Raw genomic sequence first — 69,630 nt, 5'->3', positions numbered from 1 at the left:
CGTTATGTGTCATCAACTTTCTGACTCATTAAAAGGTGAGGTGGCTGGCCAATTCACTTACGTGACGAAATGTCGGATTACAGTAGAACATTATTCATGTTCAATGAGTTGTCTATTGAGCAACGATTTCAATGGTTCTGCCCTGGATGCCTTTTCGTTTTCTATTGCTTCAGGTTTCTAATATTTTTATACCCGATACTCAAAATGAGTATTGGGGTATATTAGATTTGTGGTGAAAATGGATGTGTGAAACGTCCAGAAGGAATCGTTTCCGACCCCATAAAGTATATATATTCTTGATCAGCATCAATAGCCGAGTCGATTGAGCCATGTCTGTCTGTCCGCCGTCCGTCCGTCCGTCTGTCCGTCTGTCCGTCCCCTTCATATCCACACTCCTAATATATCGGACCGAGACGAGTTTGTTTCAAAATTTCGCCACACCCCCTTCCGCCCCCGCAAAGGACGAAAATCTGGGGATATTCACATATCTCAAAGACTATTAAGGCTAGAGTAACCAAATTTGGTATCCGCACTCCTGTTAGATCTCACTATAAAACGTATATCTCAAAATTTCGCCCCACCCCCTTCCGCCCCCACAAAGGACGAAAATCTGTTGCATCCACAATATTGCACATTCGAGAAAACTAAAAACGCAGAATCATAGATAACGACCATATCTATCAGATTGCTGAATCTGGATCAGATCGGATCATTTTTGTAGCCAAAAGCAAGAAATCAATTTGCAGTAGCCGCGCAGCGCCCGACGTCACGCTCAGACTGATTTTCTGTCTCTCTCGCACGCACTCTTTGTCGTGTCGTTTAATATTAGCGGCGTCTGCCGGAGGGGAGCCATACTGACTTAGTATCGGGTATAACTGTAGAGTTGCGGTGTCCGCAGCAACTCACAACGTTCCCCCTCGTTGATATTACAAAGCTTATTCCCAGAACATTTTGGCTTCTTTTGGTCACCAGAGATATCTGACTATTAGTGTTCTTTGAGACATCTATCCTGTAGATCTAAAATCTTTTATACTTGTAGTTATGCTTGAAACAAACCACTTTTAGGAAATAAATCACTGATACTATCATGGGTATATACACGTGAATGGGAAACACTTTCCATTCAATAAAACTTACTGCCTTTGTTGCAGCTTTTTCAAGGTCTTGGCTGCACCGGGAATCATATATCACAAGTCAATTTCCTCTGGCCATAAATCACGGGTATAGTGAAAATTTGCTTTGGGGATCCTGGGGTCTGGGTTTTGCCATACTCGTATACCATTTGTCTGGGCAGTTGGTATGCATCCGCACATCGCTCGTACGTTTGACAATTATAAATTGTAACCTTGCTGCCGTGACATAATCGCGCTCGAATCCAATTTAGCCACGTGCAAGTGCAAGTGCAAGGGCAGGAGCGATTAATATTTTGTCTACCGATGATGAATGTGTCCCGGGCAACTGCAGTGCGTCGGTGATTGAGTTATTGGCAGGAGGAACCGGTACCGGGGGACCGGGGGACCAGGACCGCACCAGCACCAGAGCCAGGACTACGCAAATATGATAACAACACCTACTACATGGCCACAGACTTGTAGTCGGTGCCTGGCCAACCATAGACAGGAATCCATTCCCCTCGGCTGCCCGTAGAGCACCACCCGTAGAGCACCAGCACCAGTAAAAGCATTGACAACAACCTTTTGGCCAAGTTTATTGTGTTGGCATTAAACAAGACCCGGGGCACAATGGATGGCAGGGGGCTGGCTTTGCATCACTTATCCATGCAACGAGCCGTGCATGTTGAAACCAGTGGCCAGTGGCCAGTGGCCAGTGCCCAGTGCCCAGTGCTCAGAGTCAGACCCAGAGACAGAGACAGAGGCCTATTGTTTGGCCAGTCTTGGTCATGTTCGTTAAGTGGGTGCAGGAGGCGAAGGACTGCTTGCTCCCAGTACTCGTCGTTGCACAGTAATTACAAGCAGACTCAGCCGCATCTCATCCTCTATGGCATATCTATCTGTCTCCGGCAGGGCAAGGACATGGTAAGTCCTGTCCGTCCCTCTACGGAGTAAATAAAACTGTGCAGACAATTAAGTTTGTTTTGCCTGTGCTCATTCTTTTTCACTCGTTCCACAGTATGTCCCTCGCTCCGACTACCCCCCACAATCCAATTCTACGTTACGGTTATGGCCAAGTCGAGCAGGTAATGGGTTTCGGTCAGGTATGCTTTGCTCTGTTTCTGGCCAAGAAATTTTACTAATTGCTGTTACAGGATATGCATGCAATTGACTTTTTCCTGGATGGGAAACTTAATTTTGGTTCAATTTTTAGGGTTTCTTTTAGGGACCAAATCGATACTCAATGATCCTTTCGATTAACAGAACCAACATCAGCGGCGATAATTACCATAATCTCATAAGCTGACAGTTAGGCAGGAGATCAAAGATTGTACCCTATCAAATCAATAGTTCTCACTCGCATTTCCTCTCTATTTCTTCACTGGATTGATGGCTTATAAAGGCAATTGCATCTGACAATGGGTCCTCCGTACACAGTTTTGCCTAGTAAGAGCTCAGATTTTCCATTCACAATTTCCGTCTAGTAAGTCGTCAGGTTCTTCGATTGTCATTGATGACCTGCTCAACAAAAGCCAGCTTCTACCTCTCTGCCTCTGCCTATGCCTTTGCCTCGTCCTCTGCCTCTGCGCTGTCCACTCTCAATCCATTCCTATCCGTTTAGCTGACAGCGCCACCCATTCTCTCATTTACATTCAATTGGCAGCGTTCAGTTTTGTGGGAGAGAAGGAGGAGGAAGAACCCAAACGAAACGTTTTTCTCGCTTTGTCTTTTGGCAATCGTTCGTTCTCCTTGTTGTTGTACCGTTTTATTGTTTTGTTTCCGTTTTCTGATTTAATGAAATGATAACGTCGGAGAAGCAGAAGCAGAAGCAGAACCAGAAGCAGCAGCAAGTGCAGCTGGCAGAAGCAACGGGATTATTACACTGGGTGAGTTTTTACAGACAATTACACTGGAAGAATTGATGGATTGACTTGCACAACTTCACTTAAAACCAAGAGTAAAATTAAGTTAAATATAGTAGGTACATATTTTACATATGTATGTGTAAGGTTGATTTCCCATTTCACTCAGTGTAGCCAATACGCCCTCGCTTTGACAATTAATTTTGCAATCGAAAATGATATCCTGCCCTTGGCATTACCATTTCTTCAATGTGGGACTGTCCTACTGTTTCTTTAGCCCACATTTGTTATCGTTGGGCTAGTTGATTGTTTCCGTTTCACTGCTTCCACAGTCCTTCGCTTAGTTCTTTTGTATTCCTGTTTATTTTGCATCGCATTTTTCTTCTTTCTGGCTTTCGCTTTCATTCCGTGTTAATTACCAATTTAAATGCAAACTTAGCCCGCTTCCTGACGAAGATGAATGTGCAGGTCCTAACACTGGCGAACAAAGGCTAGGTGTCCCATTGTTGGCTGACAAAACTTGTCAAGAGCTTTCTGCTTGACGCTTTTTTCAAGGTCCCTTCCAAAGTTGGCATTGGAGCGCTTCTGGGGCGGGCCAGTGATACTCGTAGGCGAATGGCTAATGTTCTTGCCTCTCATTTTTCACTTGGTTTGCCATTGAAGTTGGTTCAAGGCTAAATGAGTTCTGGAAACCCTCCCAAGGAAAGTTCAATTCCACTTTCGAGTTTCAATTTGTTATTCCATTCCAGTCATTTTGCAGAACATCCATTAATCAATCAATCAAAACAGAGCGTTGACAAGCTGCAGTTCACTGCAGTGCACTGCACTGCACTTCATAAACAAGAAATGGCATACATAAATAACCCCATTACGAAGCTAATTACATTCAATAACAGTTTTATTGCTCTCCCAACAGAACAAAAATTGTGGCAAACGACCACGATATCGATCTCTGGACTGGTTGCGCCCCGACTTGTTGACAAGGGGCAATTACAGACCAACAAAATGCATTGACAACGACCACTGCGACCAAGAAAATTTATAGAAAACTAGATAATTAAAAGCGAGTGGAGGGGCCCACGAAAAGCAAACACTGCAGTTGCTGGCCAACTGGTGCGCCAACTAACTGCAGAGACTGTCCGCTGAGTTCCGCCCACAGAAAAGTGCCAGATAGAGCTGGACAGACTGTACCTGGAACGGGAGATCCCTGCTTGATCCAACTTTGCTCCCACACGAAGCTCCTTAAACTGTCTCTCTAGGTGTTGCCCACAGTCTGCTTTGTAATTAATTATTTGATAAAAGTACAAGCATTAAGTCAATTAAAACTAAATTTATGCCAAACGTTATCTGATGCTGACAAAAGGCGTGATTTATGCGAGAGTGCGTGTGTGGTGAGTGTGTCTGTGTGTGTGTGTCCAGGTGAGAGAGTTGAGGTTTTCTCTTTCGAAACTTTTTAAGCAAGCTTAATTCCAGGCTCAATTCCAGTTCCAGTAGATGGAAGCTCAATTGTAAATTGTCTGTAAGGCATATTCCTTGGAGTTAATAAGAATCGTGGTCACAAGATCTTTCCTTCGCTTCGATACTTAACCAAAAGCATGTGCGAAAATTTATCAAATATTTGAAGCAACCAAATACATAGTTTTCCAGTGCTTGTCCCCATGACTGTTGGGTTAAATTTGCATATTTGTTGTAATCATTTATGCGCTTTGTTCCCCCTCACCCAATCCAAAAACTAACCACCACAAAGAGCAATCAATCAAGAAAAAACGAGGTGGAACGTTGTGAGTTGCTGCGGACACCGCAACTCTACAGTTATACCCGATACTAAGTCAGTATGGCTCTCCTCCGGCAGACGCCGCTAATCTTAAACGACACGACAAAGAGTGCGTGCGAGAGAGACAGAAAATCAGTTTGAGCGTGACGTCGGGCGCTGCGTAGCCACTGAAAATTGATTTCTTGCTTTTGGCTACAAAAATGATCCGATCTGATCCAGATTCAGCAATCTGATAGATATGGTCATTATCTATGATTCTGCGTTTTTAGTTTTCACGAATGTGCAATATTGTGGATGCAACAGATTTTCGTCCTTTGTGGGGGCGGAAGGGGGTGGGGCGAAATTCTGAGATATACGTTTTATAGTGAGATCTAACAGAAGTGCGGATACCAAATTTGGTTACTCTAGCCTTAGCTCTAGTCTCTGAGATTTCTGGATGCCCCAGATTTTCGTCCTTTGCGGGGGCGGAAGGGGGTGTGGCGAAATTTGGACACGAAACGGTCAAGGTCCGATATCACAGGAGTGTGGATACCAAATTTGGTTGCTCTGGCTCTTATAGGTTCTGAGATCCTTGAACTCATATTTTGCAATTGGCAAAACCGACCATGAAACCTGTGTGTTAGAGAGACAGAGCGAGAAAGAATGAAATTGTTTTCTTGATTCTGGCTATAATAATTATACGATCTGGTTGAGATTTTACACTCTAAAACATATAGTCATCCTCTACGATTCTGCGTTTTTGGTTTTATCGTATCTTTAAAAATGTAGATGCCACAGATTTTCGTCCTTTGTGGGGGCGGAAGTGGGCGGGGCGAAGTTTTGAAATATACTTGACATATCACAGAAGTCTGGATCCAAAACATCGTTGCTCTAGATCTTATAGTCTTTGAGCACTAGGCGCTGAAGGGGACGGACAGACGGACGGACGGACAGACGGACAGACAGACAGGGCTCAATCGACTCGGCTATTGATGCTGAAAATTCGGAAGACTTTTTCCAAAAACAAACGTGATGATGACTCCGGTCCAGCGGGCCCTAGTTTCGGTTTTTACGTTAAATTGTCAGGTAATGTATGACTAAAAAAAACAAGCCCTCGACTTCAAAGCATTTATTGGACTGGTCGCAGCCATAGATAGCAAAACTCCCCGACTCCACCGTCGAGCCGATCTTGAATGCGCAGAGAGCAGTACAAGAGCGCGGCGTGTGAGAGCAAAAGCTCTGCTCACAACATCGCACACGCTACGATAGGGTAATTACGATCGTCTGCTGCAACATTCCGCCCCGTGCTTCAACCGTCTATTGGCAGTTTTGCCAATTTGTGTATGGGGCGTTTAATTACGCCCGCGGGTGTTCGCACCTCGGCGACGCGCACTCTCCCATCTTCTCCCTTGATTGCGGCCACCACTCGTCCTGTGGTCCACTTCTGTGGCGGTGTGTTGTCCTCGTGGACGAGCACTAGACAGCCAATGTCCAAGTCTGGCCCTTTGGTAGCCCACTGGTGACGCTTCTGCAGGCTGACCAGGTAGTTCTTGGACCAGCCCTGCCAAAACTGCTGCTTGAGCGCTGACAGCATTCGCCACCGCTTCAAGTACGCGAAGCTTTCCCTGCTGCATCTGTCGTCGTGATCTGATTCGGGCGGCAGCGAAAGAAGCGGCTGCCCGATCAGCAGGTGCCCTGGCGTTAGCGCTTCTCCATCGCTGGGATCGTTGCCTGGGGACGCGATTGGCCGGGAGTTGAGAAGAGCCTCTACCTCTACCAGGTGGGTGCACAGCTCGTCCGCGGTGAGCTTAACGTTGCCCACTCCGCGTACCAACCTCTGCTTGGCTGATTTGAAGGCTGCCTCCCACAATCCGCCGAAGTGTGGTGCTCTCGGTGGTATGAAACACCACTCGACGCCTTGGCGCGCTGCGTACGCCTTGAGCCGGTCCTGGTCCCTCTGGTACGCTTGATGCAGCTCGTTCAGCACCTTGCTCGCGCCCACGAAGTTGGTGGCGTTGTCGCTGTACACCTTCTCCGGAAGGCCTCTTCTCCCGATGAACCTTTTAAAAACAGATAAGAAACTATCAGTGGACAAATCTGCTACAAGCTCCAGGTGAACAGCCTTTGATACAAAGCAGACGAAGACGGCTACATATGTCTTAATAGGGGGCCTGACGCGAATCTTGAGAGACACGTAGAATGGGCCGCAGAAATCTACCCCACAAATCAAAAAGGGCCGAGCTCTTCGCACTCTATCAGCTGGCAGGTTTCCCATGATCTGTCCCTGTAGGACTGGCTTGGATCGGGAGCAGTGCACACAATTTCTCAGGATCCTTGTACATGCTTCTCGAGCATTGATTAGCCATATCTGCTGCCTTAGCACGAAACCATGACTTTGGCGCCTGCATGGTAGTGAGTCCGATGCAAATTGCGCAGATAAAGCGTCACGAACTGCGACTTTTGCGACAGCAGCAGAGGAAATTTGGCGTCATACGGAATCTCTGCGTTGAGCAACCTTCCTCCCACTCGAATCAGTCGCAGCGTTACTCCGTCGAGTTCGCTCGTATGTATGAACGGGTTTAGTCGTTGAAGATGCGGTGATAGGATTTCCGACCTCGCTAGCTTGTGGAATTCTGGTCCCAACTCGTGTCTTTGGACTACTTCTACCAGCCTTAGAAATGAGACCTTAAGTTCTTTGGCTGACAGAACGACCTCTCGACTACGCTTGCTTCCTTGTAGGAACCGGTTTACATATGCCATAATCCGAAGCAATTTCTCAAAGGAAGAGCATCTTTCAATCAACTCGATGAAATCATTGGCCTGACACTTTGCCACTGAATGTGTTGCCAAACACTTCTTGTTTTCCGACCGTTCCATTTCTGGGGACAACTCAACCTGATGTAGACATGGTCACTCCTCAGAATTCCTGAGCAGAAATTGGGGACCCTCAGTCCGCAATGAGCACGTTACACCGTCTGCGTCTGTGCCACGTGACACCAAATCGGCTGGGTTTTGCTCAGTAGGAACGTGCCGCCAAGTCACACCGCTTGACGATTCCTGGATTTCAGCAACCCTATTGGCCACAAACGTTGCGAGCGTGGCTGGATCCCTTTCCAGCCAGTACAAGGTGACTTGGGAGTCCGACCAAAAGTTCACACTTTCGATCATGAACTTGTCCAGGAGCGGTTTTACTTGAGCCCATAAAGTGGATAACAGGAGTGCTGCGCACAATTCGAGTCTTGGAATCGATTTCGTTTTGAGAGGAGCTACTCGAGACTTTGCGGTAAGAAGCTTAGACACGACATTTTTACCATCACTGGTACGGATGTAAATGCAGCATCCGTACGCTTCACCTGATGCGTCTGCGAATCCGTGAATCTGAACGATTTTATGCGTGGGAAGGCCAATGTAGCGAGGTATGGTTATCTTGTCTAATTCAAACAAATTTAGCTTGAAGTGGTTCCAACTCGTGTGCAAACTCATGGGAACCGACTCGTTGCCAATCCAACTTTTGCCGCCACAATTGCTGCAGCAATATTTTTGCCCTCGTTATTAAGGGACATAATAACCCTAATGGATCGAACAATCGGGACGCAACTGACAAAATGTTTCGCTTTGTAGGGGTCAATGAATCAAATGAGTCATCTAAATGATAATGGAACAAATCATTTTGCGGATTCCATCTAATTCCGAGCGTTTTAACAGACGACGAAGGATCAAACTGCAGCGATTTCTCCTGGCCACTATCGGACAGCAGCTGGGGATGATTTGACGCCCACTTGGCCAACTTAAAACCGCCGGATTCTAAGACCTCACACACTTCCAGCCGAATACGTTCTAAATCTTCCAGACTGTTTGCTCCAGTAAGCATATCATCGACGTAAAAGTCACTTTTTATGACTTGTGATGCAATAGGATGGGACTCAGCATAAACGTCTGCCAATTCAACGAGACAGCGGATGGCCAGAAATGGAGCTGAGGCTGTCCCATAAGTAACCGTATTCAGGCGATACGTTTTAACATCTACATTTGCCTTATCCCTCCACAGAATCAATTGGAAATTTCGGTCTTCTTCGGCGACCTGAACTTGCCTATACATTTTGGAGATGTCAGCTGAGAGCGCAAAACGATTTAATCGAAATCGGGCAAGAGTTGCGTAAAGCTCCCTCTGAATAGTTGCACCCACCATCAAAGTCTCATTTAATGAGATTGAAGTCGATGTTTTGCTCGATGCATCGAAAACGACGCGTAGCTTGGTGGTTTTACTATCAGGTCTCAGGACACATTGATGTGGAATGTAGTAATGGCGTCCTGGAGGAGTGTCTGGAAGCAATGACATGTGGCCAAGGATGAGATACTCTTTCATAAACTCCATATACAGATCATGCAAATACTGATCTCGTGCAAGTCTGTGTTCTAGGGATAGAAAACGGCGTTTTGCCGTCTCGAACGATAAAACCCAACACGTTGGGATTTATTTTAAATGGCAGCCCCACTTCAAAACGACCCGATTCGAGCCTGCGTAAAGTCTGCTTAAAGTTTTGTTCGCAAGCCAATTGTTCAGCTGTATATACAGCCTTCGACTTCTCTGGGACCTGTTCCAATTCCCAAAAGCGCTCCACCAGAGAGTCGAGAGAACAATGATCGCTACCAACAGCGATATTGCATACAGCATCCTGTGCTGATGCCTTATATTTTCCTGATACAATCCATCCCAACAATGTTTTCTGGATTGTTGGATGTTCGGAACTTGCCTTTAATTGGCCTACACACATTAACTCAAAAAAGGTTTCTGCCCCTATCAATAAGTCAACCTTAGCAGGCTTGTAAAACTGCGGGTCTGCCATCTGCAGGTTTGCTGGTATCTTCCATTGGGCGAAATTGGCAACATGATCGGGTTGGTATGTGGAAATCGACCTTAACACCCAAAAATCGGAATCAAAGTTGTGATCGTTGATACGAGATTGGACAGAAGTATGAATCTTGTGCTTTATGACGGACGAGTTTTTTCCAACAGTTGTGATATTAAGGCACGACTCATCACGGCGCAATCGTAAGCGCTGGGCTACATCCTCGGATATAAAATTAATTTGGGAGGCGGAATCTAGAAGTGCCCGTGCATACTGAAATTGAGATCAGTGGCCAAATAGAGAAACACAGCGCACAAAATGGTGGCTTGGTTCTAGCACTCAATTTTTTTCGCACTAAATACCTGAGAATTCGGCATAGATTAGCCGAACACTTTCCTTTTTTGTTGAGTAAAGATGAATCCAATTTGTCGCACAAAACCAGCCAGCTAGAGCTCTATTCGCAACAGAACAAAAAAAACCAATGACTTGTGCCGAGACAACGAAGATGCACTGTAGGTCACTGGTTTGTCGTGCGAATTTCCACGAAATTCTGGATGCCGATGTCCCTGCTCGGGCGCCAATGAAAATTCGGAAAACTTTTTCCAAAAACAAACGTGATGATGACTCCGGTCCAGCGGGCTCTAATTTCGGTTTTTACGTTAAATTGTCAGGCAATGTATGACTAAAAAAAAACAAGTGCTCGACTTCAAAGCATTTATTGGACTGGTCGCAGCCAGAGATAGCAAAACTCCCCGACTCCACCGTCGAGCCGATCTTGAATGCGCAGAGAGCAGTACAAGAGCGCGGCGTGTGAGAGCAAAAGCTCTGCTCACAACATCGCACACGCTACGATAGGGTAATTACGATCGTCTGCTGCAACAGATGCTGATCCAGAATATATGTATATACTTTATGGGGTCGGAAACGATTCCTTCTGGACGTTACACACATCCACTTTTACCACAAATCTAATATAACCCAATACTCATTTTGAGTATCGGGTATAAAAACACAAAAAGCAAAATCTCACCCCATGCGCAGTTGCAGGACCAGGATCCGCCAATTTAAACGCTCATTAAAGGACAACCTACCGGACGGGGACTGGGAGCAGGGAGCAGGGAGCAGGGAGCTGTTTCCCTGCCTGAATGGCAACTGGCTCTACAAGCTCCACAATTTGCTAATGTTGACGCCATTATTGTATAATTTTCGTCAAGTGGGCGGGGCAGTCGGCAACGGCGGCGGCGGCGGCGGTGGTCGGTCATTTGTATAGCAAACCGCAAATGTCGGCCCGGCGCTGGCGTTTGCTTGCCTCTTTCTATATTTTCTGTTGCTTTCTTTTTTGACAGTTTCCGCGTCATTTTTCTATTGCTGGGCAGAGGGGGGGAATCACGCCGAAGTGGGATTGGGGCGGGCATTGGGGGACGGAGGTGCAAGCCAGACTTCGTCATTATTTTGGCATTATGTGTGTTCTAGATGGAGGGGAGAGACGGGTGGTTCCAGCAACTTTGGTCTCTTGCAAACATTCGTAAATGCCATTAACAGTTGTAACGGCTTTGGGGCACGCCCACACCACAGAATTTTGTGCGGTGTGGCAGCAGCGAGGGGTGGCAGTGAGCAGGGGCATTTTTACACAAAATTACTTCTTTTATTCGTTTGCTGACATTCATCATCATCATCAACCACATTTTGTGGCAAAAGGCATGAAATATGCTCCATCATTCTTTATGTTTGGATTCAACTTGAAATCAAGTTAAGGGCTATCTTGACCTTATAGACATGCAAAGTCTGCACTTTAGTTTAAGCTTCATCTTTAAATAATCGACTAGGTTATATTCTAATTCTCGTTTTTAATTTTTACAGATATAATGCCTTCATTAGTCTCTAATTGATTTTCTCTTTTTGGTTCCATTTCAGCAAACAATCTCTTTTTGGTTCCATTTCAGCAAACAATTAACCCATTATCCAGATATTTCAGATAAGCAACCACTCAAAATAAAAATATCCTTGACGATATCATCCAGATATAGAATAATGACAACCTACTACGAATTTATTTAATTGCTATTTAAATAAAAAAATTAGTTCCTATTCGTACGTGTATTATACAGAGAGTAATGAATATTTATGGCTTCTAAATCGTAAGCGTATATTAGCCCATAATACAGACAGATTTTCATAGAGCTACAAGTGTGCGGGTTTAACCAAAGACTATACAATACCAAGATGTCGCATGAGCGACCAAAAAGCTGTTCTATGGCGGGTCCCTACATTAGGACCCAAAAGGCACGAGGGAGCGCGCGGGGTTTCAATTCCCTTTTCGCCTGTACTTCGTCTCTACCGCGACCCCGCTGCCCATCGGTTTCGTCTGTTCGGCAACAGCACCGTCGAAGCGGTGGCCGATGCCTTTGAAGCGGCACAGTGGGACCTTTGGCCGTCTCAGCTTGCTAAATTAGTTAGTTAGTCAATAAATATTTGCACACTGAAAAAATGTTAAACTTTGAGTGCTTATATCTCCTAAACTAAAACTATCTTGAAAATTCGATTGGAAATTTCTCTATTAGATGCGTACATTAAATTTATCTAAAGCACTCATACAATTTTTTGACTATTTCTGCTGAGTCCCCACTGTGCCGCGCTAAAGACATCAGCGACCACGCTGCCCTACGGTTTCGGCACGCAGACACTGACATGCTTTCAGTGCGCTTGTGTGTGAAGCTAAAAGCCGTATATGCTGCGGGCGAAACCGGTTTATGGCCGTGCCGACCTAGGACATACACACATATACACAACTACAAGCATATTTCTGGGTTGGCTCGAGCTCGTGCTGACCGAGGCATTGACGAAGCCGAGTAGCACTTCGGAGGCGAAGGTAGCGTAAAAGAGAATTGAAGTACTAGCCCCGCGCGCCCGTACCATGAAGCGTCAAACGAAAATTGAAAAAGCATTTGTTCCTCATGCGACATCTTGGTATTGTATAGTCTTTGGTTTAACTAAGCTTATTTAAGTGTTAAGTGTCTGTCGGTTGTACGTTGGTGAGAATAAAATCAAATTTTGTACTAAAATCAATGAGAGATGGTGTTATGTGAATGGATGCACGAGTATTGATATATACAATTCGAAACATAATGTAAATCAATACAGAACTAAAGACGAAATTGTCACAGAAATAAAAAACAAAACTGAACTGAAAATTTCATAAATAATAGTGTTATCTCTTAGAAGACTCTCGGCAGAATGGAGTACCGCACCCGGGCGCAGTAGCAATTCCATGCAGAGTGGTAGCGCGCATGGTTGCGGGCATTCGAGCGCGTGGTGCGATGCAGAAGCACCAGGACTAGCAGTACCAGCCCCAGCACTGGGGGCCAGGCCAGACGCAGCGACATGGGTGCTGCCAGAGCCACCAAGGCAATGATGTCGCCCAAGTAGTTCGGCTGACGCACATGGCCCCAGGGGCCTGTCAGCAGGATGCGGTTGCCCTGGAAGGTGTGAATCGTCTCGATGTTGGAAAATATGGGGTTCTGAGAGTTAAGCCTGTACTTGTACTTGTAGGCGCTGCTGAAGCGCTTCACGCAGAGGCCGAGCAACAGCAGGGCGACGACTCCGATGGGGGCATACCAACAGGTGATGGGCACACGCTGATCGTAGAAGTATTTCGTGACGGCGGTCAGCAGGTAGGGAGTGGCGGCATAGCGCAGCAGCAGGAGGCAGCCGTAGCCCTCGTACTGCAGTTCGAAGGACGAGCTCAAATGGTGATCAAAGACAATCGCGTCGAGGACGTAGAGCAGCAGGCAGCTGGCCGAGAGCAATGTGGCCGGATCGTAGTGGGTATTGTTAATGTAATAGCGCGCCAAGGTGATCCCGTCCGTCATCGGATGTGGCTTGGGCCACTGCAGGGTCTGGTAGATGTAGCATGTCGCATACAGAAGGGTGCTAACCATGGACAGGCGGTAGTAGTGCTTCCAGTCCACTCGTCCCATCCACTTGGGGTTCAGCTGCCTGCCGAGGGCAAAGTCCACTACAAAGTTGCCGGTGCGACCGTATTCGTTCGACACATTGTGCCTGAGCACATTGTACTTGGCGGTGTCCACGCGCCAATAGCTCCAGGCGGCCGCAACGAAAGCACTCACTATCCCAAAGATGCAGAATCGCAGATAGTGACGCAGTATAAAGCTCACGACGGGATACTTCTTATACTCGGCATAGCCACCGGCTATGATCAGGACCATAGCCACTGCCAAAGAGTTGAATTTGTAGGTCTCCCGGGTGAGATGTATGCGCCGTCCCGGCAACAGGGCCACTAGCAGGAAGACAGCCACTTGGTATGCCACAAAGGCGCCTACTACTCGGATTTGGAAAACCTGGCGCGCCAGATAGTTCCAGTCCACCAGAACCGCTAATTTAACGTTCTTGAATTGGCAATTGTTGCGCGCCGCGCAGCTCCAGGTGAGATAGTAGACACAAAAGGGCACCACAACCAATAGGAGGAAGGCTCCCAGCCAGCCGCCAAACTCCTTAGGAGACTTCATCTGGCGACACGAGGTCTCTCCCTGATTGGCAGACTGAAGTGTGCCATTGAAGCTACGGAACTCATCTTCCTCCAGTTCATCCTCTTCGTACAGGTCCTCCTCCCCCGTTGAGTAGGTCTGCTTCGACGACTTCTCGTCTTCGTACACCGATCGCGACAAACTTCTACTATAGCGACTGCCATCGTCTGTGTTGGTGGCTTTGGTTCCGCCCAAACTAGAAAAGGTCTTCGAAACGGATCGACGTAATCTCTCTGGGATGCGTTTGCGTATGGCGTCGATGTCCACTTCGCCCCCGCCTTCGGTGCGTATCTCAATGTGTTCAGTGGTTGTGCTGCTGCTGCTGTAGGTGTTCTCCGCGCTGCTGCTGTTCACGGAGCTGGTGTTGAAGGATTTGTTGGGTGCACGGCTAGCGGTGTTGGTGGTAAGGGTCATGGGCAAATTGCTGGTCGCTTGACGCACAGGCGAGGATACCTGCAAAGAATGGGCCGTGAGTAGAGCTTCTCATGAATTTTATCGCTTATCGAAGCTAAAGCTTTTCCTAATAATTCTCAGAATTCCAGGCAGGGCTGACCCTCGCTAAGATAAGGGCCCACCGATAGCGATTGAGTCTTGATAGCGACTTTATTGACTGTTAAAACGGATTTACACTCACCTCAGGGACCTCTCTGATGGGTGTTGGCGACTTGACCGATGTCTTGACGGGCAGAGAGGAAGTCATCGGTCCGACCGAGGAGCGAGGACGGCTGGAGCGCCTTGTGCGCGGTGCCAGTTCCACTTCAGAGATCGGTTGAACGACCTTGTTGCGCGAGGGCGAGACACGTGTCCGGGTCGCAGGGCCAGTGGCGGCTGCTGCAGCTGCCACTGAGCCAGCCCGCCTGGTAAAGGGCAGAAGGCTAGGCTGTGTGGAGGCGAGAGGTGCCGCTGCAGCCTCCTCGCGACGCGGGCGTCTCAGGCGTCGCTCCATGTCAGATTTATATGATTTCTGGCCAAAAACGTGCTGTAACAAAGTACCGATATTTGTGTATGCATTAATATATGTACATATAAAGGCGAGTGCTATATTTTATTTATAGTTATCGTACACACACACACAGCCGCAGAGGGCGGAGAAAACTATTTATTTGTGTCTGCAGTTTGGCGCGCTGAAAACGAGCCTCGTCTCAGAGCGACTGTACCCGGCAGCCGCGGCAAAGCTGCGCAGGGGCTGGACGCTCTCTTCGTCGTATCGCCGTATCGCTCTGATCCTTCTGCTTCTAATCTTCAAATAATTGTTCTACTTAGTTTTTCCTTTAATTTTTAATTGATTTATGGGTACGTTCACATATAATGCAGCAAAAAGCCACTCGAAAAGAAAAAACGCGCGTCTGCGGCGTTGTTGTAAACAGTGTGACCCTTGATTTGCGATATATGACCCTATGCCCCTCAGAAATATACCAAAATACACCGCCTCATTATTAAAATATACCGTAAATATACCAAAGAATTCAAGTTATTTTATACATATTCCCTGTTTTTGAAATTCCGTCGAATATTACTAGCTAGATAGGACTTTCAGCCCTGCCCTACTTGACTGGCTTGTTTTAAATACTCCCTTTTCTGTTGTAAAAGAGCGCGGAAAGCCCGCGTTGGGATCATCGTGTTCTGGTATTTTGTGGTGTTCGCCGCCTTCGCGTTTAACAGCACAGAATGTATTTTTTGCAATCGAATGTTAGTCAGCGGTTTAATTTCACATTAATGCAATTCAAATCAGTTAAATGCATGAATATTTTTTTGTTTCGTTCAATGTATAACCCCGTGATCCAAATATCATTCTGTGGTATGCAAGATTCTTATTTAAAAAAGCTCTAGAACACTTCTTAACAGCATTGTACCAGACTTTTCGGTATTTTTTAGCGCATTCTGGCCACCCTCATACACATAACAAAAGACAGGAAACAAATTTAAATTAATACAGAATTTGCGAATATTTTCCTGTCATTAAAGAACAATGTAAGTAGACACAAACACACGCACAAGACAGGAGCAACGAACTCGCATTGCAAAATGTTGCACAACCAAAATTCCATGTCCTAATTTGTTCTGAAAACGTCTCTCTCACCGCCTCCTCAAAACGGAACAAAAAAACATCGATTGCTGTTAAATCCCCCAAGAAGAGGCCCAGACCCCCCGAGCGAACCCGCCAGAAGCAAAGCACAATGGTGACCCCCCAATCGCCCACACCTATGTTCAATGGGCTGGATGACGATCTCTATAACGAGGCCAAATTCGCACAGGAAATCAACGACAAAATGCGCGTACCCAAGCGCATCAAGGCTACGGGCGAGTACTCTGACGAAGATCTACTGCTGTCCAACCAGAGCGGAAATCAGTTCATCAGCTCATGGAACTATCACGACAAGATCGACATGAATGTGTCCGACCGCATTGTGGTGCTCGGGCACAATCAGCATCTGGAAACGCGCTCGGCACCGCGCGAAATACAGCTGGAGAACTCCATTCTACCCAAGAATCCCTCGGCGAGCTATGCACGCGTCCAGACGCCGCCGCGCGTCATCACACTCACCGACCATCCTTTCCCATCGGCCTCCGAGGAGAGTTCCCCCATCATGGCCAACGGCCATCACCTGTATGGGCAGGATCAGGACTATGACGAGGACGAGCAGGGGAATGCCACTCAATACGTGCGCGCCAATGGCACAGTCCGCATGGGCTTCCACACCAACGATGCCAACTCTGTGGAGTCCGATTCGCAGGTAAGCAATTCGGAGGCGAAGGTAGCGTAAAAGAGAATTGAAGTACTAGCCCCGCGCGCCCGTACCATGAAGCGTCAAACGAAAATTGAAAAAGCATTTGTTCCTCATGCGACATCTTGGTATTGTATAGTCTTTGGTTTAACTAAGCTTATTTAAGTGTTAAGTGTCTGTCGGTTGTACGTTGGTGAGAATAAAATCAAATTTTGTACTAAAATCAATGAGAGATGGTGTTATGTGAATGGATGCACGAGTATTGATATATACAATTCGAAACATAATGTAAATCAATACAGAACTAAAGACGAAATTGTCACAGAAATAAAAAACAAAACTGAACTGAAAATTTCATAAATAATAGTGTTATCTCTTAGAAGACTCTCGGCAGAATGGAGTACCGCACCCGGGCGCAGTAGCAATTCCATGCAGAGTGGTAGCGCGCATGGTTGCGGGCATTCGAGCGCGTGGTGCGATGCAGAAGCACCAGGACTAGCAGTACCAGCCCCAGCACTGGGGGCCAGGCCAGACGCAGCGACATGGGTGCTGCCAGAGCCACCAAGGCAATGATGTCGCCCAAGTAGTTCGGCTGACGCACATGGCCCCAGGGGCCTGTCAGCAGGATGCGGTTGCCCTGGAAGGTGTGAATCGTCTCGATGTTGGAAAATATGGGGTTCTGAGAGTTAAGCCTGTACTTGTACTTGTAGGCGCTGCTGAAGCGCTTCACGCAGAGGCCGAGCAACAGCAGGGCGACGACTCCGATGGGGCATACCAACAGGTGATGGGCACACGCTGATCGTAGAAGTATTTCGTGACGGCGGTCAGCAGGTAGGGAGTGGCGGCATAGCGCAGCAGCAGGAGGCAGCCGTAGCCCTCGTACTGCAGTTCGAAGGACGAGCTCAAATGGTGATCAAAGACAATCGCGTCGAGGACGTAGAGCAGCAGGCAGCTGGCCGAGAGCAATGTGGCCGGATCGTAGTGGGTATTGTTAATGTAATAGCGCGCCAAGGTGATCCCGTCCGTCATCGGATGTGGCTTGGGCCACTGCAGGGTCTGGTAGATGTAGCATGTCGCATACAGAAGGGTGCTAACCATGGACAGGCGGTAGTAGTGCTTCCAGTCCACTCGTCCCATCCACTTGGGGTTCAGCTGCCTGCCGAGGGCAAAGTCCACTACAAAGTTGCCGGTGCGACCGTATTCGTTCGACACATTGTGCCTGAGCACATTGTACTTGGCGGTGTCCACGCGCCAATAGCTCCAGGCGGCCGCAACGAAAGCACTCACTATCCCAAAGATGCAGAATCGCAGATAGTGACGCAGTATAAAGCTCACGACGGGATACTTCTTATACTCGGCATAGCCACCGGCTATGATCAGGACCATAGCCACTGCCAAAGAGTTGAATTTGTAGGTCTCCCGGGTGAGATGTATGCGCCGTCCCGGCAACAGGGCCACTAGCAGGAAGACAGCCACTTGGTATGCCACAAAGGCGCCTACTACTCGGATTTGGAAAACCTGGCGCGCCAGATAGTTCCAGTCCACCAGAACCGCTAATTTAACGTTCTTGAATTGGCAATTGTTGCGCGCCGCGCAGCTCCAGGTGAGATAGTAGACACAAAAGGGCACCACAACCAATAGGAGGAAGGCTCCCAGCCAGCCGCCAAACTCCTTAGGAGACTTCATCTGGCGACACGAGGTCTCTCCCTGATTGGCAGACTGAAGTGTGCCATTGAAGCTACGGAACTCATCTTCCTCCAGTTCATCCTCTTCGTACAGGTCCTCCTCCCCCGTTGAGTAGGTCTGCTTCGACGACTTCTCGTCTTCGTACACCGATCGCGACAAACTTCTACTATAGCGACTGCCATCGTCTGTGTTGGTGGCTTTGGTTCCGCCCAAACTAGAAAAGGTCTTCGAAACGGATCGACGTAATCTCTCTGGGATGCGTTTGCGTATGGCGTCGATGTCCACTTCGCCCCCGCCTTCGGTGCGTATCTCAATGTGTTCAGTGGTTGTGCTGCTGCTGCTGTAGGTGTTCTCCGCGCTGCTGCTGTTCACGGAGCTGGTGTTGAAGGATTTGTTGGGTGCACGGCTAGCGGTGTTGGTGGTAAGGGTCATGGGCAAATTGCTGGTCGCTTGACGCACAGGCGAGGATACCTGCAAAGAATGGGCCGTGAGTAGAGCTTCTCATGAATTTTATCGCTTATCGAAGCTAAAGCTTTTCCTAATAATTCTCAGAATTCCAGGCAGGGCTGACCCTCGCTAAGATAAGGGCCCACCGATAGCGATTGAGTCTTGATAGCGACTTTATTGACTGTTAAAACGGATTTACACTCACCTCAGGGACCTCTCTGATGGGTGTTGGCGACTTGACCGATGTCTTGACGGGCAGAGAGGAAGTCATCGGTCCGACCGAGGAGCGAGGACGGCTGGAGCGCCTTGTGCGCGGTGCCAGTTCCACTTCAGAGATCGGTTGAACGACCTTGTTGCGCGAGGGCGAGACACGTGTCCGGGTCGCAGGGCCAGTGGCGGCTGCTGCAGCTGCCACTGAGCCAGCCCGCCTGGTAAAGGGCAGAAGGCTAGGCTGTGTGGAGGCGAGAGGTGCCGCTGCAGCCTCCTCGCGACGCGGGCGTCTCAGGCGTCGCTCCATGTCAGATTTATATGATTTCTGGCCAAAAACGTGCTGTAACAAAGTACCGATATTTGTGTATGCATTAATATATGTACATATAAAGGCGAGTGCTATATTTTATTTATAGTTATCGTACACACACACACAGCCGCAGAGGGCGGAGAAAACTATTTATTTGTGTCTGCAGTTTGGCGCGCTGAAAACGAGCCTCGTCTCAGAGCGACTGTACCCGGCAGCCGCGGCAAAGCTGCGCAGGGGCTGGACGCTCTCTTCGTCGTATCGCCGTATCGCTCTGATCCTTCTGCTTCTAATCTTCAAATAATTGTTCTACTTAGTTTTTCCTTTAATTTTTAATTGATTTATGGGTACGTTCACATATAATGCAGCAAAAAGCCACTCGAAAAGAAAAAACGCGCGTCTGCGGCGTTGTTGTAAACAGTGTGACCCTTGATTTGCGATATATGACCCTATGCCCCTCAGAAATATACCAAAATACACCGCCTCATTATTAAAATATACCGTAAATATACCAAAGAATTCAAGTTATTTTATACATATTCCCTGTTTTTGAAATTCCGTCGAATATTACTAGCTAGATAGGACTTTCAGCCCTGCCCTACTTGACTGGCTTGTTTTAAATACTCCCTTTTCTGTTGTAAAAGAGCGCGGAAAGCCCGCGTTGGGATCATCGTGTTCTGGTATTTTGTGGTGTTCGCCGCCTTCGCGTTTAACAGCACAGAATGTATTTTTTGCAATCGAATGTTAGTCAGCGGTTTAATTTCACATTAATGCAATTCAAATCAGTTAAATGCATGAATATTTTTTTGTTTCGTTCAATGTATAACCCCGTGATCCAAATATCATTCTGTGGTATGCAAGATTCTTATTTAAAAAAGCTCTAGAACACTTCTTAACAGCATTGTACCAGACTTTTCGGTATTTTTTAGCGCATTCTGGCCACCCTCATACACATAACAAAAGACAGGAAACAAATTTAAATTAATACAGAATTTGCGAATATTTTCCTGTCATTAAAGAACAATGTAAGTAGACACAAACACACGCACAAGACAGGAGCAACGAACTCGCATTGCAAAATGTTGCACAACCAAAATTCCATGTCCTAATTTGTTCTGAAAACGTCTCTCTCACCGCCTCCTCAAAACGGAACAAAAAAACATCGATTGCTGTTAAATCCCCCAAGAAGAGGCCCAGACCCCCGAGCGAACCCGCCAGAAGCAAAGCACAATGGTGACCCCCCAATCGCCCACACCTATGTTCAATGGGCTGGATGACGATCTCTATAACGAGGCCAAATTCGCACAGGAAATCAACGACAAAATGCGCGTACCCAAGCGCCTCAAGGCTACGGGCGAGTACTCTGACGAAGATCTACTGCTGTCCAACCAGAGCGGAAATCAGTTCATCAGCTCATGGAACTATCACGACAAGATCGACATGAATGTGTCCGACCGCATTGTGGTGCTCGGGCACAATCAGCATCTGGAAACGCGCTCGGCACCGCGCGAAATACAGCTGGAGAACTCCATTCTACCCAAGAATCCCTCGGCGAGCTATGCACGCGTCCAGACGCCGCCGCGCGTCATCACACTCACCGACCATCCTTTCCCATCGGCCTCCGAGGAGAGTTCCCCCATCATGGCCAACGGCCATCACCTGTATGGGCAGGATCAGGACTATGACGAGGACGAGCAGGGGAATGCCACTCAATACGTGCGCGCCAATGGCACAGTCCGCATGGGCTTCCACACCAACGATGCCAACTCTGTGGAGTCCGATTCGCAGGTAAGCAATTGGGGTTAGGCCACTCGACTTATCAGCAAACGCATGCAGGCCATGACGAAATTTGATCGACGACTATGGTAATAGTACACCCCGCTCAACACTCAGACTGTGTGATAGAGATTAACGACTGCTGCTTTTATTGATTTCTAGTACTATTTCGGATGATAAGTAGCCCTCTCCCTAGTCACTGGAGTAGCCGTTTGGTTCAGCGCTCGCCTCATCCACGTCGTTCTGTGGTTCGCCCGGGTCCTTGGGCTTCTTGGCAAAGGCCCGACACTTCCAGATGTCCACCTCGGTGGCCTGGCACTTGCGAAAATCGAAGTCGCACAAGCCCAGAGTATGGCTATTGTCACTGGCCTCAAAGTAGTGCAGACCGAGACCAATCTTGATGACCACCCCAGAGCTGAGCACGATCTTGCGGTCGTGAAGGGTGTCGTCCATTTGGTAGTGCAGCTGAATGTTGCCTGTGGCCAGATCGGAGCGTATCTGTTCTAGGATAAGCTGCTGGTTCTTGGGCATAACGGGATCCGGACGGGTGGTGAGACGAATGTACTTCAGATAGCGACAGTTCTTGACCAGTACTTCCAGGAAGTTCAGTAGGTTCCGAATGTGATTCTGGTCCGTCAGGTGCGGCTCATTGATGTGGCCCTCCTTGACATTGTCGTCCAGATAGGCACCGAACAGGCGCTGGTAGCTCTTGCCGCGCGAATCCCGCTCGATGCTGATGTGGTCCAGTACCCGACTGCTTTGCAAGTGGCTCTTCACCTGCTCCCTCAGCTGCTTGGCGCGGGTCTCGTATATCTTTATATACTTGCCGCACGGGTGTTTTTTGTTGGGCTCCGCCTCGCTCATCTGATTCAGCTTATAGATGCTCTCCTCGTACAACAGGATGGCCTCCATTATGTGTCCGGTCTGCTCGCACTTCATCGCACTGATGATGGGCTCCAGCTTGGGCGGCTCCTCCTCATCGTTGGCGTGGGGAAAGGGCTGATGTGACATTGTACTGTCCAAAAATACGGTTTACTACACAAATTTTGTTAAACAACAAATTTTCGTTAGTTGTTTGTAATGCTTGACCCGAACTGTCACTGGACACGAGACACGAGAATCTATATGATATATTTTTTACTTTCCGATTTGAAATGGTGTATCAAAAGATATCTGTGGGTTGCCCCGCAGTCTGACCAACTGATCAACCGTATTAACGCCCGAATCCTTCTCTGCCCACAGCTAACCAAGGGCAGTGCCAGCAAGCGTTCTCAGCTGAACCAGCAGCAGCAGCAGCACAACAATCTGAATGCCTCGATGCTGGCCCAGCGCGAGGGCACGCCAATGGGCGAGCTGACGCCCTACGAAGAGATCCTGTATCTGCGCCGCCAGCTGGCCAAGCTGAATCGACGGGTGCTCAACATTGAGATCAACAACATGCAGCGGGAGAAGATCGTCTATTGCCTGGGCCTGGCCTACTTTGTGCTGAAGACAATATTCTGGCTGAATCGCAATTAGAGGGACAAGGCGGGGGCAGGGCTGCTCTCAATGCCGCTCTCCGTATGGTGCTTCGGACCACAAGGAAAATGTGGAAAATGGCACAGACTCACCCACTGGACACCCCTTGGAACAGCTTCTTTCGTTCATACCCTATTTGTTTCACTTTTTGTGGATTGGCTCTGAGAGAGACTTTGTTTTTTTGTTCGCCATAATTCGTAGTTTAAGCTCTAAAATAAAATAAGCGCAACACCTTCTCTGTTTGTCCACCGTGGAAAACTGAAAAAAAAAACAAAGGACTCCTTAACTTAATTACCAATATCTGGAAAGGAGAGTGCCTGCCCAATCAATATACACCATAATAAATTTAAGCTTTTATCTGCGTATGTTTCACCAAACCCAACCCAGCAGTGCATCATCATCCATTGCACTGAGTTGATAGATATTGTTTGTAGGGTTGTGTTTTAGATTTGTTAACCATTGATAATCCCAAAGTGAAGACAAGTTCTCTAAAGGTATTTGGGGTGCTAACCCATTAGATATATATAGATAAATATATAGAACTAAATCCCAACTGAAACGGAGCAAATCCATTGAATTCGTATTGATATTTAAAATAAACAAGAGGTTAATACAAATGGATTGCTCACTTTTCGTCTAGTTAATTTTATGGGGGGGAAGAAGCGGATGTGGAAGACCCAGCCAGGCCAGGCCAGGCCAGCCAAAAAAGAAACAGTCGAGGGGCACGAACCCATATTTAACGCATTTAAAAAATGTATTTCTTGATTTATTTTGTTGGTTTCGTTTCTCATTAAATTATATGTATAATTATCAATTAAATCTACCGATTAAATGCAATTACATCTGCTTTCTCCACAAACTCATCCTCTACCCTCTGCTTCTTCGACTACACATCTTTTTACATAACAAGACGTTTAAACATTATTAAAGTTTAATGCAAAATGACGAAAAGACCTGAGCGATATTTCGTTTGTTTCATTTGCGGCGTGTTCTTTGTGTGTGTAGTGTGGATCTCTAATCTTAACTCTCTGGAGCCCTGCATCTAATCGAAAACATCCACCGGGGGAACACTTGTATAACTTGTTTTCATATTTTTATTTTTAATGGAATTATTTGATCGTTTTTCCTTTACAATTTTCATACGCAAGATAATTTACTTCTCCTCGCCGCAGAAGAGATCGCTTGGGAGAAACATCTTTAAGGTGCTGTGCTTCCCCCTACTTTTCGTTTCATCTATCTCTCTTTGTGTATAGATCATTATAAAAGAAACAACTACTAAAACTTAAATTTTTATGTATAAATACAATTTTTCTTATTTCTGGTTGATTGGCTCTCCCTCCTGCCGATGCCGGCAACTGCAACAGTCGATGCAGTTTGGTGTTGGTTTTCTGATGTATCGATTGTGTTTTTGCTCTATTATAATGTTAGTGAAGCGACTGCATAATGTGTGGTGTTCGTTTTGCAGGTAAAATCTTCGATCCACTGATGCTGTAGTGTTTTGTTGTGTGACTGGTGATGGATAACTGATGGTGAATGCAAGACAGTCCTCGAAAGAGCCATCCTACTCGCTCTCGTCATCATCATCATCGTCAGAGTCGTCCTTCTTGGTCTTCTTGGCGGGTTTTTTCGCGGGCTTCGAGCGTTTCTTGGCATTGCCATTGGCAGAGTTATTGCCACCATTGGCCTCAAAGTCCTTGACGGCACGATCATAATCATCCTTAGCCTTGGCAGCCTTGGCCTCCCACTCCTGCAGAAATCAAAGAATATTTTATTACCGATTTCCCCAATGATATTTTAGCTTTCGGTGTACTCACCGACTTGTCCTTCATGGCTCTCCATAATTCTCCACCGCGCTTGGCTACCTCGGTGACCTTGATGCCGGGACTCTCGCGCTTAATGCCTTCGCGGGCACTATTCAGCCACAGCATGTAGGCGGAGAGGGGACGTTTTGGTTTATCGGCCATAATAATTTTGTGTTTTTTCTGTTACTATTTATTAAGAAGTAATACAACTATTTTATGCTTGCTTCAAGCTGAAAAGAAGAGAACAAAAAGTAAGTATACAAAAGAAATAAAAGGATAAATAAAAGGAACTAAGACTGTAGTAAAAATGCAATTTGAAATGTTCTTCGAAACAGCACATTTTTTCCAAGCGCGCGCCATGTTATTGTACCGAAACGCTAAGGCGAGAGCAGAGAGCGAAGCCACCACCAGCACAGAGAGACCCAATCAATGGCGACCCAAAAGAGACGGCAATACTCCTGCTGCTTCTGCCCGCGTCAACGCTGACGCTCAGAAAAAATGCGCGCGCGCGCGCTCTGACATGTTTGGCTAGTATGTTTCTGTTTATACAGCGCGCGCCACTTAATAATTAATACGAATATTAATTGAAGTTTTACAATATTAAAGATGTTTCCAAGCCTAGGCAATTCTCAGACACTTGATATTATTTTCCCCCCCGCAAAGATAGCCAGAGAGCAATCTGCGAAACAGCGAGTACAAAACGGAACGGAATGGCAACACTTTGCTTTTTCTGTATAGAAAGTGTTGCAGAAAGCAGCCATAGCGATGGGCCCGGTACAGGCTCACCAAAGCAACGCAACGAAGAGGATTGGCAAAGGGAAAACCTGGGCAAAGTGTGATACATTTTTTTATGAAAATAAGCATTTTTTCTAGGAAAAGAGCCATAAAAGTGATTGGCAAACCGAAAACGAAAATCTATTTGGTATAAACTTTAGGGCAAAGAGGAATAATAAAGCAGAAAAATAGCTGGGCAGCGCGTCTCTTGAGGCCTTTGCTTTTTCAGGCAGAATACAGACGTATTTTAATGCACAACAGTATCAGGCACTTTCGGTATCTTTAACCGCACTATTTATGAATTTCTCTTTAAATTATTTAATATTTTCCTTCAGACAAAGCGTTAAGGTATTAACTTTAGAGCAGAGCGGAATGATAAAGCAGAAAAATAACTGGGAAGCGCGTCTCTTGAGGCCTCTGCTTTAGCAAACAGAATACAGACGAATTTTAATGCACAACAGTATCAGGCACTTGGGGTAAACTTTAACCGACACTATTAATGTGTTTCTCTTTAAATTATTTAATATTTTTCCTTCAGACAACGTTTACCAACCTCTGTCGTTTCTTTCGAACTGAACGAGGTGCCGTCGCGCCAGTCAGGGCGAAGGCGGCCGCCGAAGCAGCAGGCGCTGCCTCAGTCGACGTAGACGTTGGCAGAGGTGCAAAAATATATGCGTCGGCAGATGGTTTGAGAGACAAAGAGAGGGGACGCCGTCGTTCGCGTCGCTGGATTTGTGACGTCGTTGAACAAAAATTCACTTTTTAATACAACCTTTTGAAACTATTGAATTTTATTTGATTTGTTGAGAAAAAACAAAACAAACATATGTATCTGCAAGGAAATCAGAGATTGAGAGAGAAACGCGCTCTCTTTTTTGTGCTGTTGCTCTCTCGCTCTCGCACGCTCTGCAACCGGCGAATGAAAAGGGAAGCGCAAATGCCGAGTAAAAACAAAAGGAAAATGGCGGCGGCGACGCTGGTAGCGACAGCGACGCTGGCAGCGACGTGTGCACACCGGCTGCATGTGAAAGTGCGTTTATGTTGGTGAGAGAGTAGTGGAGAATTTCAAACGCAAAAGGGAACATGATAAATGGCAATGTAAAAACAAATAAAACGCGATGGATGCATTAATATACGTAATATGGCAAATCCCAGTGAAAATGCAAAGCAGAGAGCATTTTTCCCATAAAATCATGCCGAAATTATAACCAATCTCAATTATTTTCTTCTACACATACACCCAGCCGTTTGGATTAGTCGTCGTCCCATACATAGCCTTGCTTCGGTCGCTCTCTCTGGTACACACACAGAAGAGATACGGCCGAGGGTCGTTTTTAAAAAATGGCGCAAAAAATGTATACGCATTCAATATATAAATACAATTTTTAAAAAAAATGTATTATTTTGGTACGGTACTTTTTTTTATTTTCGTATGTCATAGCAGCCAGCTTGAAGTCAGGCATAAAAACACTTCTAGTGTTTTACATATGTACGTGACTTCCAATCTAGATCGAATAAGTGCTCGACTATATCTTATCGGAAAAATCATATTAGCTAACAAATTCACCGTTTATAGGTGCAAGGGCCTGACTCCAGATTTCGGCCAGCCATCGGCAGATGCTGGGAGGCATTTTTCCACCATAAAATCATAAAGAACATAAAGAAGGCGCAACAAAAGACAAGAAGGAAAATGGATGCTGAAACTGTCGCTGCAGTTTTTCCTTGTGTCCCTCGCGCACAAAGGATAACGATGTCACGCGCCGTTGAAAGTTCACAATAGTCGGGGGTCCACGGTCGGGATCGAAAAGGAATAGGACGTGGCAAGGGAAAGAAATACAAACTATTCCTCGAGTACCTGGGAAAGCATGGAATGAGACGGGATGGAAGGATGGTCGACTGCATTCCGATGCACCCAGATTGCATGACGTCAAATTAGGGGAAAATTGTGTACGCAGCTGGGTTCGTTTCGAAAAAACGGCATTATAATTTATTGAATGCGGCCAAGAAAATGTTTTGCAAACTTATGGAACTGTTAACTTTTTGCAGCTACTGTTATTCCTCTGTTTTACGAACATGAGCGATCTTCTTGAAAGAGTAGGAGAGTCATCATTTTTTAGTAGTTCTCACTAGTTTATTAGGACCGACAATTTTTGGAGAATAGTCCATTGTTGCATATACTAGATACATACATATGTACATATGTATTTGTGGTGTAGTGGAGAACCCAAAACCGCAATGCACTAGCAGAGACGCCAAATACGACTCGTCTTCTAGGAGAGCTTCATTCTTGCGCATGGCCTCTCTCTCGCAGCGACAGCAAAAAGCAAAAAGCACAGCGGTCGAAAAAATTCAACAGCTTGTCAAAAAGTATTTTATATGCTTTGATATTTAACAAAGGAGGGTAAAATAGTTAATCAGAGTGGAACATTTTCAAAAAGGGAACTTACGCTTTGCTCATCTACAGCTGCAGTTTTATATATTTTTAAATTCCAAATTTATATTTCCTTATTTATTGTTTACAGTAATTTACAAAAATTAGGAACTTTTTGTACGATCAAATGTGGGAACAAAAAGTTTCAAAGCTGCTCGACTGATTTAAAATATACAGCTTCGCGAACAAAAGTGCTTGTTAGTGGCACTTTAATTGAATTACGAATAGCGGTTTTAAACGTGTGATCAATATAACTTTAAACCTCACGTGAATTATATTTGCTTTTGCTTTAACTGCAGCATTCCGAACCCAGAGCAAAACGGAGAAGCAAGCTAGCACAGAGCATGAAACTTGACTTCGCAAGAGCGCAAGAGAGCGAGAAAAATTGCAAAAGCTGTACAGTTCGCCGAGTGCGCTTCGCCAGAGAGGTTATCAGGTTTTGCGCTCGTTGGGGCGACGGGGCGGCATAGCGCATACAGTGAAACCACAGAGAGATGACCAGCCGGGCGGTGGCGACGACGGGCGGACTTCCCTTCCGATTCACCGATGAGCGTACCATCAAGTTTGTGGAGCTCTACGGTCGGGAGCCTTGCTTGTGGAACAAGAGGCCCTACCTAAGAGGGGCGAGGAACGCAGCCTACAAGCGGATCATGGCCGGGATCAATGCCAATATCGATCGGGGGGAAAACGGACTTTCCATCCAGGGAGTTAAAATAAAGATCAAGAACCTAAGAACCGGATATCATCAGGAGCTCAAGAAGATAAAATCGAACCCTAGACGCTACCGGCCCAAGATACCCTGGTTCGCCCCACTGCACAAGTTCCTGGCGGAGTTCGTAGACACGGTACATTTATAGATCCTGCAGATCACTCATCTACAGAGCCGTATCCTAACCCAGAATCTCTTTCTTTTACCGTTAAAGCGAGCACGATACTAGGGATGTGCCGCAACTGAAGCGAATGTCCGTTCGTCTTCACCGTCTGAAGCCCATTAAGCTGCAGGAAGTGGTCAAGCTGGAGCCTTCCCGTGACCATGCCAATTGAACAGCCACCCACTCCACCGCCGTCTCTTCCGAAGGTCCCTGTGGTCAGCATAATGCCATCCTCACACACGGACCGAAGCGAGATCCGTGGCGAAGACGAGTTTAGGTTCTTTGGTTTGAGCGTGGCGGCCCAGCTCCGTAATATCCCAATCTCCAATTCCATGATCATGCAGTCCAAGATCCAGTACATACTCTCCATGGAACGTCTCAAGATCAACGGACATGTGGGCGATATGAATATTTTTAACTAATGCGACCACCTTTTCAAAATATCCGAATGATCATAAGATCGTTATCTATGATACTTCTTAAATATAATTTACTACTTAGGTTGTGATTTCGTTTTAGGTTTTACTATTACATACGTCTACCACTGAATTTAATTCCGTGAACTCTTGGAAGTTTTACCTTGTTTATTGAATAAAATTCTGTGTACTTCATTATTTAATGAGTTTTGCATCTGCTGTCACAAAACGATCGGTAAAGAAATATATCGCGATATCGTATGGAAAGGGTATAAAAAGTTCCGGCCCCTTTTTTCCGCTTTGAAATCTCTTCTCATAAACAGCTGTTAACATTAGCGGCATCCAAATCTAAACAAAAACAGTTCTTGGAAGGGCGGTTAATTCTTTCATATTTGGCAGCCCCTAAGAATCGGATTCCAGTCCCCTCGGCTCTAACTGGTTCCCATTTACGAGCGATTACTGCTGCGGGGGCAAAAATCAGAAAAAGCAAAAACAACTCAAGTGGGAGAAAGCAAAAGCAGAGACAGCACAGCAAAAGCAAAAGCATATAATACTGAGAGCGCAGCTGCGCTGTCGGCGTCGCTGCCAGCAAATATAGAGAGAGTCGGTGGTCGTCCATTTCCTTCTCGCTCCACGCTCTGTGTGTGTGCGTGTGTGAGTGCCTTATGTAAAATGAATGTAAAATACATGTAGAAATTACATATTTGAATGAAATGGAAATCAAACTTCATGCTAAAACCATGTTTTTATGTTTTTCCAATGTTTATGATAGATTTTTGTAATTTTTCAAAAAGCTTGAATCACATACAAACTACACTAACACACACACATATGCAGTACTTGCGTTTCAGTGTGTGCGTTCGTTCTGTATATGCTCATTAAACTCTCAAAAAAGAGAGAAACCGGACGACAAGGCGACAACGAACTGCTGACTGCGAAACGCATAGCTGTTGTTGTTGTTGTTTTTGCTCCTGTTGTAGTTGCTGTTATTTTATGGCCCAGCACATGCTTATCATCTTTTGCGGTTTTAGCAACATTTGTATACCCTAACAGAGAGAATGGGATTCACTAAAGGTGAAGCCGAACAGTTGTATACCCTGCATGTGCGCTTCTTTATCAATAACCAGATAAGATCAATCCTTTTAGCGATTAACCTATCTTTTAACCCATGGGATCTGCAACAATCACATGGGCACACCACCACAAACACACACGTCTTTAAAGCGGGACATCACTTTCGCGTCTCCCTTTGTAATTGGGACTCATAGGCAGCAGAAGTCCGTCCTGGTGTTTTGGTTGCTTTTGCTGCTCTTGTTGCAAGTCGCGCCTCGTCAGCAACCAGAATCAGCATCGCATCGGCACCCGCCTCCACATGCTGCACAACAATGGGTCCCATGAAATGTGTTTAAGATACTGAACTTGGCCTTTGAGAGGGCTTGTGGGGGTTTTCGTGGAGCCAAAAGGGGGGGACACTCGACTGCTGCGGGATGGCTGGTCAGTCGCCGAAGCTATAGCAACACTACCCTCACCCCCCACCACCCGTCCACGTCCATCCAACAATATTTAGCGAGCACACAACTCTTCCACACCTCCCTATACATCATCACCGTTGCCATCGCCATCAGCTGTTCGGGAGAACCGAACAAGGAGGATGGAGAGACGAAGGTAGAGACGAGATATAAACAGAAATTGAACGGAACGCATGATAAGTACAGGCCTTAGCTTTTGGTTTGCAGGAGGTCGGTCACGACCCCCACCTGTTTTTGGTATATGAAAATTCCTTGTGGTTTCTAAAAGGTTTCGAAAACCAAATAATTTCCAGCCGTAGAAAAAACGATTCCGCGCTGAATCCTTGTCGCATGGACTGTGACATGATCCAAAAAAGAGACTCGATAAAACGATAAACATATGTACGCTATAGAATACACCCAATAAAACATAACGGTAAACGCACAAAGCCAAGTACATTGGATCCCATATGGCAAGCATATTGATTTGAGTAGACGACGCCAATGGCAAATGGCAAATGGCAGACGGCAAAGATGCAACGTTAAGGAACCGACAACAACAAGTGCCCCTGTCCCCTGTCCGCGGTCTCTGCCTGTGCCTGCATCCTGCTGTGAGTACTACTTCACGGCTGTGCCTGTGTGTGTCACTGTAAGCTGCAGCATTCACTTACCCAAGGCAAGACATCCAGTTCCATGAAAGGTACAAACTACTCGACCATCCCATCAACATACATACTCGTACTCGTACTCGTACGCAACCATGTATTTGCAGGCAAAATGAAGCCCAAGTGCCAGATTCAGACCATGTCCAGGCAAAAACAGAAACTAAGCTGGGTACGCAAGAGTATGCGACAAAAAGGATAGGGAAAGGCACAGGATATGGTTTGAGGAATGCACAACCCAGCTTAGACCGTCTATACTTGTCTATACTCTGAAGACCAAACGGAGATACAAATTATGGAACATCCCAGTGGGGGGCGGGCAGAATGGAATGACTTATGAGTTTCCACTGAATGATTGGGAGATATAATAATGTACCATCTAAATTATATGACTGAAAGATTTAATGAAAGGATCCGTATACGTATGTATATACTGGCAGTATGTTTAAAGGATCATCTGCAGGATACTTCTGGCCGTATACTCTATACTCCCAATAGAGCATTTATGTCTCGATCTGATTGTTGCCCCATTACACTTTTGTACTTTGTTTCTATACTCTCTGTCGCTGACGCACACACTCCATCAGTACATACGAACGTATGCAGGCGCCTTATATCCACATCCTGTGAAAAGTACGCCTCATGCGTACCCGACTGCTGACTGCAGCCTATCCGTATCCCTCACCTCCTCATAGGAACAGAGGCAGAGCTAAAGCCAGAGACAGAGTCGCACAGTCAGCCCGAACCCAGTAGAACCCTACACCAAAGGCAACCCATGCATCTCCTATGCCATACCACCATCCCCACCATACCACGATATCATCGTTAGCTTTACGGCAGTGGAAGGCTCTCTGTGTGCTGCTACACAGGCAAGACTGAAATGAGACGACAAACAACCATAACAATCGACCGACCCACTGGCACTGTGGGCCAAAGCCCCATGCAAAAAGTTATACTGTCAAAAAAATAGACGTCCAAGCAAAGCAACAGATTAGCAATGCTATGCTAAGTGGATCCTGAAACATTGGCAGGGATTTCAAAGGTGTTTTCTAAATGAAAGCAACCCCTCAATGGTTGTTTTTGCAGAGGTCAATGATCTTCAAAATGGGATCTTTTATCGCATTTATTGTAGCAGATCAATAAAATTAATCTTTAAGATTAAAATTTCAGAAAAGATTCTCCTGTTTACTACTGGAGGTTGAATATATTACCATGTTTCTAAGTGTAGATCATTACCTATTCATATTCGACTTGATTTATTTGATTGTTGATACAACATTTAATATGAGTACAATTTTTCCATGGTAAAAGATTAAAGATACAATAACATACTTTGATAAGTGAACGGTAATGAATATAATATATTGAATATCATGATAATTTTATGACAGATTCAATGTGTTTTCTATTCTATTCGAGATGATACAAATCCGTAGAGTTTGAATTGCAACATTATGCTTAGCTCAAGATCGGTTTTGTCATTTAAAGTTGCACAAGGAATCTGGTTAATCCGATGAGCAGTTCAGCCCGGCACTTATCCAAAAAAAATGCACCACCAACCGGCAGGCAACATGAGACAGACCGGGTCTGGTCTGTCGCATTCAGGTCCACAATATCCCATTGCCTTATATACCCTACAGGCGAACGAGTGGGGAACGTTGATTTCAGGCTCTGTGCTCTCTGTGGCTGTCTGTTCGCGTAGATACAGATACAGTCGCACACACAATGATACATGCATACACTCAGTCCCGTACATAGTACGACAGCAGTGTCGACACGTACAACGGCCGCCCGTCGCCGCCGCCCAATCCACATCCACTCCACACACTCTCGTTCGTTCGGTGCTTTTCTCGGTTCGTATTTTCGCTGCGGCCTCTGCTACTGGGCTGTACTGCGGGCCTGTATACAGCGAGATAGAGTCCATACGGAGACGAAAAACATACGATTCTGGTCGCACCTGAAAGTGCGCTATTCTTTGGTTGAAACGAATCTTTGAGATATCTTGGGATTTTGTTTGATTAGGTACAGATTGAATGATGCCCAATCAAATGTCGTATTTTTATCTACAAATTGTGGTTTTAGCATTAGAAGATTTAATGTCTAGATTGGAAGTTTTGGTACAACTTAAAATATGGAAATGTTTTTGGCAAACATTTTTAAATCTTTTTGATTTAGCTTGGGATGAAGTTAATTGGCAAACCACCCCATAACATGTATTTCTTAATATTTGCAGATATCATTTGATATATAAATGGTTATAATTGTGATATTTAGGGATATCCCATCTGTTTCACTAAAATTTCATTAAAATCCATCAAAATGTACCCCAATTTGAAATGAGGTCTGATAGATTATCCATTAACCAACATATTCTCATACTTGGTACACCTTATGCCAGGGCTTAAACTATCAAATTTTGTAGTACAAAGCAGACCATGCCATGCCATACATACCATACAAAACGATACGAAAGCAAGGCAAAGGCAAAGCAAAAGCAGGCGGCCACATTCAATGCTCTGACTCTGCGCTCTGTGGCTCTGATGGTGGTGCTGTTGCTGCTGCTGCTGCTGATGCCTCTGCCTCTGTCCCGGGCACCCGGCTTCCGTCCATCTGCCGCCTGTTCATTTAACGAACGAATTTCAGCTCTACTACAGACATACACCCACCCATACAACGGTAGTCGACCAGCCAGGCCAGATCTGTGTGTGTTTGTCGATTGCCTCGCACATAGAGCGACGAAAACTGCTCTGAGCACCGCACACACACACAGATACAGCAAACGGTGTGCACGGATACTGTAGACACAGATACAGATACACTCGGTAGTGCCTGAGTTTGCGTCGTACCCGTGCTTCGTACTGCTGCTTTGCTTTGCTCTGCTCTGCCTGTGGCCTCTCATGGCTCTGGCTCTGGCTCTGTGGCTGTGGCTCGTTGGCTGGCATTCACTCAGTGTATTTGATATTCCAAAGGCAAGGCTGTACTACGTACGCTGAACAAACCGAACCGAACCAAACCGAACAGACTTGAGTTTTTAGTAGAAGAAAATTTATAAAGTGAACAAACAGCAGGCCAGTACTGAACGTTGGTGCAAGATACAGAAGATTCGGTGGAGGTGCAATTAAAAGGCAATTACGCGACATTTTCGTACGGGTGAGTGCTAAGTGTTCCACTACGATTGATTTCTAACTATTCCATCTGTGTGGTCTGGCCAAAATGCGCAGCCATCGTGGCCATTTATTATATAAAATTTGCTAAATAAACTAAACGACCCGATTTCTGGCGTGGGCATTCTCTACACTGGGGTTTTGCTTGGGCCTTTGGTTAGGTGGCTCTTGGTCGGGCCGCGTTGTAGTCGTCGTCATCGTCGACATCGTTGTTGCTTGCATGGGTTTGAAATTTTGAATGGAGGCCGCGCGCGAAATATTGACGGTTATTTTTTGAAAATTTATATCGAACCACAAGTGCAGCTATGAAGAATCTATGCCCCATTCGGTGATTACCCAATCGATTACGCTTGTAAATGTCAAATCAATATTGTAGGTTAAATATTTATGCATTCATTTCTTGGAAAAAAACGAAAAACATTTTTTTTTTCATCTTTTGATTTTTTGTAAAGTTGTAAAAATTTCTATGAGAGCGAAATGCTGGGAGAGGTGATGGAGATGTAGGGAAAGTATTAAGGGGGAGAGCTTGTGGAAGAGGGGTTTTTTTGCGGGTAGGTGAGGGGAGGCAGGTGGGCGGCAGTGGGCAGCGTTTCGATTTAACATGTAGTGGCGATTGCGGGCAGAGAGGGGTTTTCGCAGCAGAGGGGTATGTGTGTGCCAGAGGGGTAAGCGTTGACGGCGGCGCCGCCAAATACTACTAGCATTGCGATCCACACAGAGCTTACGGCTTCGCTCCATGCTTCTATATGGTTAAGCGTGTACAGTCGCGGCAAAAATATTCGGAACATGCGCGTCTTGTCAAATTGTATGGGAGGTAGGGGAAATGCACTCACTCAAGGCATGATTAGTCAAGAGCATTAGCAGGAAGTGTACAACAAAACTTTAAAATTATTTTCTTTCTTCAATCGTATTATCTTTTTCCCAATTAATTTCACCATAAATAATTAATAATAATTTTAAAAACCAAATCAGCCCTGCCAATGTGCAGCGCCTGCACTGTGCATGCGCTGTAAGAACTCTTGAGGGCAAGCCTGCTCGATTTTGAGGGACGCCTCTGTGCGGCCACCACAAAAACGCACCACGCAGGCAGCAGGCGGTGCTGTACACTCTCGTTTTGCCACCACTGTGTACATATACAGCTCTCCAATGGCTCTGTATGTTGGTTGGCTGCCTGGTTCGTTCGACTCTACTCTCAGATACTCATATACAGATACTTTTTCCGTGCCGTGCTGGTCGATGGTCTCGCTGGGTACGGCGCTCGTTTCGTTCGTTCGTCGTTTGCCTCTGCTTTGCCTTTGCTTCTGCTTCTGCCTCTGCGTTTGCTTTGCCTGCGTTTCGCTTGCTGGCGGCCTGCCTGGGCCCTGGTACAGCTGCTTCAGTTGATTTTCAGTTCAGTTCAGTGTTCGCAGTACGTTTTTCGTTGTTCGGTCTCTCTCCACAGCCAGTCATTCAGCAGAAACAGGCCGGGCCAAGAGTGAAGTGTACAGCACAGGCAGGCGACAGCAGTACAGCAAACGTACGTAGAGATATGAGAATACGAGTATTTTTCATTAGTAGGGTAGGGGCTTCAACTCTTACACTGGCCTGCTCCAAGTGCTAACCAGCGCTGTCACAGTCGCCGTCAAATTAGTTGTTCCGCCCCGCTTTTGCGATAATTTTTGGTATTATCAGCATTTAATTGAAACGAAATGCTCGACAGTGCATGGAAATATTAATTGTGCTCGCGATTAACTCAATTGATTTTTGTTTTGAGTGGGATAGAGGAAAATTAGCAAATGGAAAATTGATTCATTTTCCTCGAAATTATTGTATTTTTAAAGCATTAAACGTGTGAAACGTTGGGAAATTTAAATTTATTATAGTACTAAATAGAGTAACTTTAACTGGAAGAAACATTTTCTGAATTTGATTCTAAGAAGTGATTGCTTCTAAGTAATATATAAAAAGAGTATTTTGTAAGATTTTATTTCCCACGATAAATGGATATTGGTTTTAACCTTCTGTTATTGCATATGTGCTCCTCGGGCCATCCGGAATATTGCCTCCCTCCACTGTACATTCCCCGCTGTATATTCTGCATTTGCTGCAGCTGGGCTCTTCGATTTCTGATCGGCTGTCGCCCCACACCCCAGACAGACCCCAGACGGCACGCCCGCTGTCCACCCACCTGTCGACATCTGCTGCGGCATCTCCTTTGGCCTTCCTCTGGTGTTTAGGAACACTTCCAGGCTTTACGGGCATAATCCTGTCGCCAAGTGGCATTCAGTTTCGCCTCCCGACAGACCAGTCGGCACCTCCCTTGATGACCTTCCGCATGTGCACATGCCTCAAACGGTTGACTCTATCCGTTAGTCGCAATACCAGTCGTTGGTCACGTTCCCGTTATTTGCAGTGCTTTGGATCCTTGTGGATCTTCGCCCAGACTCAATCTTCCATCCACCCTCTGGGTGCAATCTTTTGGTTTGTTCGTTCATTTCCGTTTTTTCCGAGCGCGTGCCATTTGTTTTTTGCGCTTACCCGTGCTGCACTCTCGAGTGCTAACTAAAAATGGCGCCAAAAGTTGTGTCATTTAGCGGGACACACACACAAACAGAAACAAAAGAATAAAGAAGAGAGGTGTGTACTGAGAGAGCTTGCTTGATTTACAGCTACATAAAAAGTTCTTTTCGCGCCACTTTTGTGCTGGTTCCTAATCTTATATTGGTTTCTTGTGTGGGAAGATATACCAAAGAAGACCCAAGGGGTGAATGTTGCTGTATTTTCGATCAGTCCTGTATTGTTTTGGGAGCCCAAGCTGTTAACAGCTTTCCCGATATTACATCAGTGAGTGCTTTTAGCATGACAATGTATTTTTTAGCGATTTTTCAAAAGATTATCTTTTTTCTTCCTTTTACGATATGTTTATTGTTGCTACAGTTGTACAATCCTCTAATAATTGCTCTAATAATTAATTAAACGACTTTCATAAACAAAATCCCTTGAGAAGCTATAAAAAACGTTTCAAATGTAAAACAGAGCACCACCAATGCGCCATCTACAGTTTTTCAATCACATTTCCACCGCCTTCCCTTTGATTTTGTGACCAAGGGTAGAGAAAAACGACCCTCAAGCATGGGCATTATCAGCATTATGTACGAGCATTCATTCCCCCCATTAAAAGTAACCACTGTGCGTTCGCTCTCTGGCATATAAAGTACTCGCACTCGTACTCGTTTTTGTTATGGCTGTGGTTGTTCCAGCTGGGCTTCCAGTGCGCAAATCCCTGTAAAAATATCTACCCTAAAATGCTGTTACTGCGCACAAGCCTCGCAGTCGGTGGTTAGGTGGTGCCGGGTGGTTCTGGTTGGTTCGAGGTGGTTGCTTTTGGGTGGTGCTGGGCAAAAACACCATAAACACACACAAACACCCGTTCGGATAGATAAGCGGCAGCGTTGTCAGTTTTATGCCTTTTGGCCAGGCCGAGAGACTTTTCCGAAGCTGACGTTGACGCTGACTGCGTCAGTGGCAGCAGCGAAAGCAGCGACGGCGACGTCTGCTTTTCAGTTTTAGATCGACAAAATGGCCATTTCTGTGGAGGCTTGGGGCCAGGGTTTCTGTTGCCTTATTTAGTATTCCATTTAATGTCCTATGGGTCCCTTTTGTGTGTGCCCTGTGTTTGTCCACCGTCTGGCATTCATTATGCAGGGGTTCCTGCCGCACAAGTTGCGTATGCGTAATGTTGCCAGCCCTGTTCACGCCGCGTATGCGTAATGCAGTGGAAAAGCATTAAGAAAGCTTCATGTGGGGCGATTGCCAGGGCGATTTGCCAGGATTTCGAAGGATATGCTGTAGAGGCAGTTACCTGTATAATTGCCCCCGTTATAGCCGTAACTTTACAGATTTTTGTTCAATTTGAGTGCGGATGTTCATTGCTGACATGAAATGAAGCCGCCAGGAGTCTAAAAACTTAAGGATTGCAATAGCTGAATTTATACTAAAATTATAGTATAAGAACTTGTTACTATTTCTGAGAGTCCGCTTACTTTTTGCTATCGTTCGGAATACCTTTGCATCTGATTGCACCTTTACTCCATGATTGAGTTATTAGTTCATCGAATTAGGCATCATCCGGTGCGGAAATTCCTTATGTTCCAGGTACCGAGCGTTTTCCTTGTAATCCTCGTGATGCAGGCAGCAAAATGAAATTTGAAACCAGTAACGACAGATGCAGAAACATACACGGCTCCTCCATGCCACAACCCACACACACACAGACGTGGAGAGTCAGACGGGGAACAGTTTTCGCTTTCGATTTTCTATATCGTTCGCTCTCTTTCTTTCACTCTTCCGGCCGTGCTCTGCAGGCAAAATCCTGGCTGCATCACGTGTTGCGGCAATGTGCGAAGCCTCCTCGCCATCCATCTACGAGTTCCAGTTTCCTCCGTTGTCGTGTCTGTCAGTGTGCGGGTGTGTATCTGTGCGTGGTCGCGTTTAACTAGCAAGAATTTGCCGCTGTTTTCCTGTTGCTCCTGGACAACGATGTCACAGAATACATATACACACACACAGCCGTGGGGTTCTGGCCAATGGAGGGTGTTGTGCAATGTGTGGAGACGTCGGCATCCTGATTGCTGCGCCACACTTCACTACCCTCCTCCACCCACACGACTCCCCGGTGGGTTCCTGGGGGCTTCTGGTGGTCCACGGTACTACAGACAGCTTCCTTCAGTGCGCTTTCGAGTCGTTTGTTAACGCAATTCACGTTGCTTTCTGCTTCTCCCTCTCGTTGAACATTTGGGATTTGGGTCAAGTGCATGTCTTATGGCCGTTGGGGGGCCTGTTGTCGCCGCTTCATTTGCATGGCGCGTACCCTATTCCGACGTTAGACCATTGTCATCCTATCCCAAAACAGCTGATCTGTGGATTGGGCTTCTATTCAAAATACTGACGTATAAAAGGGAAGGAGTTGACGGGTTGATTTCCTGCAGGGATACAAACAAAACCTGTGTACACAATAGCCCCAAAAGTGCAATACACTCTGTGTTATGTACAAAAAAGTATGTGTGTATGTATATGGTGTATATAAAGTATACAGATACATCAATCAGCCCCCACAATTAACCCGAAATATTCCAGTTATAAATAGTGATTATGTGCAGGGATATAATATATCAAAAGTAAAGTATTCCATTCTGATAGGTTCTCTGTGTGTGAGCTTCAGAGCAAGGAATGTGTAAAGTATGGTTGGGTGGGCAGCTGGGGGAGTAATTCAATAGGAATATTTAATTGGAGCCCGTTTGTGTGTACACTGTACAGGTCAAAATTCAATCTTTAAATATTTAATGGGCAGAGGAAAGCAGGATGAATAAGCTGAAGGTATTTACAGTATGTGCAAGGAGAATTATGAACTATATTTTGAACGGAACTAGGAATAATATTTTTAAGTAAAACCATTCCATATTCTCTCTGTTCCCTTAACATTTCCTCACGTATTACTATGGTGTAAGGAAGTAGATAATTAACTGGTTTCTTTCATCTATTGCAGCCATAATTGCCATAACTCGTTGAGAGCTTCAAAGTTGTCCCTCGAGAAAGGCCCATCCAAAACCAAATACAAATATGAGTGCAGCAGGAGATCGCCCGAAGCGTCCCCTGTCCGCCTACATGCTATGGCTGAACGAGACTCGTGAATCCATAAAGAAGGAGAATCCCGGCAGCAAGGTTACAGACATCGCCAAGCGCGGTGGTGAGCTCTGGCGCGGACTGAAGGACAAGACGGTAAGGAAATCAGAGTTATATTTGAAGAATCCACAGCTATAATATCATTTCAAATGTCTCACAAACTAGGAATGGGAGCAGAAGGCCATCAAAATGAAGGAGGAGTACAATCGGGCGGTGAAGGAGTACGAGGCCAATGGCGGCACTGATTCCGGTGCGCCCAAGAAGCGAAAGAAGATGCCCGTCAAGCCCGTCAAGAAGATCAAGAAGAAGGAGTCCTCCGAGGAGGATGAGGAGGACGAGAGCGAGTAGGAGGGATGCGAAACAGCAGCTTTTTGCATAAGTTTTAAAATACATTTTATTAATGTAATTTTTTAAGTGACATAAAAAAACAAAACATAAAAAAAGAAACCAAGTAAAAAAAACTCTAAAAATATGAAAAACCACAACAAAAAAATTAAGTCCTTACATCTTTAAATATGCACTAGAAACCATACAAAACACCCACATCCACACACACAGAAACACAGCATAAACCATAAAAAATAAGTTAAAGTGAAGAAACGATGATAAAACACAATATTCACTCAGAGAACTAGCAACTGTTTTATATATTCTAGGTTTGTACGTATCGATGTATGTACCTATATGTATGTAATTCTTCATCAAGAACCTCCACATCCACACAACCACACAGCCACAGTCTCCCACGCCAGAGGATCTTTGGGGGATACCCCGTACCCCCCTACCATTTGGCCACTTTCGATTGCATCAAAGTTATTTGAATTTCGAATCCATAGATTCGAAGGCAAAAAAGTAATATATACATATATATATGTATACGTTTTAAAATGCCTACATGAGTATATATTTAAATATATGCCTATATATTGTATTGTGTAATTTAAAAGAGAAAACAAACAAAACAAAAACAACAAAAATATTACAATTATGTAATTGTAAATGTAGAACTGAATGGAATATTATTTCAACAAAAAATATATATATAAAGAAATTGTAAAAAAAAATAATCAGTACATATGTGTTTCTATTTTTTGATTTCCTGAATCGGTGGTTTATTAGAGGGGATAGCTTTAACTATAAAAAGTTTTAGTTAAGCTTAAGAGCTTTTTGGAAACTCCACATAAAAAAAACATTACGAAAGGTAAGCCAATAATGAAAATTAAGGAAATTCTAAGTAATTTTTTTTTGATAATTGTGAGCTACAGATCACAAGATTCCCGCACATTATGAAATTTTATATACATATAGGTTTCATTTATAAATGAGCTTAGTTCCACTGTACTTCAAGTAGAAGTACAGAGCGCCTGCGTTGATTATACCCGATACTCAAAATGAGTATTGGGGTATATTAGATTTGTGGTGAAAATGGATGTGTGTAACGTTCAGAAGGAATCGTTTCCGACCCCATAAAGTATATATATTCTTGATCAGCATCAATAGCCGAGTCGATTGAGCCCTGTCTGTCTGTCTGTCTGTCCGTCTGTCCGTCCGTCCTTCTGTCCGTCCCTATCAGCGCCTAGTGCTCAAAGACTATAAGAGCTAGAGCAACGACGTTTTATATCCGGACTTCTATGATATGTCACTGCTACAAGTATATTTCAAAACTTTGCCCCCCCCACTTCCGCCCCCACAAAGGGCGAAAATCTGTGGCATCCACAAATTCAAAAACACGAGAAAACTAAAAACGCAGAATCGTAGAGGATGACTATATCTTCCGGAGTACAAAATCTGAACCAGATCGTGTAATTATTATGTTTATTGTTGCTACAGTTGTACAATCTTCTAATAATTGCTCTAATAATTAATTAAACGACTTTCATAAACAAAATCCCTTGAGCAGCTATAAAAAACGTTTCAAATTTAAAACAGAGCGCCACCAATGCGCCATCTACAGTTTTTCAATCACATTACCACCGCCTTCCCTTTGATTTTGTGACCAAGGGTAGAGAAAAACGACCCTCAAGCATGGGCATTATCAGCATTATGTACGAGCATTCATTCCCCCCAGTAAAAGTCACCACTGTGCGTTCGCTCTCTGGCATATAAAGTACTCGCACTCGAACTCGTTATACCCGATACTCAAAATGAGTATTGGGGTATATTAGATTTGTGGTAAAAGTGGATGTGTGTAACGTCCAGAAGGAATCGTTTCCGACCCCATAAAGTATATATATTCTTGATCAGCATCAATAGCCGAGTCGATTGAGCCCTGTCTGTCTGTCTGTCTGTCCGTCTGTCCGTCTGTCCGTCCCCTTCAGCGCCTAGTGCTCAAAGACTATAAGAGCTAGAGCAACGATGTTTTGGATCCAGACTTCTGTGATATGTCACTGCTACAAAAATATTTCAAAACTTCGCCCCGCCCACTTCTGCCCCCACAAAGGACGAAAGTCTGTGGCATCCACAATTTTAAAGATATGAGAAAACCAAAAACGTAGAATTGTAGAGAATGACCATATCTTTAAGATTGCGGAATCTGAATTGGATCGTATTATTATTATAGCCAGCATCAAGAAAACAATTTCATTTTTTCTCTCCCTGTCTCTCTCTAACACACACGTAGCATAGCCGGCTTTGCTTAGAGTAAAACATTAGCGCCTAGATCTCAGAGACTACAAAAGCTAGAGCAACCAAATTTGGTATCCACACTCCTAATATATAGGACCGAGACGAGTTTGTTTCAAAATTTCGCCACACCCCCTTCCGCCCCCGCAAAGGACGAAAATCTGGGGATATTCAAAAATCTCATAGACTATTAAAGCTAGAGTAACCGAATTTGGTATCCGCACTCCTGTTAGATCTTACTATAAAACGTGTATCTCAAAATTTCGCCCCACACCCTTCCGCCCACACAAAGGACGAAAATCTGTTGCATCCACAATATTGCACATTCGAGAAAACTAAAAACGCAGAATCATAGATAATGACCATATCTATCAGATTGCTGAATCTGGATCAGATCAGATCATTTTTATAGCCAATAGGAACAAATCAATTTGCAGTGGCTACGCAGCGCCCGACGTCACGCTCAGACTGATTTTCTGTCTCTCTCGCACGCCCTCTTTGTCGTGTCGTTTAATATTAGCGGCGTCTGCCGGAGGAGCCCAATTCTAAGCCCAGCTGGAACAACCACAGCCATAACAAAAAACGAGGGGGAACGTTGTGAGTTGCTGCGGACACCGCAACTCTACGGTTTTACCCGATACTAAGTCAGTATGGCTCTCCTCCGGCAGACGCCGCTAATATTAAACGACACGACAAAGAGTGCGTGCGAGAGAGACAGAAAATCAGTCTGAGCGTGACGTCGGGCGCTGCGTAGCCACTGCAAATTGATTTGTTCCTATTGGCTATAAAAATGATCTGATCTGATCCAGATTCAGCAATCTGATAGATATGGTCATTATCTATGATTCTGCGTTTTTAGTTTTCTCGAATGTGCAATATTGTGGATGCAACAGATTTTCGTCCTTTGTGTGGGCGGAAAAGTGTGGGGCGAAATTTTGAGATACACGTTTTATAGTAAGATCTAACAGGAGTGCGGATACCAAATTCGGTTACTCTAGCTTTAATAGTCTATGAGATTTTTGAATATCCCCAGATTTTCGTCCTTTGCGGGGGCGGAAGGGGGTGTGGCGAAATTTTGAAACAAACTCGTCTCGGTCCTATATATTAGGAGTGTGGATACCAAATTTGGTTGCTCTAGCTTTTGTAGTCTCTGAGATCTAGGCGCTAATGTTTTACTCTAAGCAAAGCCGGCTATGCTACGTGTGTGTTAGAGAGAGACAGGGCGAGAAAAAATGAAATTGTTTTCTTGATGCTGGCTATAATAATAATACGATCCAATTCAGATTCCGCAATCTTAAAGATATGGTCATTCTCTACAATTCTACGTTTTTGGTTTTCTCATATCTTTAAAATTGTGGATGCCACAGACTTTCGTCCTTTGTGGGGGCAGAAGTGGGCGGGGCGAAGTTTTGAAATATTTTTGTAGCAGTGACATATCACAGAAGTCTGGATCCAAAACATCGTTGCTCTAGCTCTTATAGTCTTTGAGCACTAGGCGCTGAAGGGGACGGACAGACGGACAATCGACTCGGCTATTGATGCTGATCAAGAATATATATACTTTATGGGGTCGGAAACGATTCCTTCTGGACGTTACACACATCCACTTTTACCACAAATCTAATATACCCCAATACTCATTTTGAGTATCGGGTATAAAAATATGAACTTCTTCCAAGGCATAGTCATAAAAATGTATCTAAGCCCAACGTACAAGAAGTCATTACAAATGATGAAGTACGAAAAGTAGTGACCTTGCGCATAACAGAATCTAAATGTTTATTTAAACATGGAAATAAAATTATCGCAAGAATTGAAGTTAGCGATTTATATACTAATGGAATTCTCGACCTAGGTCAGTTCTTCCAAAGGCTCGAAAAAGAGGCCGGTATATTAAAAATCAGCCAACTCAATGTGGCACCGAGCGAAAAGATCTTTGAATCAGTTTCAATAGATTCTTTTAAAAATATGGGCAATGAAATATTAAAATCTTTAAGAGTAGCGCTACTCCAGCCGGTGACACAAATAACAGATGAAAAAGAGATACAACAAATATTGTCTACATACCATGACGACCCAATTCAAGGAGGCCACAGTGGCATAACGAGAACGCTAGCGAAAATAAAAAGACACTACTACTGGAAAAATATGACACGTCATATAAAAGAGTACGTACGTAGATGTCAAAAATGCCAAATGTCTAAAACAAAGACTCACACAAAAACTCCTTTGACTCTCACAGAAACACCTGTGAATGCTTTCGATATAGAAATAAGTGTATACAGTTGGTCCGCTACCTAAATCAGAAAATGGTAATGAATACATAGTCACATTAATTTGTGACCTTACAAAATATTTAGTAGCCATTCCAATAAAAAGCAAAAGCGCAAATAATGTCGCAAAAGCTATATTCGAAAATTTCATATCAAGTTTGGTCCAATGAAGACGTTCATCTCGGACATGGGAACAGAGTATAAAAACCAGATTTAAACTGATCTATGCAAGTATATGAAGATCGAGAATCTCACCTCTACTGCATATCATCACCAAACATTAGGGACAATAGAACGAAGTCATCGAACGTTCAATGAATACATTCGTTCTTACATCTCTGCAGACAAAACTGATTGGGATGTCTGGATTCAATATTTCACTTATTGTTTCAACACGACACCATCAACAACGCATGAGTATTGTCCATACGAACTAGTATTTGGCAGACTACCAAAACAGTTCATAGATTTAAACAGAACTTATTACATAGATCCTATTTACAATTTAGATGACTACTCTAAGGAAATAAAGTTTAGATTAGAAATAGCATACAAAAGAGCTAAAATTATGTTAGAAAAAGCCAAGGCTTATATGAAATTAGCATACGATGAAAAAACAAGAAATTTTGAATTAAAAGTAGGGGATTAGGTACTTATAAGAAATGAAGCAGGCCACAAATTAGACCCAGTATATTTAGGACCAAATATAGTAGAAACGAGGGGGAACGTTGTGAGTTGCTGCGGACATCGCAACTCTACGGTTATACCCCATACTAAGTCAGTATGGCTCTCCTCCGGCAGACGCCGCTAATATTAAACGACACGACAAAGAGTGCGTGCGAGAGAGACAGAAAATCAGTCTGAGCGTGACGTCGGGCGCTGCGTAACAACTGCAAATTGATTTGTTCCTATTGGCTATAAAAATGATCCGATCTGATCCACATTCAGGAATCTGATAGATATGATCATTATCTATAATTCTGCGTTTTTAGTTTTTTCCTATCTTCAATATTGTGGATGCAACAGATTTTCGGAAGGGGGTACGGCGAAATTTTGAGATATATTTTTTTTAGTGAGATCTAACAGAAGTGCGGATACCAAATTTGGTTACTCTAGCCTTAATAGTCTCTGAGATTTGTGAATATCCCCAGATTTTCATCCTTTGCGGGGGCGGAAGTGGGTGTGGCGAAATTTCGAAACAAACTCGTCTCGGTCCGATATATTAGGAGTGTGGGTACCAAATTTGGTTGCTCTAGCTTTTATAGTCTCTGAGATATAGGCGCTAATGTTTTACTCTAAGCAAAGCCGGCTGAAAATTCGGAAGAGTTTTTCCAAAACAAACGTTATGATGACTCCGGTCCAGCGGGCTCTAGTTTCGGTTTTTTACGTTAAATTGTCAGGTAATTTATGACTAAATAAAACAAGTGCTCGACTTCAAAGCATTTATTGGACTGGTCGCAGCCAGAGATAGCAATAACTCCCCGACTCCACCGTCGAGCCGATCTTGAATGCGCAGAGAGCAGTACGAGAGCGCGGCGTGTGAGAGCAAAAGCTCTGCTCACAACATCGCACACGCTAAGATAGGGTAATTACGATCGTCTGCTGCAACATTCCGGCCCCGTTGAAGACCTCCGGTGCTTCAACCGTCTATTGGCAGTTTTGCCAATTTGTGTATGGGGCGTTTAATTACGCCCGCGGGTGTTCGCACCTCGGCGACGCGCACTCTCCCATCTTCTCCCTTGATTGCGGCCACCACTCGTCCTGTGGTCCACTTCTGTGGCGGTGTGTTGTCCTCGTGGACGAGCACTAGACAGCCAATGTCCAAGTCTGGCCCTTTGGTAGCCCACTGGTGACGCTTCTGCAGGCTGACCAGGTAGTTCTTGGACCAGCCCTGCCAAAACTGCTGCTTGAGCGCTGACAGCATTCGCCACCGCTTCAAGTACGCGAAGCTTTCCCTGCTGCATCTGTCGTCGTGATCTGATTCGGGCGGCAGCGAAAGAAGCGGCTGCCCGATCAGCAGGTGCCCTGGCGTTAGCGCTTCTCCATCGCTGGGATCGTTGCCTGGGGACGCGATTGGCCGGGAGTTGAGAAGAGCCTCTACCTCTACCAGGTGGGTGCACAGCTCGTCCGCGGTGAGCTTGGCGTTGCCCACTCCGCGTACCAACCTCTGCTTGGCTGATTTGAAGGCTGCCTCCCACAATCCGCCGAAGTGTGGTGCGCTCGGTGGTATGAAACACCACTCGACGCCTTGGCGCGCTGCGTACGCCTTGAGCCGGTCCTGGTCCCTCTGGTACGCTTGATGCAGCTCGTTCAGCACCTTGCTCGCGCCCACGAAGTTGGTGGCGTTGTCGCTGTACACCTTCTCCGGAAGGCCTCTTCTCCCGATGAACCTTTTAAAAACAGATAAGAAACTATCAGTGGACAAATCTGCTACAAGCTCCAGGTGAACAGCTTTTGATACAAAGCAGACGAAGACGGCTACATATGTCTTAATAGGGGGCCTGCCGCGAATCTTGAGAGACACGTAGAATGGGCCGCAGAAATCTACCCCACAAATCAAAAAGGGCCGAGCTCTTCGCACTCTATCAGCTGGCAGGTTTCCCATGATCTGTCCCTGTAGGACTGGCTTGTATCGGAAGCAGTGCACACAATTTCTCAGGATCCTTGTACATGCTTCTCGAGCATTGATTAGCCATATCTGCTGCCTTAGCAACGAAACCATGACTTTGGCGCCTGCATGGTAGTGAGTCCGATGCAAATTGCGAAGATAAAGCGTCACGAACTGCGACTTTTGCGACAGCAGCAGAGGAAATTTGGCGTCATACGGAATCTCTGCGTTGAGCAACCTTCCTCCCACTCGAATCAGTCGCAGCGTTACTCCGTCGAGTTCGCTCGTATGTATGAACGGGTTAAGTCATTGAAGATGCGGTGACAGGATTTCCGACCTCGCTAGCTTGTGGAATTCTGGTCCCAACTCGTGTCTTTGGACTACTTCTACCAGCCTTAGAAATGAGACCTTAAGTTCTTTGGCTGACAGAACGACCTCTCGACTACGCTTGCTTCCTTGTAGGAACCGGTTTACATATGCCATAATCCGAAGCAATTTCTCAAAGGAAGAGCATCTTTCAATCAACTCGATGAAATCATTGGCCTGACACTTTGCCACTGAATGTGTTGCCAAACACTTCTTGTTTTCCGACCGTTCCATTTCTGGGGACAACTCAACCTGATGTAGACATGGCCACTCCTCAGAATTCCTGAGCAGAAATTGGGGACCCTCAGTCCACAATGAGCACGTTACACCGTCTACGTCTGTGCCACGTGACACCAAATCGGCTGGGTTTTGCTCAGTAGGAACGTGCCGCCAAGTCACACCGCTTGACGATTCCTGGATTTCAGCAACCCTATTGGCCACAAACGTTGCGAGCGTGGCTGGATCCCTTTCCAGCCAGTACAAAGTGACTTGGGAGTCCGACCAAAAGTTCACACTTTCGATCATGAACTTGTCCAGGAGCGGTTTTACTTGAGCCCATAAAGTGGATAACAGGAGTGCTGCGCACAATTCGAGTGTTGGAATCGATTTCGTTTTGAGAGGAGCTACTCGAGACTTTGCGGTAAGAAGCTTAGACACGACATTTTTACCATCACTGGTACGGATGTAAATGCAGCATCCGTACGCTTCACCTGATGCGTCTGCGAATCCGTGAATCTGAACGCTTTTATGCGTGGGAAGGCCAATGTAGCGAGGTATGGTTATCTTGTCTAATTCAAACAAATTTTGCTTGAAGTGGTTCCAACTCGTGTGCAAACTCATGGGAACCGACTCGTCCCAATCCAACTTTTGCCGCCACAATTGCTGCAGCAATATTTTTGCCCTCGTTATTAAGGGACATAATAACCCTAATGGGTCGAACAATCGGGACGCAACTGACAAAATGTTTCGCTTTGTAGGGGTCAATGAATCAAATGAGTCATCTAAATGATAATGGAACAAATCATTTTGCGGATTCCATCTAATTCCGAGCGTTTTAACAGACGACGAAGGATCAAACTGCAGCGATTTCTCCTGGCCACTATCGGACAGCAGCTGGGGATGATTTGACGCCCACTTGGCCAACTTAAAACCCCCGGATTCTAAGACCTCACACACTTCCAGCCGAATACGTTCTAAATCTTCCAGACTGTTTGCTCCAGTAAGCATATCATCGACGTAAAAGTCACTTTTTATGACTTGTGATGCAATAGGATGGGACTCAGCATAAACGTCTGCCAATTCAACGAGACAGCGGATGGCCAGAAATGGAGCTGAGGCTGTCCCATAAGTAACCGTATTCAGGCGATACGTTTGAACATCTACATTTGCCTTATCCCTCCACAGAATCAATTGGAAATTTCTGTCTTCTTCGGCGACCTGAACTTGCCTATACATTTTGGAGATGTCAGCTGTGAGCGCAAAACGATTTAATCGAAATCGGGCAAGAGTTGCGTAAAGCTCCCTCTGAATAGTTGCACCCACCATCAAAGTCTCATTTAATGAGATTATAGTCGATGTTTTGCTCGATGCATCGAAAACGACGCGTAGCTTGGTGGTTTTACTATCAGGTCTCAGGACACATTGATGTGGAATGTAGTAATGGCGTCCTGGAGGAGTGCCTGGAAGCAATGACATGTGGCCAAGGATGAGATACTCTTTCATAAACTCCATATACAGATCATGCAAATACTGATCTCGTGCAAGTCTGCGTTCTAGGGATAGAAAGCGGCGTTTTGCCGTCTCGAACGAGAAACCCAACACGTTGGGATTTATTTTAAATGGCAGCCCCACTTCAAAACGACCCGATTCGAGCCTGCGTAAAGTCTGCTTAAAGTTTTGTTCGCAAGCCAATTGTTCAGCTGTATATACAGCCTTCGACTTCTCTGGGACCTGTTCCAATTCCCAAAAGCGCTCCACCAGAGAGTCGAGAGAACAATGATCGCTACCAACAGCGATATTGCATACAGCATCCTGTGCTGATGCCTTATATTTTCCTGATACAATCCATCCCAACAATGTTTTCTGGATTGTTGGATGTTCGGAACTTGCCTTTAATTGGCCTACACACATTAACTCAAAAAAGGTTTCTGCCCCTATCAATAAGTCAACCTTAGCAGGCTTGTAAAACTGCGGGTCTGCCATCTGCAGGTTTGCTGGTATCTTCCATTGGGCGAAATTGACAACATGATCGGGTTGGTATGTGGAAATCGACCTTAACACCCAAAAATCGGAATCAAAGTTGTGATCGTTGATACGAGATTGGACAGAAGTATGAATCTTGTGCTTTATGACGGACGAGTTTTTTCCAACAGTTGTGATATTAAGGCACGACTCATCACGGCGCAATCGTAAGCGCTGGGCTAGATCCTCGGATATAAAATTAATTTGGGAGCCGGAATCTAGAAGTGCCCGTGCATACTGAAATTGTCCGGACCGATCTTGCACCTTTACAACAGCGGTAGCAAGAATAACCTGGTCAGCACTAGCAACGTGACTAGAATAAGCTGTCTGAGGCTCAGACGATGACGAATGTTCTACTGGCACAGAACTAGGCCCATTTTGCTGTGGCTCAACCCCGTATCGATGAAGCAGAGTGTTATGGGCTTAGAGAAAACTCGACATTTTGCTGTCTTGCACCTCGTCACTGTATGACCTGGCTTCAAACAATTTATGCACAGTCGGAGTTCCTTGGTGATATCGAACCGTTGAAGAACAGGAAGAGCACTAAACGATTGACAATTGCTTATGGTATGATTCCCCGCGTGGCAATAGCTACATTTCGAATCAGCTCGCCTATCCGTCTTTGCACATGACAATGACGATTTAGTGGGTCCTTTACTTGTCTCTTGTTTAGTTTTACCCTTATTCCGTGTTGACTCTTCGGCAGCTAGATTCTGATAGCGCCGATTCAGCTGTGCTGCGCACTCGGACCAAGACGGTAGTTTATCGTAATCCAGTTGCTCTTCGAACCGAGACTTCGTTGTGGGGTCTACTTTAGACAGCGCTATGTGAATTAGCATCGCGCTATTTATGTCTTTTTCACTTCCTAACGACTGCAGAGAAGAATATATGGCTGACACCGTGTCAATGAGGGACCTAAGGCATGAAGCAGAAGCTTTTGTTGTGCTGGGAATGTCAAACAACTGCGAAACAGTATCAGAAAAGATCAAATATTTTTTGTCGTAAACCTCCTTCAAACTATCAAGAGCCTTCTCATAATTTTCTGCAGAGATCTGAAACGCCTTCACTGTTCCCAATGCATCGTCAACGAGACACGACAGTAAGTGGTTGAATTTTTCCACATTTGATAATATTGGGTCGTTATGCACCAAACTCTCGAAAAGGCTTATAAAGTTTTTAAATTCAGCATGTTTTCCACTAAACTTGGGGAGATTCATTTTAGGCAGATGTGATGAATGACGCTGGCTACTCCTATCCCTCCTCTGTATTCGCTGAGTTTCGGGTTCTTTAAGTGCAGACATGTACAGAGCCTTTGTGGTAACACACATATCCTCGACCGATGCTCGTAGATCGTTGTTGGGATTTAAACAATCCACGTCTGCCTGTATATCCATCAACTTTTCACAATAATTTTCGATCAGCTCGAGTCTGCATTTAATTTGAAGAGAGTCGAACGAAATAGTTTTTTCTTCAAAGGCCGTTCTCACACGCCTTAGATCGCCCATCACCCTATCGTGTCTTTGCATTGCTGTTGCTAACTTTTGCAGGACTTTTGGACCCCCTCCTTCTTTTGAACCTCCTTCCCTGGTAACAATTTCCCTTTCCTTTTCACTCATTCTGGCGCTTTCTCAAGAGGGTCGGAAAGTAATGCACTGGGTTTAGACAATGGTTAACCAAAATACTGTAGGGTATGCAAAAAACTATGAAAGAACGCGAAATTTCCACAAAAAACTATGTATCGGCTTCAAAGGGTTAACGCAGCGAAACAAACACAAATTATGCTGCCAATGCACACAACCAAACGCAGCCAAATTATGCACAATTTGGCGCAACGATAGCGTTACCGAAGGAAAGGCAGCACCAATAAGCGGTACTTCGCAAAAGAGAATTGAAAACAGCGGCAATGACCGGAGCGTCTGATTAGCAAGTACGGTAAACCCTCATCAATTTGCACTTTTCTTCAATCCACCAATATTCCGCATATAATAAATATTTTATGTTGCTGGCTGTTCACTTTGGTTTATTTTATTACTTTGTGTTTTATTTAATTGGTATTCCAATTCAACGAGGTGCCAATGAAATTGAGATCAGTGGCCAAATAGAGAAACACAGCGCACAAAATGGTGGCTTGGTTCTAGCACTCAATTTTTTTCGCACTAAATACCTGAGAATTCGGCATAGATTAGCCGAACACATCCTTTTTTGTTGAGTAAAGATGAATCCAATTTGTCGCACAAAACCAGCCAGCTAGAGCTCTATTCGCAACAGAACAAAAAAACCAATGACTTGTGCCGAGACAACGAAGATGCACTGTAAGTCACTGGTTTGTCGTGCGAATTTCCACGAAATGCTGGATGCCGATGTCCCTGCTCGGGCGCCAATGAAAATTCGGAAGAGTTTTTCCAAAACAAACGTTTTGATGACTCCGGTCCAGCGGGCTCTAGTTTCGGTTTTTTACGTTAAATTGTCAGGTAATTTATGACTAAATAAAACAAGTGCTCGACTTCAAAGCATTTATTGGACTGGTCGCAGCCAGAGATAGCAATAACTCCCCGACTCCACCGTAGAGCCGATCTTGAATGCGCAGAGAGCAGTACAAGAGCGCGGCGTGTGAGAGCAAAAGCTCTGCTCACAACATCGCACACGCTAAGATAGGGTAATTACGATCGTCTGCTGCAACACCGGCTATGCTACGTGTGTGTTAGAGAGAGACAGAGCGAGAAAGAATGAAATTGTTTTCTTGATTCTTGCTATAATAATTGTAGGATCTGGTTGAGATTTTACACTCTAGAACATATAGTCATCCTCTACGATTCTGCGTTTTTGGTTTTATCGTATCTTTAAAAATGTTGATTCCACAGATTTTCGTCCTTTGTGGGGGCGGAAGTGGGCGAGGCGAAGTTTTGAAATATTTTTGTAGCAGTGACATATCACAGAAGTCTGGATCCAAAACATCGTTGCTCTAGCTCTTATAGTCTTTGAGCACTAGGCGCTGAAGGGGACGGACAGACGGACAGACGGACGGACGGACAGCCGGACCGACGGACGGACGGACAGACGGACAGACGGACAGACAGACATGGCTCAATCGACTCGGCTATTGATGCTGATCAAGAATATATATACTTAATGGGGTCGGAAACGATTCCTTCTGGACGTTACACACATCCACTTTTACCACAAATCTAATATACCCCAATACTCATTTTGAGTATCGGGTATAATTATAGTAAAAGAACTTGTTACTATTTCTGAGAGTCCGCTTACTTTTTGCTATCGTTCGGAATACCTTTGCATCTGATTGCACCTTTACTCCATGATTGAGTTATTAGTTCATCGAATTAGGCATCATCCGGTGCGGAAATTCCTTATGTTCCAGGTACCGAGCGTTTTCCTTGTAATCCTCGTGATGCAGGCAGCAAAATGAATTTTGAAACCAGTAACGACAGATGCAGAAACATACACGGCTCCTCCATGCCACAACCCACACACACACACACACGTGGAGAGTCAGACGGGGAACAGTTTTCGCTTTCGATTTTCTATATCGTTCGCTCTCTTTCTTTCACTCTTCCGGCCGTGCTCTGCAGGCAAAATCCTGGCTGCATCACGTGTTGCGGCAATGTGCGAAGCCTCCTCGCCATCCATCTACGAGTTCCAGTTTCCTCCGTCGTACCCTCCTCCACCCACACGACTCCCCGGTGGGATCCTGGGGCTTCTGGTGGTCCACGGTTCTACAGACAGCTTTCTTCAGTGCGCTTTCGAGTCGTTTGTTAACCCAATTCACGATGCTTTCTGCTTCTCCCTCTCGTTGAACATTTGGGATTTGGGTCAAGTGCATGTCTTATGGCCGTTGGGGGGCCTGTTGTCGCCGCTTCATTTGCATGGCGCGTACCCTATTCCGACGTTAGACCATTGTCATCCTATCCCAAAACAGCTGATCTGTGGATTGTGCTTGTATTCAAAATACTGACGTAAAAAAGGGAAGGAGTTGACGGGTTGATTTCCTGCAGGGATACAAACAAAACCTGTGTACACAATAGCCCCAAAAGTGCAATACACTCTGTGTTATGTACAAAAAAGTATGTGTGTATGTATATGGTGTATATAAAGTATACAGATACATCAATCAGCCCCCACAATTAACCCGAAATATTCCAGTTATAAATAGTGATTATGTGCAGGGATATAATATATCAAAAGTAAAGTATTCCATTCTGATAGGTTCTCTGTGTGTGAGCTTCAGAGCAAGGAATGTGTAAAGTATGGTTGGGTGGGCAGCTGGGGGAGTAATTCAATAGGAATATTTAATTGGAGCCCGTTTGTGTGTACACTGTACAGGTCAAAATGCAATCGTTAAATATTTAATGGGCAGAGGAAAGCAGGATGAATAAGCTGAAAGTATTTACAGTATGTGCAAGGAGAATTATGAACTATATTTTGAACGGAATTAACTATTAACTATTAACTATTAACTATTGCAGCCATAATTGCCATAACTCGTTGAGAGCTTCAAAGTTGTCCCTCGAGAAAAGCCCATCAAAAACCAAATACAAATATGAGTGCAGCAGGAGATCGCCCGAAGCGTCCCCTGTCCGCCTACATGCTATGGCTGAACGAGACTCGTGAATCCATAAAGAAGGAGAATCCCGGCAGCAAGGTTACAGACATCGCCAAGCGCGGTGGTGAGCTCTGGCGCGGACTGAAGGACAAGACGGTAAGGAAATCAGAGTTATATTTGAAGAATCCACAGCTATAATATCATTTCGAATGTCTCACAAACTAGGAATGGGAGCAGAAGGCCATCAAAATGAAGGAGGAGTACAATCGGGCGGTGAAGGAGTACGAGGCCAATGGCGGCACTGATTCCGGTGCGCCCAAGAAGCGAAAGAAGATGCCCGTCAAGCCCGTCAAGAAGATCAAGAAGAAGGAGTCCTCTGAGGAGGATGAGGAGGACGAGAGCGAGTAGGAGGGATGCGAAACAGCAGCTTTTTGCATAAGTTTTAAAATACATTTTATTAATGTAATTTTTTAAGTGACATAAAAAAACAAAACATAAAAAAAGAAACCAAGTAAAAAAAACTCTAAAAATATGAAAAACCACAACAAAAAAATTAAGTCCTTACATCTTTAAATATGCACTAGAAACCATACAAAACACCCACATCCACACACACAGAAACACAGCATAAACCATAAAAAATAGGTTAAAGTGAAGAAACGATGATAAAACACAATTTCCACTCAGAGAACTAGCAACTGTTTTATATATTCTAGGTTTGTACGTATCTATGTATGTACCTATATGTATGTAATTCTTCATCAAGAACCTCCACATCCACACAACCACACAGCCACAGTCTCCCACGCCAGAGGATCTTTTGGGGGATACCCCGTAGCCCCCTACCATTTGGCCACTTTCGATTGCATCAAAGTTATTTGAATTTCGAATCCATAGATTCGAAGGCAAAAAAGTAATATATACATATATATATAGTGACATATCCATAATTCCCCACATCCCATACACATTATGTTTATGTACAATTCATCCACCCCATCCACACAAGTAACAGGACCCCACACAAGAATCAATAACTGTTTCTTCCCATACTCCAAGCTAGGGCCCCCCATAATATAAACAATGGACCACATTGTTTCATCAACATTAGAATCACGCCCCTCTCGAGAAATCGATTCTTTAGAATCACGCCACTCATGAGGACCAATCAAAGCTAGACATAAAACCAAGGAGTATCACATTCCTAGCTCCGTCATGTAATGCAACACCGATCGCCAGCAGTGGATGCCTTTCAACAAAGCCGACGCATCCCCAAATATCGATCCAGGCACGTACGCCACCGACACGAAGATGCAGCCGAGAAAAGCAACGCCCGAAGCCAGAGTCGGGAGTTCCAAGAGAAGGGCTCATGGAAACTAGCCAGCAGCAGAGAGCTCAGTTCCGTTTGAGACGAGCAGACCCAAAGTCAAGTCGGGGAATTCATTTAAATCTTGTGACATAAAGATATTTAAGTTGTAAAATAAACGTCTTTTTTAAAAAACTTAAAATCGAGTTGCGGATATTTAACTGGCGCAGTCGGTAGGATTTCGTTTAAAATTAACTCCTATATTTCGGTAATGGTCAGCTTGTGTAATTTCTAATTACGGTGATCACGTAATCCCGGAATCGTTAATAAAATTGTGAAATCCGCCAAAGAACCTATGTGTTACGAGCACATACGATTTGCAAAACTAAAATTAAGTGAACTGAAGTAAGCGGAGATAGTGATCCACCAAGAACAGTGAAACACTAAATACAAAATCAAAAAACTTACAAGTGAACCAAAATAAAGTTAAAAACTACTGAAAACAAAAAAAAACCCAATCAACACCAACAACATGGCGTTACCACCACCATCATTGAGCGAAATCCACTTGAACCAGGCACTGCTGTCGATCAGACAAATACCTGCCTATGACGGTTCATCTGGACAGCTAAGCTCATTTATCAAACGAATCGAATATGTATGCGGATTATATCCAACTGAAGATCTTTGGCCACAAAGGATCCTATTTGGAGCGACCGAGATCCAACCGCCAGGAGAGGCACAACGCATATCGCAAATGATACAACCCAACACGTGGCTCGAACTGAAGACGGCGCTGATCAACGAGTTCAAAAATCACACACCATATGAAGAACTCTTACGACAACTATACACCACCAGATTCAACGGCAGTCTTCGTAAGTTTATAGAAGAATTAGAGATAAAAGCATTATTAATAAACAATAAGCTAAACTTAGAAAACATACCAGAAAATAATGTCATTTATAAAAACGCTTTGAACAACACAATTAAAGATGTCATTACTCGAAAACTTCCTGACAGAATGTTCATGACCTTAGCAAGAAAAGATATTACCACATTGTCTAATCTTAAGAAGGCAGCACAAGAAGAAGGATTGTACGAAGCTAGTACAACAGATTCAGGTACAAATAAAGATCAATCGAAATCGTCTCAATCAAATCGAAAGAAACTATTATCCAAATTATAATACTACTAACTATCACAATCAAACTCAGAGTTCATCTGGAACAGGTCAGACTAATCGAACAAATCAAAATCAAAATTCCCAAAATCCTGGATTATACAATGAGTTCAAAAATTCCTTGAATCAAGGTAGGGCTCAGAATCCATTCAATCAGCAAATATCTCAAAACCAAGCTAGTGGGAGTGGACCCAACCAACCTACTAAAAGAGGGAGGGAGAGCCAGAGTGGCCAAACGAAGATGGACGTAAATTTTCATCAAACCGCCTCGGAAGAAACCGAGGAGGACCCTATATAAACATTACCATTAATAAAAGAATATTAAGGTGTATCGCTGACTCGGGATCATCGATCAACATCATGAAAGAAAAATATACAGATTCCGAGATAAAAGACGATAACCTTACGGTCCATACCATCAATGGACCTGTCCGTTTAACTAAGAGTATAATGAGGAATGCGAACAAAACATGTCCGTCCGAACAAAAGTTCTACATACATAACTTTTCCGAAAATTATGATATTTTATTAGGAAGAGAATACTTGATGGCAAGTAAAGCCGTCATCGATTACAGAAATGACACTGTAACACTAGGAGCTAGGTCGTATCCAATCATTCAGAGTGGAGAAGCTATTGAGTACGGCAAGACCGCACAGAAGTGCACTGATCCCTCTACAAAAGAAGAGAAGATCGCACCTAAGTGCCTTGACCCATCTCCAGAGGGAGATCAATACTTCGCTTCCGCTCTAGACAGTGAATTAAGGGAATGTAATCAATTAAGATTTGAACACTTAAACGACGAAGAGAGGGAAGAGTTAAAGAAGGTCTTATATGAGTTTAAGGATGTGCAGTACAGAGAAGGTGACAATTTGACTTTCACAAGTACAATCAAGCACGAGATCAAAACTCAACATGAAGACCCGGCCTACAGACGACCATACAAATATGCCCAGATACATGATCAGGAGGTAAACCAGCAAATCAAAGATATGATCAGGCAGGGAATAATTCGAAAGTCGAATTCTCCTTACTGCTCGTCCATATCTATGATTCCGAAGAATATAGATGCTTCAAGAAAGCAAAAATATCGAATGGTAGTAGACTATAGAAGTCTAAATGAAATAACAGTTAAGGACAAATTCCCAACTCCACGAATGGATGAAGTCCTAGACAAACTAGGTAAATGTCAGTATTTTACGACAATCGATTTAGCAAAAGGTTTCCATCAAATACCCATGGAACCTAGCTCAATCCCCAAAACTGCGTTCTCCACTAAGCATGGACATTACGAGTTCACTCGTATGCCCTTTGGGCTAACCACTGCCCCAGCTACCTTCCAAAGATGTATGAACAATCTGCTAGAAGAGTTAATCTTCAAAGATTGCTTTTTATACTTAGATGACATCATTATATTTTCCACTTCATTGGAAGAACACTTGTTGTCACTAAGGAGAGTATTTGGAAAGTTGAGAGACGCCAACTTGAAGCTACAAATGGATAAATGTGAATTCATGAAAAAGGAAACTGAATTCCTAGGTCATGTAGTCACTACTGAAGGAATAGTACTAAATCCAGGCAAAATCTCTGCCATTGTCAAATTACCAATACCAGAAACGACTAAACAAATAAAGTCATTCTCAGGTCTGTGCGGGTTCTACAGGAAATTCATTCCTAATTTTGCAAACATAGCAAAACCCACGACACTCAAACTAAAGAAAGGAGCTGTCATAGACCCCAAGGAAGTAAAGTACGTCGAGGCATTTGAGAGACTAAAAGTACTCATCACATCAGACCCTATCCTTGCGTTCCCAGACTTTGACAAAATGTTCACGGTAACAACCGACGCTAGTAACATAGCATTGGGAGCGGTTTTGTCACAAGAACACAAACCGATCTGCTACGCTAGCAGAACCCTAAATGAACATGAAATAAACTATTCAGCCATCGAAAAGGAATTATTAGCGATTATTCCGTTCATACCTGTTCGGTAGAACATTCGAGATACAAAGCGATCATAAACCCTTGATTTGGTTGAACAACCTCAAGGAGCCAAATATGAAATTACAAAGGTGGAAAATAAAACTGAATGAGTTTGATTTTAAAATGAAATATCTACCAGGCAAAGAAAATCATGTAGCTGATGCCTTATCAAGGGTAAAGATTAATGAAAATCTCCTTGGAGAAGCTTCCAATAGCGTTGGTGCAACTGTACATAGCGCACAGGAAGACAATCTAAATCACATTGCTATCACGGAAAGACCAATTAACTATTACAATCGGCAAATTGAGCTAATAAAAGGCAATGAAGATAAGGTAGAAACAATTCGTTATTTTCACAAGCTAATCATCAAGATCACGTATAAGGAAATGACTAACACCTTAGCGAAGGATATAATAAAGGAATATCTATGCACCAAAAAGAGCGCATTATATTTCCATAACGAAATAGATTTTCCTTCATTCCAAAAAGCCTATTTAGAAATCATTAATTCTAACAATATAACCAAAGCTATTAAATCAAGCACGAAACTCCTAGATCTTCAGAATTACGCTGAATTTAAAGAAACCATATTAAAGAATCATAAAGGCTTACTCCATCCAGGGATAGAGAAAACCGTCAATTGGTTTAGGGGAAAATACTATTACCCGGATTATCAAAAACTAATCCAAAACATCATAAACGAATGTCCTACTTGTAATATTGCCAAAACAGAGCATAGAAATACGAAGTTGGCATTCGAAACTACACCGGAAATACTGAACATCAGAGAGAAATACGTCATAGATTTCTATATGGTTGGTAACCAACAGTTCCTATCATGTATTGACGTATACTCGAAGTTTGCCACTCTTGTAGAAGTAACGAGGGGAACGTTGTGAGTTGCAGCGGACACCGCAACTCTACAGTTATACCCGATACTAAGTCAGTATGGCTCTCCTCCGGCAGACGCCGCTAATATTGAACGACACGACAAAGAGTGCGTGCGAGAGAGACAGAAAATCAGTCTGAGCGTGACGTCGTGGGCTGTGTAGCCAGTGCAAATTGATTTGTTCCTTTTGGCTATAAAAATGATCTGATCTGATCCAGATTCAGCAATCTGATAGATATGATCATTATCTATGATTCTGCGTTTTTAGTTTTCTCGAATCTGCAATATTGTGGATGCAACAGATTTTCGTCCTTTGTGTGGGCGGAAGGGGGTGGGGCGAAATTTTGAGATATACGTTTTAAAGTGAGATCTAACAGGAGTGCGGATACCAAATTTGGTTACTCTAGCCTTAATAGTCTCTGAGATTTGTGAATATCCCCAGATTTTCATCCTTTGCGGGGGCGGAAGGGGGTGTGGCGAAATTTTGAAACAAACTTGTCTCGGTCCGATATATTAGGAGTGTGGATACCAAATTTGGTTGCTCTAGCTTTTATAGTCTCTGAGATCTAGGCACTAATGTTTTACTCTAAGCAAAGCCGCCTATGCTACGTGTGTGTTAGAGAGAGACAGGGCGAGAAAAAATGAAATTGTTTTCTTGATGCTGGCTATAATAATAATACGATCCAATTCAGATTCCGCAGTCTTAAAGATATGGTCATTCTCCACAATTCTACGTTTTTGGTTCTCGAATCTGCAATATTGTGGATGCAACAGATTTTCGTCCTTTGTGGGGGCGGAAGTGGGCGGGGCGAAGTTTTGAAATATTTTTGTAGCAGTGACATATCACAGAAGTCTGGATCCAAAACATCGTTGCTCTAGCTCTTATAGTCTTTGAGCACTAGGCGCTGAAGGGGACGGACGGACGGACAGACAGACAGGGCTCAATCGACTCGACTATTGATGCTGATCAAGAATATATATACTTTATGGGGTCGGAAACGATTCCTTCTGGACGTTACACACATCCACTTTTACCACAAATCTAATATACCCCAATACTCATTTTGAGTATCGGGTATAAAAAGTCGTGACTGGTTAGAAGCAAAAAGAGCCATCATGAAAGTTTTTAACGAGATGGGCAAACCAATTGAAATCAAAGCCGATAAAGATTTAGCTTTTATGTGCACAGCATTGCAAGCATGGCTGAATGCGGAAAACGTCAAAATAGAGATCACTTCCAGCAAAAATGGAATATCTGACGTAGAAAGATTTCATAAAACAGTAAATGAAAAATTAAGAATAATATCTAGCGAGGATAACCCAGAAGATAGATTCACGAAGTTTGAATTAATTCTTTATACTTATAATCATAAAACCAAACATAATACCCCAAATAGGACACCAGCTGATATATTCATTTATGCAGGCTCACCTGATTATGACACCCAACTAAATAAAGTGAATAAAATCACTCATTTAAATAAAAACCGCATAGAGTATGAAGTAGATACCCGCTATAAACTATCACCTCTAGTTAAGTCTAAGGTAACAAATCCTTTCAAAAGGACGGGCGAAATTAGACAGGTAGACGAAAAACATTATGAGGAAAAGAATAGGGGTAGGAAAATAAATCATTATAAATCAAAATTCAAGAAAAAGAAGAAATCTAATAGAAGCAAATATAATAATCTTAGAGAAACCGAGGAAGTTAATGGAATCGGCGAACTTCAACACAATTAAAATCCTCATCTTCCTCATAATTACCATCGTAATGGCACAGGGCCAAAACATAGAAATAAATCCTATAAAATCCCAAAGCGGATATATGATATTCAAAACTGGATCGATTAACATACCTATCAATTACGAATACCATTATCTAACTGTTAATGTAACTAAAACCGAAGAACTATACCAAAATTTATTAATGCAAGCCACTAAATTCCAGGACATAATCCAAATAAAATATCTAGTAGACAAATTGCAAAGAGAAATGAACGGGCTAAAAATAACCAAAAGAAATAAAAGAGGCCTAATCAATATAGTAGGAACAGCCTACAAATATCTCTTTGGAACACTAGATCAGGAAGATAAAGTCGATTTGGAACAAAAAATATAAAATTTTAGCCAGCCATAGCATTCAAATGAATGAACTAAATTTGGTAATAGATGCAGTTAATAGCGGAATAAACGTTATAAACAAACTAAATGAAAAAAAAGACAGGAATCAACAAATAGAAATTTTGATATTCAATCTACAAAATTTCACAGAATATATCGAAGATATAGAACTAGGAATGCAATTAACTAGGCTCGGTATATTTAATCCAAAATTATTAAAACAAGACTACCTGGAACAAATAAATTCTGAGAAAATACTAAATATAAAAACCTCCACATGGCTAAAATCCGATACCAACGAAATTCTAATAATTTCCAACATTCCCAAAGACATTACAAAAGTACCAATCTATAAAATCGTTAAAATCGAATTAAATAACATGTTAACAGATATGACATACGACAAGTACTACATAAAAAATGAAGAAGTATTTGTTAAAGAAACTAGATTGAAAACCAATGAAAATTGTATAATAGGAATTTTAATGCAAATTCCCACTAAATGTCCATATTGCAAAACTTTTCAAAACTTTCAAATAAACTTTATTGAACCCAATATACTAATCACATGGAATCTTCCAAAAACAACGCTAAACCAGAATTGTGTAAACCAAGAAATCATAGCGGAAGGAAATACCATTATAAAAATCTACAACTGTTCAATCCAATTAAATGAATTTACAATATCAAACACAATGTTAGATTTTGCGCAGAATGTTTATGTCAACAACAACATAACTAAAATAAAACCACTGTCGTATGTCCAAACTAATGAAATAATTATGCAATACACCAAATATAGTAACCTATTACAAATAAGTCTACTAATTTCATTTGTCATAATTATATTAGTACTACTAAGTTATGTAGCTGTTAAATTTAAGAAAACTTCTAAAAGAGTCACGGTTAAATGTATTAACCCTATAATAGAAGCAGAAGAGGAACCAACCTCAGCCACCGCACTTGACACCCCGTTACTATACCCGAGGGTAATCGCCTAGGGACAGGCTAATAACAAACGTTGGGGGAGTGACATATCCATAATTCCCCACATCCCATACACATTATGTTTATGTACAATTCATCCACCCCATCCACACAAGTAACAGGACCCCACTCAAGAATCAATAACTGTTTCTTCCCATACTCCAAGCTAGGGCCCCCCATAATATAAACAATGGACCACATTGTTTCATCAACATTAGAATCACGCCACTCTCGAGAAATCGATTCTTTAGAATCACGCCACTCATGAGGACCAATCAAAGCTAGACATAAAACCAAGGAGTATCACATTCCTAGCTCCGTCATGTAATGCAACACCGATCGCCAGCAGTGGATGCCTTTCATCAAAGCCGACGCATCCCCAAATATCGATCCAGGCACGTACGCCACCGACACGAAGATGCAGCCGAGGAAAGCAACGCCCGAAGCCAGAGTCGGTAGTTCCAAGAGAAGGGCTCATGGAAACTAGCCAGCAGCAGAGAGATCAGTTCCGTTTGAGACAAGCAGACCCAAAGTCAAGTCGGGGAATTCATTTAAATCTTGTGACATAAAGATATTTAAGTTGTAAAATAAAAGTCTTTTTTAAAAAACTTAAAATCGAGTTGCGGATATTTAACTATATGTATACGTTTTAAAATGCCTACATGAGTATATATTTAAATATATGCCTATATATTGTATTGTGTAATTTAAAAGAGAAAACAAACAAAACAAAAACAACAAAAATATTACAATTATGTAGTTGTAAATGTAGAGCTGAATGGAATATTATTTCAACAAAAAATATATATATAAAGAAATTGTAAAAAAAAACGAGGGGGAACGTTGTGAGTTGCTGCGGACACCGCAACTCTACAGTTATACCCGATACTTAGTCAGTATGGCTCTCCTTCGGCAGACGCCGCTAATATTGAACGACACGACAAAGAGTGCGTGCGAGAGAGACAGAAAATCAGTCTGAGCGTGACGTCGGGCGTTGCGTAGCCACTGCAAATTGATTTCTTGCTTATGGCTACAAAAATGATTCCGATCTGATCCAGATTCAGCAATCAGATAGATATGGTCGTTATCTATGATTCTGCGTTTTTAGTTTTCTCGAATCTGCAATATTGTGGATGCAACAGATTTTCGTCCTTTGTGTGGGCGGAAGGGGGTGGGACGAAATTTTAAAATATACGTTTTATAGTGAGATCTAACAGGAGTGCGGATACTAAATTTGGTTACTCTAGCCTTAATAGTCTCTGAGATTTGTGGATGCCCCAGATTTTCGTCCTTTGCGGGGGCGGAAGGGGGTGTGGCGAAATTTTGACACAAAACGGTCAAGGTCCGATATCACAGGAGTGTGGATACCAAATTTGGTTTCTCTAGCTCTTATGGGTTCTGAGATCCTTGAACTCATATTTTGCAATTGGCAAAACCGACCATGAAACCTGTGTGTTAGAGAGAGACAGAGCGAGAAAGAATGAAATTGTTTTCTTGATGCTGGCTATAATAATAATACGATCCAATTCAGATTCCGCAGTCTTAAAGATATGGTCATTCTCTACAATTCTACGTTTTTGGTTTTCTCATATCTTTAAAATTGTGGATGCCACAGATTTTCGTTCTTTGTGGGGGCGGAAGTGGGCGGGGCGAAGTTTTGAAATATTTTTGTAGCAGTGACATATCACAGAAGTCTGGATCCAAAACATCGTTGCTCTAGCTCTTATAGTCTTTGAGCACTAGGCGCTGAAGGGACGGACAGACGGACGGACGGACAGACGGACAGACGGACAGACAGACAGACAGACAGGGCCCAATCGACTCGGCTATTGATGCTGATCAAGAATATATATACTTTATGGGGTCGGAAACGATTCCTTTTGGACGTTACACACATCCACTTTTACCACAAATCTAATATACCCCAATACTCATTTTGAGTATCGGGTATAATAATCAGTACATATGTGTTTCTATTTTTTGATTTCCTGAATCGGTGGTTTATTAGAGGGGATAGCTTTAACTATAAAAAGTTTTAGTTAAGCTTAAGAGCTTTTTGGAAACTCCACATAACTCGAACAAAAACATTACGAAAGGTAAGCCAATAATGAAAATTAAGGAAATTCTAAGTAATTTTTTTTGATAATTGTGAGCTATAGATCACAAGATTCCCGCACATTATGAAATTTTATATACATATAGGTTTCATTTATAAATGAGCTTAGTTCCACTGTACTTCAAGTAGAAGTACAGAGCGCCTGCGTTGAAGGCGTTGAAGGTTGTTAAAGAAACTAGATTGAAAACCAATGACAATTGTATAATAGGAATTTTAATGCAAATTCCCACTAAATGTCCATATTGCAAAACTTTTCAAAACTTTCAAATAAACTTTATTGAACCCAATATACTAATCACATGGAATCTTCCAAAAACAACGCTAAACCAGAATTGTGTAAACCAAGAAATCATAGCGGAAGGAAATACCATTATAAAAATCTACAACTGTTCAATCCAATTAAATGAATTTACAATATCAAACACAATGTTAGATTTTGCGCAGAATGTTTATGTCAACAACAACATAACTAAAATAAAACCACTGTCGTATGTCCAAACTAATGACATAATTATGCAATACACCAAATATAGTAACCTATTACAAATAAGTCTACTAATTTCATTTGTCATAATTATATTAGTACTACTAAGTTATGTAGCTGTTAAATTTAAGAAAACTTCTAAAAGAGTCACGGTTAAATGTATTAACCCTATAATAGAAGCAGAAGAGGAACCAACCTCAGCCACCGCACTTGACACCCCGTCACTATACCCGAGGGTAATCGCCTAGGGACAGGCTAATAACAAACGTTGGGGGAGTGACATATCCATAATTCCCCACATCCCATACACATTATGTTTATGTACAATTCATCCACCCCATCCACACAAGTAACAGGACCCCACTCAAGAATCAATAACTGTTTCTTCCCATACTCCAAGCTAGGGCCCCCATAATATAAACAATGGACCACATTGTTTCATCAACATTAGAATCACGCCACTCTCGAGAAATCGATTCTTTAGAATCACGCCACTCATGAGGACCAATCAAAGCTAGACATAAAACCAAGGAGTATCACATTCCTAGCTCCGTCATGTAATGCAACACCGATCGCCAGCAGTGGATGCCTTTCATCAAAGCCGACGCATCCCCAAATATCGATCCAGGCACGTACGCCAACGCCAACGCCCGAAGCCAGAGTCGGTAGTTCCAAGAGAAGGGCTCATGGAAACTAGCCAGCAGCAGAGAGATCAGTTCCGTTTGAGACAAGCAGACCCAAAGTCAAGTCGGGGAATTCATTTAAATCTTGTGACATAAAGATATTTAAGTTGTAAAATAAAAGTCTTTTTTAAAAAACTTAAAATCGAGTTGCGGATATTTAACTATATGTATACGTTTTAAAATGCCTACATGAGTATATATTTAAATATATGCCTATATATTGTATTGTGTAATTTAAAAGAGAAAACAAACAAAACAAAAACAACAAAAATATTACAATTATGTAATTGTAAATGTAGAGCTGAATGGAATATTATTTCAACAAAAAATATATATATAAAGAAATTGTAAAAAAAACGAGGGGGAACGTTGTGAGTTGCTGCGGACACCGCAACTCTACAGTTATACCCGATACTTAGTCAGTATGGCTCTCCTTCGGCAGACGCCGCTAATATTGAACGACACGACAAAGAGTGCGTGCGAGAGAGACAGAAAATCAGTCTGAGAGTGACGTCGGGCGCTGCGTAACCACTGCAAGTTGATTTCTTGCTTATGGCTACAAAAATGATCCGATCTGATCCAGATTCAGCAATCAGATAGATATGGTCGTTATCTATGATTCTGCGTTTTTAGTTTTCTCGAATCTGCAATATTGTGGATGCAACAGATTTTCGTCCTTTGTGTGGGCGGAAGGGGGTGGGACGAAATTTTAAAATATACGTCTTATAGTGAGATCTAACAGGAGTGCGGATACTAAATTTGGTTACTCTAGCCTTAATAGTCTCTGAGATTTGTGGATGCCCCAGATTTTCGTCCTTTGCTGGGGCGGAAGGGGGTGTGGCGAAATTTTGACACAAAACGGTCAAGGTCCGATATCACAGGAGTGTGGATACCAAATTTGGTTGCTCTAGCTCTTATGGGTTCTGAGATCCTTTAACTCATATTTTGCAATTGGCAAAACCGACCATGAAACCTGTGTGTTAGAGAGAGACAGAGCGAGAAAGAATGAAATTGTTTTCTTGATGCTGGCTATAATAATAATACGATCCAATTCAGATTCCGCAGTCTTAAAGATATGGTCATTCTCTACAATTCTACGTTTTTGGTTTTCTCATATCTTTAAAATTGTGGATGCCACAGATTTTCGTTCTTTGTGGGGGCGGAAGTGGGCGGGGCGAAGTTTTGAAATATTTTTGTAGCAGTGACATATCACAGAAGTCTGGATCCAAAAGATCGTTGCTCTAGCTCTTATAGTCTTTGAGCACTAGGCGCTGAAGGGGACGGACAGACGGACGGACGGACAGACGGACAGACGGACAGACAGACAGACAGACAGGGCCCAATCGACTCGGCTATTGATGCTGATCAAGAATATATATACTTTATGGGGTCGGAAACGATTCCTTCTGGACGTTACACACATCCACTTTTACCACAAATCTAATATACCCCAATACTCATTTTGAGTATCGGGTATAATAATCAGTACATATGTGTTTCTATTTTTTGATTTCCTGAATCGGTGGTTTATTAGAGGGGATAGATTTTACTATAAAAAGTTTTAGTTAAGCTTAAGAGCTTTTTGGAAACTCCACATAACTCGAACAAAAACATTACGAAAGGTAAGCCAATAATGAAAATTAAGGAAATTCTAAGTAATTTTTTTTGATAATTGTGAGCTATAGATCACAAGATTCCCGCACATTATGAAATTTTATATACATATAGGTTTCATTTATAAATGAGCTTAGTTCCACTGTACTTCAAGTAGAAGTACAGAGCGCCTGCGTTGAAGGCGTTGAAGGTTGTTAAAGAAACTAGATTGAAAACCAATGACAATTGTATAATAGGAATTTTAATGCAAATTCCCACTAAATGTCCATATTGCAAAACTTTTCAAAACTTTCAAATAAACTTTATTGAACCCAATATACTAATCACATGGAATCTTCCAAAAACAACGCTAAACCAGAATTGTGTAAACCAAGAAATCATAGCGGAAGGAAATACCATTATAAAAATCTACAACTGTTCAATCCAATTAAATGAATTTACAATATCAAACACAATGTTAGATTTTGCGCAGAATGTTTATGTCAACAACAACATAACTAAAATAAAACCACTGTCGTATGTCCAAACTAATGAAATAATTATGCAATACACCAAATATAGTAACCTATTACAAATAAGTCTACTAATTTCATTTGTCATAATTATATTAGTACTACTAAGTTATGTAGCTGTTAAATTTAAGAAAACTTCTAAAAGAGTCACGGTTAAATGTATTAACCCTATAATAGAAGCAGAAGAGGAACCAACCTCAGCCACCGCACTTGACACCCCGTCACTATACCCGAGGGTAATCGCCTAGGGACAGGCTAATAACAAACGTTGGGGGAGTGACATATCCATAATTCCCCACATCCCATACACACTATGTTTATGTACAATTCATCCACCCCATCCACACAAGTAACAGGACCCCACTCAAGAATCAATAACTGTTTCTTCCCATACTCCAAGCTAGGGCCCCCCATAATATAAACAATGGACCACATTGTTTCATCAACATTAGAATCACGCCACTCTCGAGAAATCGATTCTTTAGAATCACGCCACTCATGAGGACCAATCAAAGCTAGACATAAAACCAAGGAGTATCACATTCCTAGCTCCGTCATGTAATGCAACACCGATCGCCAGCAGTGGATGCCTTTCATCAAAGCCGACGCATCCCCAAATATCGATCCAGGCACGTACGCCACCGACACGAAGATGCAGCCGAGGAAAGCAACGCCCGAAGCCAGAGTCGGTAGTTCCAAGAGAAGGGCTCATGGAAACTAGCCAGCAGCAGAGAGATCAGTTCCGTTTGAGACAAGCAGACCCAAAGTCAAGTCGGGGAATTCATTTAAATCTTGTGACATAAAGATATTTAAGTTGTAAAATAAAAGTCTTTTTTAAAAAACTTAAAATCGAGTTGCGGATATTTAACTATATGTATACGTTTTAAAATGCCTACATGAGTATATATTTAAATATATGCCTATATATTGTATTGTGTAATTTAAAAGAGAAAACAAACAAAACAAAAACAACAAAAATATTACAATTATGTAATTGTAAA

At 43.6% G+C, this 69,630-nt stretch overlaps 8 protein-coding genes, 1 long non-coding RNA gene and 2 pseudogenes across 13 annotated transcripts; 6 read left to right on the top strand and 5 right to left on the bottom strand.

Moving 5' to 3' along the window:
• Window positions 1-12,605: 12,605 nt before the first annotated feature.
• On the bottom strand, window positions 12,606-15,480 carry LOC117192342 (lamin-B receptor-like). Of its 2 annotated transcripts, none has more exons than XM_033396987.1 (3): window positions 15,186-15,480; window positions 14,756-15,100; window positions 12,606-14,574 (listed from the first exon to the last, which is right to left on the bottom strand). In XM_033396987.1, exons 2-3 carry the CDS (start codon window positions 15,065-15,067, stop codon window positions 12,793-12,795), a joined length of 2,094 nt encoding a protein of 697 aa, XP_033252878.1. In that variant the 5' UTR covers window positions 15,068-15,100; window positions 15,186-15,480; the 3' UTR covers window positions 12,606-12,792. The 2 variants fall into 2 exon arrangements, with proteins under 2 accessions (XP_033252878.1, XP_033252879.1); XM_033396988.1 differs by having other exon boundaries at window positions 15,190-15,480.
• A 504-nt stretch (window positions 15,481-15,984) lies between these two features.
• On the top strand, window positions 15,985-17,074 carry LOC117192343 (transport and Golgi organization protein 11-like). 2 transcript variants are annotated; one of them, XM_033396989.1, is made up of 2 exons: window positions 15,985-16,092; window positions 16,254-17,074. In XM_033396989.1, the coding sequence occupies exon 2, from the start codon at window positions 16,299-16,301 to the stop codon at window positions 16,884-16,886; it is 588 nt and encodes a 195-aa protein (XP_033252880.1). In that variant the 5' UTR covers window positions 15,985-16,092; window positions 16,254-16,298; the 3' UTR covers window positions 16,887-17,074. The 2 variants fall into 2 exon arrangements, with proteins under 2 accessions (XP_033252880.1, XP_033252881.1); XM_033396990.1 differs by having other exon boundaries at window positions 15,991-16,092; window positions 16,257-17,074.
• Window positions 17,075-17,081: 7 nt separating this feature from the next.
• On the bottom strand, window positions 17,082-19,911 carry LOC117192341 (annotated as a pseudogene).
• Window positions 19,912-20,202: 291 nt separating this feature from the next.
• Window positions 20,203-20,657, top strand: LOC117192340. 2 transcript variants are annotated; one of them, XR_004474290.1, is made up of 2 exons: window positions 20,203-20,349; window positions 20,408-20,657. It is a non-coding gene; the product is annotated as an uncharacterized LOC117192340 (long non-coding RNA). The 2 variants fall into 2 exon arrangements; XR_004474291.1 differs by having other exon boundaries at window positions 20,212-20,349; window positions 20,427-20,657.
• A 39-nt stretch (window positions 20,658-20,696) lies between these two features.
• Window positions 20,697-23,867, top strand: LOC117192337 (transport and Golgi organization protein 11-like). Of its 2 annotated transcripts, none has more exons than XM_033396983.1 (2): window positions 20,697-21,285; window positions 22,516-23,062. In XM_033396983.1, the coding sequence occupies exons 1-2, from the start codon at window positions 20,728-20,730 to the stop codon at window positions 22,789-22,791; spliced, it is 834 nt and encodes a 277-aa protein (XP_033252874.1). In that variant the 5' UTR covers window positions 20,697-20,727; the 3' UTR covers window positions 22,792-23,062. The 2 variants fall into 2 exon arrangements, with proteins under 2 accessions (XP_033252874.1, XP_033252875.1); XM_033396984.1 differs by lacking the exon at window positions 20,697-21,285 and adding an exon at window positions 22,362-22,448 and having other exon boundaries at window positions 22,516-23,867.
• LOC117192338 (MIT domain-containing protein 1-like) lies at window positions 21,406-22,317 on the bottom strand. The gene has a single exon (XM_033396985.1). It carries the CDS (start codon window positions 22,282-22,284, stop codon window positions 21,466-21,468), a length of 819 nt encoding a protein of 272 aa, XP_033252876.1. The 5' UTR covers window positions 22,285-22,317; the 3' UTR covers window positions 21,406-21,465.
• Window positions 23,868-24,192: 325 nt separating the features above from the next.
• On the bottom strand, window positions 24,193-24,817 carry LOC117192339 (high mobility group protein D). Its single transcript, XM_033396986.1, has 2 exons — window positions 24,606-24,817; window positions 24,193-24,538 (listed from the first exon to the last, which is right to left on the bottom strand). The coding sequence occupies exons 1-2, from the start codon at window positions 24,753-24,755 to the stop codon at window positions 24,353-24,355; spliced, it is 336 nt and encodes a 111-aa protein (XP_033252877.1). The 5' UTR covers window positions 24,756-24,817; the 3' UTR covers window positions 24,193-24,352.
• Window positions 24,818-28,162: 3,345 nt separating this feature from the next.
• On the top strand, window positions 28,163-29,284 carry LOC117194147 (annotated as a pseudogene).
• Window positions 29,285-34,188: 4,904 nt separating this feature from the next.
• LOC117185889 (high mobility group protein Z) lies at window positions 34,189-40,509 on the top strand. Its single transcript, XM_033398057.1, has 3 exons — window positions 34,189-34,406; window positions 39,945-40,177; window positions 40,247-40,509. The coding sequence occupies exons 2-3, from the start codon at window positions 40,019-40,021 to the stop codon at window positions 40,427-40,429; spliced, it is 342 nt and encodes a 113-aa protein (XP_033253948.1). The 5' UTR covers window positions 34,189-34,406; window positions 39,945-40,018; the 3' UTR covers window positions 40,430-40,509.
• A 5,999-nt stretch (window positions 40,510-46,508) lies between these two features.
• On the bottom strand, window positions 46,509-52,587 carry LOC117193543. The gene is made up of 2 exons (XM_033398287.1): window positions 52,356-52,587; window positions 46,509-47,366 (listed from the first exon to the last, which is right to left on the bottom strand). The coding sequence occupies exons 1-2, from the start codon at window positions 52,385-52,387 to the stop codon at window positions 46,616-46,618; spliced, it is 783 nt and encodes a 260-aa protein (XP_033254178.1). The 5' UTR covers window positions 52,388-52,587; the 3' UTR covers window positions 46,509-46,615.
• Window positions 52,588-54,675: 2,088 nt separating this feature from the next.
• LOC117193778 (high mobility group protein Z) lies at window positions 54,676-55,240 on the top strand. Its single transcript, XM_033398507.1, has 2 exons — window positions 54,676-54,908; window positions 54,978-55,240. The coding sequence occupies exons 1-2, from the start codon at window positions 54,750-54,752 to the stop codon at window positions 55,158-55,160; spliced, it is 342 nt and encodes a 113-aa protein (XP_033254398.1). The 5' UTR covers window positions 54,676-54,749; the 3' UTR covers window positions 55,161-55,240.
• The last annotated feature ends 14,390 nt before the right edge of the window (window positions 55,241-69,630 follow it).

Source organism: Drosophila miranda (genome assembly GCF_003369915.1).
Source record: "Drosophila miranda strain MSH22 chromosome Y unlocalized genomic scaffold, D.miranda_PacBio2.1 Contig_Y2_pilon, whole genome shotgun sequence".
Lineage (NCBI taxonomy): Eukaryota > Metazoa > Arthropoda > Insecta > Diptera > Drosophilidae > Drosophila > Drosophila miranda.
The sequence above is the reverse complement of the archived record's forward strand: the minus strand, read 5'-3'. Positions and strand labels throughout refer to the sequence as shown.

What these genes read in the sequence shown, in the direction of transcription:
- LOC117192342 (XM_033396987.1), bottom strand. Translation starts at nt 15,067, where the DNA reads ATGGAGCGACGCCTGAGACGCCCGCGTCGCGAGGAGGCTGCAGCGGCA. An exon ending in CCATCAGAGAGGTCCCTGAG is followed by an intron (nt 14,575 to 14,755) that starts GTGAGTGTAAAT and finishes CATTCTTTGCAG; the next exon opens with GTATCCTCGCCTGTGCGTCA.
- LOC117192343 (XM_033396989.1), top strand. Translation starts at nt 16,299, where the DNA reads ATGGTGACCCCCCAATCGCCCACACCTATGTTCAATGGGCTGGATGAC.
- LOC117192337 (XM_033396983.1), top strand. Translation starts at nt 20,728, where the DNA reads ATGGTGACCCCCCAATCGCCCACACCTATGTTCAATGGGCTGGATGAC. An exon ending in CTGTGGAGTCCGATTCGCAG is followed by an intron (nt 21,286 to 22,515) that starts GTAAGCAATTGG and finishes CTCTGCCCACAG; the next exon opens with CTAACCAAGGGCAGTGCCAG.
- LOC117192338 (XM_033396985.1), bottom strand. Translation starts at nt 22,284, where the DNA reads ATGTCACATCAGCCCTTTCCCCACGCCAACGATGAGGAGGAGCCGCCC.
- LOC117192339 (XM_033396986.1), bottom strand. Translation starts at nt 24,755, where the DNA reads ATGGCCGATAAACCAAAACGTCCCCTCTCCGCCTACATGCTGTGGCTG. An exon ending in GAGCCATGAAGGACAAGTCG is followed by an intron (nt 24,539 to 24,605) that starts GTGAGTACACCG and finishes TGATTTCTGCAG; the next exon opens with GAGTGGGAGGCCAAGGCTGC.
- LOC117185889 (XM_033398057.1), top strand. Translation starts at nt 40,019, where the DNA reads ATGAGTGCAGCAGGAGATCGCCCGAAGCGTCCCCTGTCCGCCTACATG. An exon ending in GCGGACTGAAGGACAAGACG is followed by an intron (nt 40,178 to 40,246) that starts GTAAGGAAATCA and finishes CTCACAAACTAG; the next exon opens with GAATGGGAGCAGAAGGCCAT.
- LOC117193543 (XM_033398287.1), bottom strand. Translation starts at nt 52,387, where the DNA reads ATGTGTTCGGCTAATCTATGCCGAATTCTCAG. An exon ending in AATCTATGCCGAATTCTCAG is followed by an intron (nt 47,367 to 52,355) that starts GTATTTAGTGCG and finishes TGTTTTTAAAAG; the next exon opens with GTTCATCGGGAGAAGAGGCC.
- LOC117193778 (XM_033398507.1), top strand. Translation starts at nt 54,750, where the DNA reads ATGAGTGCAGCAGGAGATCGCCCGAAGCGTCCCCTGTCCGCCTACATG. An exon ending in GCGGACTGAAGGACAAGACG is followed by an intron (nt 54,909 to 54,977) that starts GTAAGGAAATCA and finishes CTCACAAACTAG; the next exon opens with GAATGGGAGCAGAAGGCCAT.